The 72,089-nt window shown below is 44.3% G+C and overlaps 1 protein-coding gene across 1 annotated transcript; it reads left to right on the top strand.

Annotated features, from left to right (window-relative positions):
* Positions 1-31,365: 31,365 nt before the first annotated feature.
* On the top strand, positions 31,366-56,894 carry LOC309603781 (clathrin coat assembly protein AP180-like; the record flags this gene model as incomplete). Its single annotated transcript, XM_082338689.1, has 6 exons — positions 31,366-31,523; positions 50,241-50,383; positions 51,445-51,520; positions 53,345-53,447; positions 55,403-55,496; positions 56,783-56,894. Coding segments are annotated over 6 exons (686 nt in total), but the record flags the coding sequence as incomplete, so codon positions are not given.
* Between the last annotated feature and the right edge of the window lie 15,195 nt (positions 56,895-72,089).

A 72,089-nucleotide genomic window follows, 5' to 3' on the forward strand; every position in this document is an offset into this window, starting at 1 on the left:
TTATTTTAATATTTCGGTTAAAGCAGCTGGTGCTTAGGTTCACATCCATAGTACATGAGAACCAAACCAATTCCCAGCACTTTCACATTATGCCGTGAATTTCATTCTTCAGGTTAAGCAAAGCTTTCTGAAGCTCCTGGAACAGGTTGCCCAGAGAGGTGGTAGATTCCTCATCCCTGGAAACATTCACAGTCAGGCTGGACAGGGCACTGAGCAACCTGATCTAGTTGAAGATGTCTCTGCTCATTGCAGGGGGGTTGGACTAGATGACCTTTAAAGGTCCCTTCCACCACAAACTCTCCTATGATTCTATGAATCAGCAAGCTTTTTGTTGTGATTTTTCATTAGCAATGGTATTCCAGAGGAAAAAAACTTCTGGGTGTCATTGTGCAATGTGACAAGAAAGAAACAACCAAAGATGGTTGTAGGTCATGTGGAAATCACTGGAGTGCACTGACTGATCCCGAACCACCCCAGCAGTCGCCTGCTCAGGGTTACTGTGGCCACACTGTGATGTCTCCCCAAAATCCACTCCAGTGATGGATGTAAGCTAGCCCATGGGTGTCAGCCCACACATGATGTCTGCCCAAAATCCATGCCAGTGATGGATGTAAGCTAGCTGTAGGAAGCTTATTTCCATACCAAAGGCAAAGTGATTTAAATAATCTGCTCCCATTTATGTAATTTAAAATTCAATATGCTAAAAATGATAACTAATATTTGGTGCAATCTGAGAGCAAAATGCCCTACCGCAACAGAGAAGCAGAGTTCCCAAACCACAGCCGTCAATAACATCAATATCAAGTAGGCTGTCTAGGGGAAGGCCTGATATAGGTATCATAAGTAATAACTGTGGAGAGAAAACAGGACTGGTAATGCAGTTACTGCCAAGATGCACAGTAACTGCTTTGCAATCTGCTAAATTTTGTAGGTCTTAAATACACCCTGAAGATCAGAATTAAGTGTTGGGGAGAGAAAAGCTGTAGAGTAGGGGGGAAGTAAAGGCACAGCATACCATTAAACAGTGGTTAGAGTACTAAAACCAGAAATGCTGCTTTCTTTGCAGCTCTCCGAATGCTTAGAAAAATCATCTGATGAATCACATTGTATCTGCTCAGGATGCAAATCCAAAAACTGCACATCACATAGCTGAAAGGGAATTCAATTTACGGCTGCTTCTCAAGAGGAAGCTGAAGATGAAATAGCCACGAGCGTGCCGTGGGCGCTGGCGAACGTGGCAGGCACCAAGGGATGGGCGCTACAGTGGGCGGCCCCAGGCACCCACTGCCACAGTGGCCCGGAGGGCTCCCCGAAGCCGCTGCCTAAAAGCTTTTGGGTGAGGTTCTCACATGAGTTTCAGATTTTCTCAGTAGACTTCAGGGGTATGAAAGAACCAGCTCTCTGCTCAGCCTGTGTAGGGAAAAAGAAAAATACAAACCACAGCAATAATTTTTCAGCTGGCACAGAAGTTTTCCTTTTCGTTTTTATAAAATTAACACAGGAGAATGCAAAGCAGTGCCTACTAAATTTAAACAGTTTCAAATGTACGGGTCTAGAGATTTCACACCAAAGACTTTAAAGGAAATACATTAAAAGATCTTGTAACCACTAACACTAATACTTCAATGCATTGAAACATTTCAATGTATTCATCTGCAATATTAAAAAGAGGGGAAAATATACGGAAGGTAACCTAGTAGGCAAAACACTGGAATGGTTTCTGTAAGACTGTAGCAGCAAAGAGGCAGAGGCTAAAAATACAAGTAATCAATGTCACGGTTTCATGGAAGGTAGATCTTCTCAGATGAAATTTCACTGTCTTTGACTCAGCTACAGTTTGGGGAATAGCGACAATGTGTCACTACTACTTGGGTTTCTGCAGAGAATTATATATATATATATATATAAAATATTTATATTTACATATTTACATTTAGAAGCTTTTACCTAGTGAAATTAAGAAGGCAAGGGGTAAATCCAGACATTCACAGACAGGTCTCAAGCTAGATGAGAATGGAGACCTCCGATGAACAGGGCTGGTTTTGCTGGGTCTCCCAGCATTCAGTTTCTCGTCCAAGGCTGTTCAGCACTGATGTTGATGATTCACAGGGTGAGTCACAAAGTCTTTGCTGACAAGATTTTCAATCTCGGTAGATTGCATTGGTAACACATAGTAGGAATCGTCTACTTAGTGCTCTGGATCTGCTATGTACGTGGTCCCAATGCAGTAAGGTTTGTTCTAACATCTACAAAAGAAAGATCTGGTTATTGGGGGGAAAAGCTTATTTTTATGCATTTTCAGTGTGAGAGAATATGCTGGAAATGAAGGAAGCTGGGAGGTGCCTCGATAAATCTGTCTCCTATGGAGAAGCTGGGGTGGTTTCATCCTTGGAAACAGGAGCAAAATGTGGTCCGGGAATTATCAGCTGAGCTTAGATGATATTAAGCTTCCTTTGAACAGAAAGAGGAGTGAATGACTGAACACTTTACCCAGAAAAGCAACAGATGCTGCTCACATGCTTTCAGGTGAATTAGCTCTCTCCCTGCTGCCTGTGGATGTGGTAGGGAAAGCTGTGTGTGTGTCTGCATATGTGTGCATTTGAAATCTGGGGCTACCCCCAGGTACCCACTGGTGGTCTTCTATAGAGAAAAGAAAACTTGCTGCTGTGCTCTTAATGCTCATAAATTTTGCAGCTCTGCAATGGGACAATGATTATAATCAAATCTCATGCTTCAAGGCTTCAGGGTCAGGAAAAAAATAACACCCTCCATGCCAACCACCAGCACATGCTCCACATCCCTCTGGGACCTGCCAGGAGAGTCTTTTCATTTTCCATGAGCTCGGGCATGCTGGGGACCCTGGGGAACTTTCTACCTGCCTGTGCATGTGGAGATGGTTTTACTGCCTGAGATCATACAAACCCACCCTCAGTGCTGCTAGGCTTTGGAAAACGGGTAATGCTCAGCCTATCTAAACAGCATCAGTTTGATATTAGGTGTCCTGGGATCTGCAGGAAGGCAGGTGAATTTATCTGGTACTCTGCTTTGGACTTAATCTGTCTGAAGGAGATGATAGAAAATAAATTCCAAACTGAAGCTGAAAATATTCTCCTTTTTTATACAAATATTAATTCAGAGGCGGTCATTGGTAATACAGAAAAGCAAATCAGAAGAAAAAAAAGACGGAATGGCTAAAAGGAATGGAAGGACAGATGAAGTTCAGGGAAAGCTATAAAATAAAATTGCTATTACATTATTAAACAAACGGAAAGAAGGATAGAAAATGTTTGTTTAATTCCAGCAGGCTCAAATAAGGGTAGTGGCCAGTCTAGTTATCCCACCTCTCCTTTCTGTTTTCCTGCAGTGAGCTGACATTACTCAGCATTTCATTCTGTTGGACAGTAATGGAGAAATGTAATTCAAAGAAAAAAATAGACTATTACAAATTACAGAACACTTGTAAACATGGAAAACAGCTGTTATTTGGATGTATCACAGTAATCACAGTAATCACGTATGACCAGTAGCAAATATGTTAGAAGAGGGATGCTTAGGATATTTTACTTTGTGCTAAGTGAGAGCTTGGATATCAGTTTATCTATTTTACATATATTTTATGCACCTGCTCAAATAAATGTTGGTGTTAGTCAGAAGCCTTGAGACTACATTAGGTTTGCCACCACTACATGGTCAAAAGGAAAGAAACAGATGTCAAGGACATGAAATGTCTAAGCAACAAGAGCTATTAACCCTCTCTTATTTAACAAGATGCAACTTCTCAAAGTGCATTGTACTACAACATTGAGATGAGTTGAGAATAAGCAGAACATGAACCAGAACAAGAGCCAGACTCCTGACAGCTGCAAATGTAAAGCAGTATCCCTTTATGTTCCCCCTGTTCTTTTGCCTTCTCCTAGGATGAAGACCCTATATGAATTTTTGGGCTGAGCCAATTGAGCCTTTTTTATATTCTAGTTCTGCACTTTGTGTTTGGTCTTTACTGAGGCAAAACTCCCAATAGAATTATTATAGCGTGAAGTGACTTGAGAGAGGCCTTGTCCTCACATGTGGACCAAAATGCTTGTTTTCTAGCCTCCCTGGTATGCTCATAACAGGCAATGGCAGAAGCTTGCAGAGCTAGTTGCTCTAGCCCCAGCTGCAGCTGGGCATTTTGTTGGGAGTCAAGGAGCAAAAAGCTCTGGGCATATTTTCAGGGTAGGGAGGTGAAGGCTAAAAGAGCACATGTCTTCCTCCCAAGCCTGGGACCATGTGGCTGGGAGTCACGCAGTCTAATGGGCCTGATGGGAAGCTCTGTTGGGCAGGCAATAGCAGGTAGGGAGAAGAGCTATTTAAGCTAAAACGCAGTGTTGGTACAGGAATGAAAAAGGATAATATGTCCACAAATGAATCTAGGCTGGAAATTAAAACCTTTCTAAGCTTCAGAGAGGCACAGGAGCAAAACACCATCCTGATAACTGTTGTGGGAATAAAAACCAGTAATTAGATTTTAAGATAGAGCTTCACCAGCTTATGAAGAGGATTACTTTACCTAATATTGCTTGCAAAAGCAAAGAGTAGGCTTCATGACATACAGTCCTATGCAACAGCCTATTCAGACTGCTAGGTCTTCAGAGCAGCAATGGTCCCTTCCCATGCTCTTTCAAAGTGCCAATATACTACATCCGTGACCATGGTAGGGCTTTTTTTGTGCTGCTGTATTTAAAAGAAAAAAATTGGGGGGGGGGGGGGGGGGGAGGGGGGCGGGATTAAACAGGAAAAAACAGTTGTGAAGCTCAGAAAGGCTATTTGATTTTTGGGGAATATACAGAATCGTGTCTTGGAAAAAGAAGTTGTGGAATTTATAGCATCTCATGGCAGACAGTCTGTTTGCTGGGGCTGCCCCGGGGTGCAGCCGCAAGCCAGCAGCCTCAGCCAGGCTGCTCCAGCAGCAAGAAGGGATTGCTCCGCTCGTGGTTGTTTGGTGCCATCTACGGCCAGATACTCGTTCACACATCCCAGGATCATTTTAGGAAGGCAAGCACGCAGATGTGTTTTAATGAGATCAGCAACTACGCTGATATACAATGCATCTATAAATATATCTATGGATATTCATGTATCACTTCTCTGCCAGCTGTTGGACACTACCAGTGAGCTCCTAAAGGCTGTTAGTAGCTTCTGGAATTAATAAATACTTTTCAGATTGGCCTTTGTAGCCAAAGCACAGTAAATTAATTTGGGGTATGGAGTTAGGAAACTTTACTGGAGAAAAGAAAACATGGTGCCAGAGAAGATACAGGATCTGTTTTTCTACAGGAATGATGTATTCATTACAGACATCAGTTGCTGTGTCATCCCCTTCTTCCTCCCATGCATCCTCAAGGATGGGCAGCAGTCAGTGCCACGGCAAGACGTCATTGCGTTGTTTCGGGGGATGCTGTCTGGTCATGCCCATGGCTTTGCAAAGACAGCTCTCAGATGTAAAAGCTACTGAGAAGCTAAGTAGAGGCCTTGGCAGCATCATTCATCCCCGGCTGTGCTGCAGCATGTCTGTGTGTCCATCTCTTGGCGAGCAGTGTTGGCAGTGCTGCCTATCGACTCCCTCCCCAGCAGCAGCTCCTCTGCGGGCGGTAACCAGCGGCGCCGGCAAGGGCACGTGCACAGACCCAGCGCTGCCTGGAGAGCTTCCCCGTCCCAAGGCAGAGGTCTGTGTCTCCTCTCTCCTCCCTCTTGGTTCAGTCCCACTGTCTGACTCTGCATTTGTGGACGGCTGAGAGGCCTCCCAAAGTACCTCTGGAGAAATTTAGGGCACACCAAGGCTAGGACCAATCTCTCTCCTAGATGCAAACAGGGAAGGATGCAAACACCTGGACATAGATGTCTGTGGGCCAAGTGTCCAAACTCCCACCACCACTGAGGGAGGGCATGTGTGGGATGCAGCACCCACACACAGGCACGTTGTGCCACTCGAGATGTCCTTGTGTATCTCACTCACCCACACAGAGCTGCCACACATGACAGAAGGACTTGCAAGAGACCCAACCCCCTTCTGCAGCAGGAGCTGGTGGCCCAGCAGGACACCCAAGAGATGTTCAAAAGGCTCTAGATGCCTGTGTGTGGGCAATGGTAGGCACTGAAATTCAGGTGTGTTGACCTAGAGCTGAATCCCACTGACTGTATTGCTATCTTTTCAGAGCTATTGGCAACATGCAACCAGCTGGTGCAGTCTCTATATAAAACAGACCTCAGAATTTCCTCCAATTACTCATAATATTGCGCCAATAATTTCTACTGACATAATGAACGGCTGCAATGCTGGTTAGTCAGTTTAGGTTGTGGGAACTTCTACTGAATTTAAAAGAAGGAGGAGATTTTAACTGTTTATTTAAATAGCCAAATGACTCAAAAATTGTCTACAGATCCACATCTGTAGTCTCAATCATCTGCTGTTTACTCACGCAGCGTATCTCCCGACAACATCAGTGAAGTTTCAGATGTAATACTCGAGTGAAGAAGGTGTTGTGCATCTGCATGTTGTCTCTGTGAGCCAGAGAAAGGGGGTGGGAGATGCATTCCCGTATTTTGACTAAGATCAGCTGTTTCACATTGATAATAACATTGCTGTAGACCACACATGAGCCAGAATTTTACTAGTCAGGGGTTTGAAGGCTTGGAATTTGAAAGCTCCTCACTCTTTTTGACATTTACTTTGCCAATAGGCTATAAATTACTTTGCTGGATTTTAGAAAATGACAATACTTAGAAAGAGGTACTGCTTCCAAGTATTCCAGCATCTGTAGGAACCAAATGTAACGAACCAATGCTAGTTATGTAAACTGTTTAAGAGATGTATACAATAGAAAGCAATAAATGTAGCTGCGGAGTAGGGAAGAAAAAAAAAAACAAAACAGATGTGTATCCTCAACATACAAAACATACAAGAATATTAAAGAGGAAAAAAAGCCAACTGTGAATATACCAAAAGTGAGTGCAGGCTCACTGAAAGAGAGTGTTTGATATGATGAAGCTGTCAAATGACAAAAACATTGTAGTACCAGGACCTTTTCTTCTCAAGGTGAGTAGCTGTAACATTGCAGCAGCACTTACAAAGAATTTTAATGGCTTTTCTAATATCCAAAGTACAAGAAATAGGATTGGATATGGCACTGCCAAGAGTGTCTGAATTTGGTCAATGATAGTAAAACTATCCCCTAATAGTCTAATAATCACAGCAATTTCTTAAGAAGTCTTTTACTCAATTATCCTCTTATTTTCCAATTTAGGCCAGAGGCAGAAGTAAGGCTGGGCCAGGCAGACCTCTCTGACATGCTGTCATTCTCCACCAGCCTGATAGAAGAGGAAAAAACAGAAGCGGGGAAAACAAGGTACAACGAACTTTAGAAATACAGATATTGTCACTGAAGTGACCATGTTGGTATGGTGCCCCAGCAGAGACTCACAGTAGAGCGTACAACGGTATAAGATCCGTCGGCTCTTTATTACTTTTAATGAAGCCTACCCTTCTTTTGACCTTTTTAACACAACAGACCCATAAGAGGATGGAGGAGGGTTTTTCATAGTGCCTCAGTGCTGTGATTTAAGTTGGCTGTCCTGCCTTCCTAGGCTCTGGCTCTGCACAGCTGCACCACACAGGCCCCAGCATCGGTCACCCCCGAGCAGAGGCCAAACTAAGACGCTGTGGACCAGAACCTAAAGGCTTCTGCATCCTGAGAAAGACCAAGAGAACCAAGCTCTGTATTTGGATGGCTAGGGCAGAGGGGTATTCACATAATCTTTGTTCCAGGATGAGGTTATTACAAACTCAGTTTGGAATTTAAGGGTCTTCTGAATGAGAAAGGCATATACCAGGGAGGGCTGATAACCTGGAACCCACTGATTTATGCATTTTTTTCTCTCCATGCTCACAGGAGGAACTGATACTTTCGAAGAGATAAAGCCTAAAATTAATCATTATTGTTTGACTATTCTGATGGCTTCACTGTACATACTCACTATCAAAAATATTTGAAATATTTGATGTTGAAATCCTTCTGGGGGATATTTCACAGACTTTCTGATCAATTGTACGTTTGTATTTTTTCCTGTAGGTGTGCATTCATCTTGGATATATGTCCATATTTTACTGGATCATGTTCGTACCTTAGAGGGACCTCTTGCATTTCATGATTCGGTGCCTCAGAAGGCAAATCTAAATGAAAACAGGAAAATCAAAAGTCTGCTTTCAGTAACTGCAGCCTTATCGGAGTATTTGCTGTACTTGACCTTTAAGCCCAGAATATTTTTTATTATAGCAAATGTTCTAGCCCTTCTTAACATGGAAGGGGTTAAATAACTCATCAGCCTTTTATGTGCAGGGTATGCTGCAGAAATAGAAAAGAAAGAAACATTTGCAGATTTGTAACATTTGAACATGTCTTTATTAAAAGAAACTAGTACATAGCCAGCAGCCTCACTTCTGGCAAGGCATCTAAATGCAGCTATACAAATAAGCCAGTTTCTGAAGTTGAAGCAATAGTCGACCCCGCTGAAGCAGAAGAATCTATCTTTTCTCTTGGCTCATTGACAGGATGCAGTCATCTCTAAAGCCCACAATTATCCACTGCTGTTAATCCTTCTTCCCTTCACTGAGAAGGCAGATGACCTTCAATTTGCCCCATCTTTGACAACTTTGCTCGCCTTCAATTACCAAATTTGCACCTGTTCTTTCAGTGAAATCTGGATCACTGGGGCCTCCCCTCTCAATCTGCTGCTTTCCAAAGCCTGTGATGCAGCCCTGGTTCCCACTGTATGCGGGGTTACATCCCAGAAGGGTTCTAGAATTAGAACTGACCACACAGATGTGCTTCAAGAGACTATGCAGCTGAAACGCAGAAAATACTCATAAAAAAAAAAAAAAAAAGTAGTTGGTTTCAACTTGCATCATTGCTGCTTTCTGTTGGCAGCTTTCCTCCACGGTATTGCACATCACTCTGCCTTCATTCATTTGAGCAGAGGTAATTAATACCTTTTCCATTATTAAAGCCTTGGGAACAGAAGATGAAATCCTGCCTTCGTAAAGTCAATGGCAGAACTCCTGTGAACTTCAGCTCCCTCAGTATCAGGCCAAAAGGGTTCATTAGATCGTCCTGTATATCATTGATATTGGTGGTGTGTTGGACTACCGCCTATCCTCCAGATGGCATCCAAGCTGTGAATCCAAAGGGACAGAAAATCCACCACTATCCTTGGCGGTGACATGTTCCCATGATTAGTTACCATTTCACTGAAAAAATCATATCTTTTTTCCTATTGAGCTTGCCCAGTGTAAAATTCCAGGCACTGATTTTTTAATAGCTTTCCTTCCCACATTGAAGAGACTTATGCTACTGATCATATTTTCTCCAGAAAGATGCTGATTCACTGTAATTAAATGTCTTTTTAAAATTCTAACATCTTCAACTACCTCAAGTAATGACCAAAATTTCTGGCACTTTGCCAGAAATTGTCTTGGGTTTGTGTCTTTTGCCTGCACTTTTTTTCATTCTCCCCTATCTGCTAAAAAATGTGTACAAAGGACTCTGTGGTGTTTCAATACCCATCTCACCAGCTCCACCTACATCGTTATCTTCCCAAACTTCTGCTGGTTGCAACCCCATCCAAGCATACCATGTCTTCTCATGTTGAGTTGCTTGTCTGCTTGTCCTTACATCCTCTCCTGGACACATCTCCCTTAGGTAGACACAGTTTGAGTACATTGTTCTCAGATGAATAAGACTGCTTTGGGCTATATTAAAATATATTTTGGTGTGGTTAATCAAATAGTTCAGATCAGTGTGTCTGATAGCCCAGTCCTCATCATTATTTACCATATTGCCAGTCCTTGTCCTCTGCAGACCAGGAGTGTTATAGATCTGTTATAGGTCACGGAGAGCGTTGCATATGCTGCAGCCATGCATCCTCTGTAGACCCCCATTAGAAATACTCACATTTGATAGTAATCCCTGAGGACAATTCAGAAATGCTCCATTTAGCTTGTTCTCAGTCCTGTTTAAATATTCTTTATTGGTATTTTGCACTACTTAACCGTACTCGGAAAGCCAGGTGAATGTCCTTGCAAAAGTCCCTCAGGTGGCAATCACATTGCTACTTTTATCAACTGAAGTTAGAGTCTCATAGAGAAATGGAGTATGTGGGGCCAGGCTCCTGTAGCCAAGACTCCTATGAAGCTGACGAAGCTAAGGCTATAGCAGTAAATGGAAAAGGTAAAGAATTTGCCAGAAGCAGGGTATTAAATTCTTAAAACTACAGTGAAATGCTCTTTGGACTCCAAGTCATCCCAGTTAAAGGCAAGCTCTATGTATTTCCTTGATGTTCTGTATAAATACAGTTCTGAAGTCAGGCAGCAATGCTGGACATTTTACACAAGCCATTAGAGCCTTGGTACCTAATTATCATGGTCAGGTTAAGGAGAAATAATGATATTAATAAAGATATGTTGTACAGCAGGTAAACTATTTATAAAGGCTTATGTCCTAATACAATTATACCACAATTAGTATTTCATAACACCACGTTGTGTTGGACACTTCTATTGCAGCATGCTGTTGCATAATACTTCACACTTCTATAGCACATTCCACCTGACGATCTGACCCTCTACCGAGAATAATGAGTGGAGCTCCACAAAACTGCCCTGAAGCAGACCTTGTGCTAGTCCCAAACTCGAGATGATGAAAGGGAATGACAGCAAGGATAAGGAGTGCCTAAGGTCACTATGGAAGTCTGTGGCAGAACTGATTCTGGAACTAAATTTCCTATTTCCTTGCCTGAGGCTTTCACCACAAGACTGTTCCTCTCCAGAGCATAACACTGAAAAAATAAAAAAACCAACCCCCCCACCTTTTATTAAGAAATCACTTCAATATTTTGCATGGAGATGCCCCCAGTATATTAGTGCAGTAATATGCTAAAGAAGGCTTAGGTAGCATGCAGAGTTTGTGAAGTCAGGCTCTCAATATTTGGGAAATGCTAGAATGAAGATTTATGTCCAACCAAATTATGATATTTTTCTGAAGATCATTCTGTGCACTGAATAAGTGGAAATAACTGGAAAAAAATCACATGCAATCATGTAATTAAAGAGCGTTTCAGGGCCACGTAGCCAGTCTAGCTGTTGTCAGTGTGACTCCTGCTTCACTAGCTCCAGAAGTTATAAAATGTGCAGCGAATGAGGCAGGGGACTGCAGGCAGTTGAATGCTGCCCTGGAGAGATTGATGCTATCCCTGCCTCTGTCATTTTTCATTTTCTTGTGGCCCAACGGGAGACATCTGGGTCTAAATTAGAAAAGGGCTAAACGTTCACAGCTGCACTTAAAATTGCTAGCTGTGATTTGAACACATGGAAAAAATCAGGCTCTGAGCTTCTAAAATTGGGCACCCAAATTTAGACAATGCTTGATAATTCTGGGTTTAACATCTGTTCTTCAGGTCTCTCTGTCTCAGGTCCCTGGGCATAAAATTGAGGGAAGTGTAACCTCAAAACAGCTGTAGGGATACATCAATTAATGTTGGTAAACAGTGATAATATTGCAAAGAGATCATCGTAGTAAATCTCATGAGGAGATTAATAATTCAATAGAGGATTTGAATAATTGTGCTAATAATGTGTAAGTAAGGCTTGAGTTTACTGAAAGTGGAATATTTGATTGCCTTGCCCCTCAGTGACGTCTGTCCGTCCTCCAGACAAAATGAGGCAGGAGTGCTGTGGGAAAAAGATGTGACTGTGTCATTAGGTATGGTATTATTAATTGTACTCACAAGTGAACCAAGTTCGAGTTACTCCCCTAGGAGGCTGAATAGCTCTTTAAAAATATTAACATTCTTTTCTTACATGCCTCTGCATACTACATTCTATGTATACTAATTTTTTTTAGTATCATTTGGGTGCAATTGCCGTACACCCAATGGCAAATAGCAGCTCCGTTGCAATTTATGTGATGGGTACAGTGAATTATGTATACAGAAGGTAAGCCAGGCTGCTGTTGTGAGCAGACCAAAATATCACATACAGATAATAATCAATAACATGACTTTGTTTTAAATATGTACTTTTTGTGCTGCCTTCCTCTGCTCAGGCTTATTTGCTATGAAACTCACATGTTTCTGCTGCTCTGGAGAAGCTGGTATAATTTGCATTGGGAAAAATCTTCGGTCTCATGGTGGGAGCACAGGCTGTTACACACAACATACAAACTGCTGCCTTCAGTTACAGAAGTGCCACCTTCGCAGCATTACAGAGCAACCTGCAGAAGGTCCGTGACATCCCACCCATGGGTGTTGGCAGACCACACCCCAGGAGTGCTGTCCCAGACAAAGCCAGAACACGCTGATTTTAAAGGTATTTTTGCTAACCGATGCCTGGATATTGTGTTTCAAAATACATCTGGTGAAGGGATGCTAACAACTGCTAGCAACTGCTGTGCTGCCGTTCCTCTGCCCCAGGAAAAGTCCTCGTAAGGCTTTGCCACCACTAGCTCCATTTTGCCCCTCCTACGGGCCCTCCCCATCACCAGAGGGAGTTCCCTGGCAGTTTAGGGATACACAAACCCCATCCCACTGTCAGCAAGCACCAATATAATAAGGCTGGAATTTTTTTCACTGATAGTCATCAGCCTGTTTACCAGACTGCCCTTCAGCTGCTGCTTGAAAACCAGGCTATGCAGACCTGTGACCATGACAGACTGTGGGGTAATATTTCAAAGGGACGATGCAGCTCGATGAAACATCGCGTTTCAGGTTTATCTTCTCTCTAGGTGGTAAAATAATACAAGCTCCAGTCGATTCTTTCGACGCCACCAGCCAGCTCTCTTCAACTGCTTCCAGGTATCGGCAGACCCCGTTTCAGTTTGGGGCCAGACCTTGCAGACCAACTTCCACATCACTAGGAAATCATGCCAGTACTTCTACTGATTTACGTCTACCCAAATAAGAACAGGACTCTTTGCTTTTAAAAATCAGGTTTTTATCCATCTGCAAAATTACACAATGACAAAAACGAGAACCCTATTATCTATGCCAACACCAAAACAGATACATGATATAGCTTAATTCTGCCGCCAACTTGTAAGGAAATGATCTGTTTTATATTATTTCTGGTCTAACTTCATACAACGGATTTTAATAGGGTTTTTTTTTTATAGTATGTGTTTTAATTTGGAGAGGAAGGCCTTTTTCGTCTAGCTTCAGAGAACTTTTAGGGCAGTCAGCCAATATAGAAGGTGTATTTGGAAACTTTCCCTTTGTTCAATTAAGACAGCTGGGAGCAATCCAGATTCAATGCATTGCCTTCTTTAACTGGCTCTCATCAAATTTATTATTCATTTTTTTAGTCTAGCTTTCAAGTAAAACTGATGAGGATATTAAACTATTAAAAAAACATTCAGATGAAGGGCTGATTTCATCTCTCAAAAAGCAAGAGAGCCAAGGTTAAAACTGTCACTACTAGGAGACCTCTATAATATTAAAGAGACACAATGAGAGCAAGCTAAAAATGGTATTTCAGGATTAACTCCATTTTTTTGTACGTGTTTGCAGATTTGTTACAGAACCAACTCCTACTTATGTTAGGTGACTAATCTCATTGCAATATAATAACTCACGTAAGTAAGGCAAATAGGACTTAGCCTTTACTGACTGTTAGCCTGCTGAATTAAATTATAGTTTATTCTAATAACACTTTAAATATATATACCCTTATCTTAGCAACTGCACTGATTTACATTTTCGATATTTGGTCCTACCAATGACAGAATGAGTTGGATTTTAGAGGAAAAAATCAGGAAGAATAACTATGTAAATTATCTTAAACAAGCATTGCTTGGCATGCTCTGAGCAATGCCATCACAACCTTGGGGAGGCTGGAGAGCTGCCTGACAGAAAAGGACCTGGGGGTGTTGGTTGACAGCCGCCTGAACATGAGCCAGCAGTGTGCTCAGGTGGCCAAGAGGGCCAATGGCATCCTGGCTTCTATCAGGAATAGTGTGGCCAGTAGGACCGGGGAGGTGACGGTGCCCCTGTACTCGGCACTGGTGAGGCCGCACCTCGAGTCCTGTGTTCAGTGTTGGGCCCCTCACTACAAGAAGGACATGGAGGTGCTGGAGTGTGTCCAAAGGAGGGCAACGAAGCTGGTGAAGGGTCTGGAGCACAAGTCTGCTGAGGAGCGGCTGAGGGAGCTGGGCTTGTTTAGCCTGGAGAAGAGGAGGCTGAGGGGAGACCTTATTGCTCTCTACAGCTACCGGAAAGGAGGTTGTAGTGAGGTGGGGGTCGGTCTCTTCTCCCTAGTAACGAGTGATAGGACGAGAGGAAACGGCCTCAAGCTGTGCTAGGGGAAGTTTAGGTTGGATATTAGGAAAAATTTCTTCATCGAAAGGGTGGTCAGGCATTGGCACAGGCTGCCCAGGGAAATGGTTGAGTCTCCATCCCTGGAGGTATTTAAAAGAAGGGTAGACGTGGTGCTTGAGGACATGGTTTAGTGATGGACTTGGCAGTGCTAGGTTAACGGTTGGACTTGGTGATCTCAAGGGTCTTTTCCAACCTTAAAGATTCTATGATTCTATCAAGTGAGACAGAATGCAAGCATATAAAATCAATGTCATATTTAACTCTGTTCCTTGGTCTTACAGATTTTTAATAAAAAAAAAAAAGGGAAAAAAAAAGATTAGCATCTCCCACGTGTGCACAGATTGGGCTGAATTCAGGGTTTACAGTGCTGAATTGTTCCATGATTGTTTTTTAATAGTAGAATTGGTATTATGTCTAACTATGACTTCAAAACCTGTGGCAAGGATGCTAGCTAGCTAGTGATAAAACACCAGTTTGTTTTATTACAGAAACATGACATGGTCATCTGGAATAAAATATGTACCTTACGGGTCATCCATCAGTGTGCAAAAAAATTATACATATATTTGTCAGAAGGTAAAATAATATTTTTCAAAGTTTTATATTATAAAGAATAATATTTATGAAAGTTTACTTCCCAGAAGTGAAAGCATTGCTTTTTTACACTAAAGGAACTACATACAAGAAATGCATGTATATTAGTCAGTAATCAAATGCATCATGAAGTCACAGAAGGTACTGAATCATAGAGAGAAACATTAAATGAAATGAAGACTATTTTCAGTTCTGACAGATTATGCATTAGCTGTTTGTTGCCAGAGTGTTGGAGCAGTGTATGTCGTGATGATCTACGCCTGCCACTTCTATGCAAGTTCAAAACCTGGGGAAAGGAAATCTAAACAGGAAATCTAAATATTCAGGATATTCTCTCAGCTGTAAATTCTAAAACTTTTATTCACATCAAAGAATAACTTCTTGCCTTTGTAGTACTATAGTCAGCGGTCACCTTCCACAATGAGGGACTTGCCAGTAGATATACACAGTGACCTGCATCTGTCCTACTAGTTGCTTCCCTGGTGCTTAAAGATAAGCAAATTAAATTCTATTCTCCTTCAAGGAAAGATTTTTTCCCAAGTTTATATGAGCTTAGAAAAAGCACCGAGGGCTACTGTGCAGGCACTACTTCCCATGCGTTGTGGTGCCTTCCTGTTTTGTGTGATCGTGATCTCTAAAATCTCCGTCGCATTATGTGCGCTTGTTGGCACACTTGTGCACATGCACACACACGCAGAGTCTCTCATTAGATTTTCTTCTGACACCCCCGCTAGCTAAAAGCCACTAGAGCTGCCTCTGGGTCTAAGTGTCACTGAACTGGGCACAACAGTACAGAGCGTCTTTTCTAAATTTTGCAGACGGTTTCTTCTCCTAAAATAAAACAACTCTGATTTACACTGGATGAAGATCCTAGTGTTGTATTTCTAGTAAAATCTGTCATATTGAAGTCGACTTGCTGAGGGAATGGGATGGTAATATTAAGGTAAAACCCTTTTATCCGTCCTACACAGCCACATGGACAGGGTGGGATTAGCCTGTGGGGTGCCTGAGCAGTGTGAGAGCGGACTCCCCACAACAGCTATGTAGACAGCTGAATAAATCACAGTAACTTTCTTTGCTCTAGTATTACTGGGTCATGTAAGTAGCAGGAGATAAAAGGACATGGCACAAATAGGTCAGAAACCCTCCTGACGGTCTCGTCCAGGGAAGCAGCCACTACTGCAGCCCGCTGGAGGAGCAGATGTCCTGTTCCTCCTCCATCTGCGTCTGCAAAACAGAGGGAATTTCCCTTCCCTTCTCTTTCCCCACCTCTCCCACTCAGTTTCAAGGAAGAATATTAAAGCCCATTTACTCGGGATTTGTGGAGAGCTCTAATTTCGCCCCCTCTAAAATTTCTTTTCCTTTTAAAAGAGGACTGCAAAGAAGGATGATCTGATATATTTTCAGCAGTTCAGCAGATCTCAGATTTTGTGACCTTTGATACAGCCTGGAGCCTTTATTATTGCTGAAGACCAGGTGTTCATCCTGCACTTCAGCAGCCTCTGAAATTGTCAGCTATAAGGAATTGGTGACACTCTTGAAATCCCTGGCAGAAGCATACAAAGACACCGGAGAGGTTCCAGTATGATATGTGCTTTCCAGAGCTAATACTTTTCAAGTGTCCTATCCCTTTGTCTCTGCTTCGCATCATTCATTCAGGGACAACAGCAGTGTTAACAGCAAAGTAAAGGCCACAGAGTTAAAATTAAATTGGTGAAGCTGGGGCTAAGATTCATCTTAGAACACTTTATGTGCCCACACCATGGATATTTGTATGCGAGCTCATTACCTGGCTTTCCTTTATTGTCAAGGGAGAGAAATACGTGGGATTCATCTGATGTTTATGAAGACACCTATTTTATGATAAGATGGATTGTACCTCAGAATTGCCACTTCTTGGCTAGAAAGCAGATAAATAGCTCAGATGGATGTCCGCATTTCAACCAATGACTCACATTCCTAGAGCTAGATCTCCATCTCTTCAAACTGGTGGTATTGCCAGTGCAATGTACTCTGTTGTAATGATGACAGGAGTGTAAATGAGAACTAAAACCACATGTAACTTTGAAGAAGGGTATAAAATGTAGACACAGCCAAAGACAAGGACATCACTGGAGAGCAATGTTTCTACAATGATATCATGTTTTGCCAGTTACAGGTGTCTAGCTTCTTTTCATTTTTTATCGTTTTTGTTTGTTTTTTGTTTTTTTTCCCCAGTGATTATTTTTCTGCAAAAATTTCACATTGTTTACTCTTTTCAAGACAATACTTACATGTTAGTTACTGTAAAAAGCAATATGAAAGTATTCCTTGTTTAGGTAACCTCCTCTCAAGAAACTATCCCCAAAGTATCCTCAACTGATTTCAAGCTGAGTGTGACTCAACTAATCTGTTATAGATCATTAAATGTTAAGTAGCTGGTTTTATTACTTGTCCCTCGAGTGGGTGCTTGAAGCAGGTTCACTGCAGTTTGTATTATTGTTTTAAGAACACTTGATTTTATTTTCTTTCCTGGCAATTTTTGTAATTTAGTATTGTCCTTTTGGGAGGACAGAAATACAATGATCCAAATGACCCAAATACAATGACCCACAGAAATACAGTGACCCCAAAGCCACTCAGAAATATTATCTAATTCTTTATTTGCTATGTATGTTACATGGAGAAGAAATGCTTATTTATCCTTGCTTTGAAAAAAACACAACCTGAAGATGCACATGCACTTGAACAGATATCTCAGCTATATAATTTCCCCCTAAAATACCAAAAGAAGTTTCTTGCTGCTATGGATTGAACATGAGCCAGAACCAAGTTTATGGACTCACAGTGCTTAGCAGTCGTGAAGAATCCACCTCATCCAATTGTTCAAAATCAGCAAACTTCAGTGCAAAACTTCAAGATGGCTCAGTGAGTTCCAGAGAGAATCTTTACTTGTTTATAGCTTTGTGTGTCAGGGTTGACAGGAAAGGTTATAATTAAACCTGATTTCCAGACCTGTGAATAGAGAAATTTCTGAAGGTTTTGATAAACCTCTACAGCAATGCGAATGACAAAACTGTGATAAAAAACTATTATTGTATCTGGCTTCTTCGGATTCCTGCATTTGTGTGGGATTTGGCATCGTAAAGAGAATGTGCTTGATTTTCCTGAAGACTTCTGCTGACGCGGAAGTCACGGACACAGCACACGGTCAATATGATCAAGCAAAATGTCAGTTTATTACATACACAGCTTAGTTAATATAGTTTCTTGCCTTCCTGATCATGCATAAACTTATTGCCAATTGGTTAACTATGTTTGGCAATATCCTGTTCATGCGCTACTAGCGATATTCTGATTCGTTCATAACAATAGTTCACGCGCACCGCCCGCTTCTCCCATATCTTGTTTTCAACATTGCAAGCCAATAGTTTCTTCCTCTTAATCTGCTTGTTTCATGTCTTCCAAACCGCAGTCGACCTTTGCAGCATCCTTGAATTCCTCTTGCGTTAAATGCAGATTAAGTCCACGTAGTCTGAGTCTGGGTTGCTCACTACATGTCCTTGGCTTTTCAGATATCCCACAGACTTCTGTCTTCCTTAACCCCACTCTGTCTCAGAAGAATCATGTCATTCTTACAGAGCCTTTGTGCAAGGTCTTACACTTATTGTAATTTGGACCAGTGACTGTGAATGAATCCTGTTAGACCCAGGTTCTTCTTTTACATCTGCATCAAACACACACAGAAAATCTGCCAAATTTTAACGTTTTATATTCTGTACTTTTATATAGCCTCCTCTTGCATTCCATGCTCTCGTAAAGCATCTATATGAAAACCTTCTACAGGACTACTGGGCCAGAGCATGGCTGAAATGTGAAACAAGGCAAGCAGACATTAACCCTCCAAGGTAATGAGTGCAGAGAATCGTAAGCGTGCGAGGGATGCATGGGCAAGGCTGCCTGCATCTGTTTTATCTGGGTAAAAAGGTGTTACCTCATGATCTTTTGCTGCCAGTGCACAAGGAAAAACTAAGCTTGAAGAATTCTGGTTCTGGTTTTCCCAGTTTGTGAGCCAGTGATCCAGGAGCAAACATATTTTTCTTCCTTCAGAATTTTTTGAGGCAGTTCAATAACATTTCAAGGATGTCTGAGTGCAGTGAAGAACCAACACACTGAAAATCAGAGCATGCAGGGGCATTCCTGCGTTGTCTCATATCATCCAAACAGTCTAAATGCTATGGTAATCTCTAACAGTTTGAATTAACTCTACAGACTGCTCTGGCATTTTAAATAAAGGCTTACCACATAATTTAGGCCTAGCTTCATCAATATGGCTGAGCTATGGTCTATTTGATGCATTGCAGTGACCACTAAAATTCTCTTTGGTGCCAGATACAGGTTAGAAAAACCATGATGAGGGGCTGCAGTGTCCCCATTACTGTCATTCATGGTTGAGATCTGCCATCTTTCCTACCCTAGGGCTGGAAAGAGATAGCATGCCATCCATATATTGGTTTTATGCCAACAGAAATACTTGTGGGATGATCTTGGTGGGTTTCCCGATCCTTTACAGGGCAGGAGTGGCACGAAAGGGTGGCAGCAGACTGGAAATCCAGCCCCACTATTCCACTCAGTTCTTTGTTTGCCAATGTACATCGTCAACAGCTACTATTAATCTTCAAAAATAGGTGGTTTAAATCAATAATGATGTTGACAAGATGCAGTCTAAATGAGTTATTCCACTTCATTACATCTATTCCAAAGTCATTATCGGAGATCAGAACGACTATCAAGCATTCTGGATATCAAACTTTCATAATGGATTCAGCGAGCCCTCCAACGTCAGTCTTGAGAGAGAAAGAGCAGTTCATCCCTATTGAAAAATCAATTTATTTAACGATGATACTACTATTAATGTACATAAAATGCATACATTCCAGGTTTAAGGGAATGGTATGCACCTTCTGTTTTTTTCATGAGTAGTTATCAAATAGCTTTATAATTCCAGTGAAATTCAGTGTAAGTAAAAAGCAGTGTCTAATCCAGACATACAGAAAAGGCTGTTTATTCTTATGAATGCTTACTAAAGAGACATAAATGCATAGCCTTTATTATTGAAAAGACATATAAATTTGTTAGCATTATGCAGTGGGTTGGCCTCCCTCTACAATAGTCCCACTCAAACTCATCAAGATGAAACACCCACAAATACTGAGTGTTCTGCCCTGATCTGCCAAGTCTGACACTGTAAATGCAAAAAAGATGCAAAAAGATAAACTTCCATATTCTCCATTTTTAAGTACAGCCGTAAGACTCATTAACTGCCATTTACACAGCTGAAAGACACACATATGCATCCATGTGCTTATTCATACTGTTTGTACACCAAAATATAAATGGAGTATAACATGACATATGGATTTTCTATATGACATCCTTGCCATGTCTTTTTAAATTATTTTTTTCACCAAGCTGCGTTTTCCTGCCCATTTTTAAACTTATTGTCTAGAGATTTACTAGCAGAATTGTTTCACGTTGAACAAAGATAGCCCTTCATTGATTCTGCTCCTGAGGTCTCTAGCGCCGCAAGCAGCTTATTATAGAAGGTCTCTAGCAGTGCCAGCAATGTGGTAAGCACTTCCTCGACATAAAGAGAAGGCAGTCCCTGGGGGTAATGATACTTACCTTCCACACAGTGAAGTGGGGAGGTTAAATTAGCATTTGTGAAGTACCTCGAGTTCTTTGAATGGAGGACGCCATAGAAATGAAGGCTAAAGCAAAGTACATTGTGAAACAAAAATGTCAACAATCAATGCTGTTCAGTAGCGGCCATAATTTTTCTATTAGCAACACATGGAAATGAGACCCATGCTAGATCTGGATCAGTTATTAGTTTAGACTGAAGTCTTCCATATAGGCACTTAATTATATACCCAGGGATATGAATAAGTAGCCCCGTAAACGTGGTCAGAAAGGCAATCCCTGTCCACATCTTGGTCCCGATCCATGTTTGCTTCCAGAGGCTGTTCCTCTCCTTCAAGCACAAGAATTTGTAATCATCTTTAGCCTCCTGCTCTTGCAGGCTCTACTATGCTTTCTTTTTCTGGCCTTACTCTGGGAGAATCTGATTATCAAGCCACTTCCCTTATCACAGTTCCTCCTAGAGATCGTTTTCACCATTCTGCCCATCGGAAGCAGCATTTCTTGATGAAATCATGCATGCTACATATGTAAGTGTGCATGCTTAACAGCATCGCCTTTTCTAGTTCTAGCCTTGAATTCCTTCCTTCACCCCAAACTTAGCACAATATTAGCTCCCACATATGTCATTTCTAATCTGAGGCAGGGTCAATAACTTGCTCCTGTCAATCTTTGGATCTTAAAAAAACAACACCACTTTCCAGAGCTGCAAGATACTCATAGTACCACCACTTCCAAGGCGAGCGCTGGCACTCAGCACTTGTAGAAAACAAGCTGTCTCATCAGATAGCTAAACAAAGATCGAAAAATCTCAATAATATTGGGGTCGTTCTTCTCATAGGCTGAACTCAGTGTGGCATCAGGAAATGTTTGGCTCTTTTTCTGAACACAAAGCAATTCAGGGGTAGTTGTTTTCCTCTTAGAGTGAGTATTCTACGGCAGCAGGATAAACAGTTTGGCTTAGGTAAAGATGATGTTTAATTTTTTTCATATTTGGTATATTTTTGTGTATTTTGAGCAGTCAACATTGTTCTTACCCAACTGGACTAAACTCAAGGAGAACTGAACTTTGATGCATATTCTTTAAGTACTATTTCAGTTTACTAACTAAAGTCAGGTCCTGCACCTGCTGTGGAAATTATGCTTTCTTGTGATAGCCTACGAGGAAACATTCCTACCATGGACTTAAGAATAAATGAACTCATCTGTCTACCCAGTGCCAAATCCATGACTGTTTTTATAGTCCCGATTTTCAAGAAGTTGAGGGCTGCTTTTCTGGATTTCTATTCCAGTAGAAGCAGCTTTGATGAAACGAGAAAATCATCCCACAACCAGAAGATACAAGAAAAGAAATGGGGAATGCCCCATAGGCAAGCAAACATGGCCCCATTACCTGCACTAGATAGAACTGCTGAAGGAAGAGCAGCAGTGTGCATCAGGGTTGCACTGGGCAATGCCTATGCCCTATACTCACCTGCATGGTGCGTGTGTGCAAACGTAGGAGTGGCCAGTTTTCCTCCTGTGCTGGAACGTACGTTTTTCCCAAGTAAGTGGTCATTATCAGACTGCACAGTCAGCTAAGGAATGGGAAGGGGAACTTAGATTTGCACTGTTCATTACAGTTCTCTGTGTCAGAACTGGAGACTGCAAACAGCCTGAGTATGGTCCTGCCCCTGTGAGAGCCAGTGGAAAACCTCTCTTTTGGCTTGGAGGCAGCTTGAGGCAACTATCCTGTGCAAAAGGATGCGTCTCTCTCTCTCTCCAGAAATAGTAGCAACGTCTACAGCTGGGCAGAAAAAAAAATGCCAGAAATAAAATCCTACCTCTTACAGATGCTCCTGACAAAGAAAATCAATTTTTGAAACACTGCAACGGGTTGCCCAGAGAGGTGGTAGATGGCCCATCCTTGGAAACATTCAAGGATAGACTAGATGGGGCTCTGAGCAACCTGATCTAGTTGAAGATACCCCTGCCAATTGCAGGGGGGTTGGACTAGATGACCTTTAAAGGTCCCTTCCATCCCAAAGCATTCTATGATTCATTCTATGATCCTATGATTCTATTTGTCCTCTTCTGCTTCCTCTTTTATCAAATAGTTTAGCTAATTTGGAGAAGTAGAAAAATTCTTCCCCCTTATGGAAAGCAGCCTACAGCCATGGTCCCCATATGTCTATTATGAGGGGATACATATCAAGAGGACAGAAAGAGCCTCCTAACACTCCAGTCCATTTTCTCAAAATTCTTTAAAGAGGACATGAAAATCAGAATTTAAGCAGTCTTGTAGTGCCAGTGTCATCCATGCCATAGGTAGAAATGAAAATCACACCCCGGTCCTGTTGGTGGTATCTGATTATAAAGCCATGAGTCTGACCAGGTCTTTCCACACAGCATCACACTTGAAGTTCAAATATGTTGTTTGCCTGCTGTGACCCCTAATCCTTTCTCAGAGTAAAAGCTTTCCAGCAAGTAATCTTATAGGATTTGCTTCTAGATATATGCACTTGACTGTTTTAAAGTGTTGGTAATGATCCCAGTTTGCCAAGCAATCCAAAATCAGAAGCGGTTAGTCCTTTACATGGTTGTGACACAGTCAACATTGTGCAAGACCAGTTAAACGTATAATGCATGAAGTCAAGAAGAAGGAATTGACTGACTACATCTCACCACCGAAATGGCCCTTAGGTTGCCACTGGAGGCCAGTACAATCAAAAATGTCCTCCTGTGGGTGGACAGATTCGGTTAAAGAGCAGCTTCAAGCTTGGAAGAGTAGTAAGTGAGAATGTACCAAGCACTACCGGTCATGCTACCACTTCAAAATCATAGGTGAAGAATTTGGTCTTACATTAGCAGTCTGAGCTTTATGCTCAGAGGCCTTAGCAAAACTATAATGTCCACTGAAAATACCAGAACTATTAAAAGATTAGGGATTAAGTATTGCTAGAAACACAGAAAAAAATTGGTATGATATACATATCTGCATATATAAGTTTTAGCATACATTCATGTATCTAATTGCCTAATCCAGCTTCTTTTCAAGTGAACAGAGGTCGTATTTGGTCATAAGGTATTACAACTCATAATCTCCTTCCCCTATTAAATACGTGCCTATCTTTTTTTGCTTAAAATGTATTCTGCCCTCTGGGTTGAAAATTTTACTTCTATTTGACATGTATCTGACATCTATTGAACCTCTGCTGAACAAATCTGTCACTGAAATTACAACTTCAGAAATTTCTTAGCAGACTTTGACAATACTTTGCTGTCACTTTACTGTGCAGCTGTGTATTTCTGAGCCTAGAGCAGCAGTAGATGGGGCACGTGGTACATGGTCGAAAGCTCAGTCCTGAAGTTTGGATGGTACCACGCTTCCACTGACTGTGAGGAAAATGCATTTTGCTGAACCCCAGCAACCTCTTCCTTGTAGTTCAACTTCTTTCTACACCACACCAAGTTCTTACTTGGTTAAACCTGCTTCCAGGATGCCAAAAAACTCAAATAAACAGTTCACGTCACCTGGCAGAGCCCTTGAACAGGAGGTGGGTCGTCCTTCCTGGCCTGGGCTGAAGGCCCACTGTCTTAATAGCCTTTGCCTAACACTCCCTGCCCATCAGCTCCTGCAGATACTGGACAACATGTAAAATAAAAACATGCTGTAAATGCATATAATTTACTGAAAAGTATTCAGCACATTAAAGTTACTGTTTAACAGCAGCCTGTTTTTGCAGAAATGGACAATTTTCCACATAGATTTGCTGCCAAGAGCCGGACAAGTAGGGGAGAGACCAGGCTTACGCTTCAGGACGGCAGCTACGCTTGACTCATTTAGCACAGCAAAGAAACGAAATTGCCTTCTCTTGACAGCCTTTTCTTTTTGGAAGAATATAGAGAAGCTTTCTCCTTTGCAAATCATTGCTGACTGCTTCTCAGCCATAGTTTGCACCACTTGTTCTGCTTCCTCTCAATGTAAGCTGCAGCAGCGGTAATGCTTGCACTGGCAGAGCAGACAGAAGCCAGACAAGTGACAGTCAGTGAAGCATCCCTGGTCCTCTACACGACGGCATAGCCAGGAGACAACCACTATTGTATTAATATACAATTGTACAATTATTGCAATTATTAATACAACAGCAATTCACCTCTAACAGCAAAATGCTGGCACTTTGTCAGTAAGAATAACAAAATAATGCACCTTTATCAAAAAATGTTGGTTTTGCTTGAACAGAAAAATTTAATGACCACAAAGCCAAGGCAGGTTAAAAGTTCCACGGATCACAATTTCTATGGCACATGGAGAAATGAAATTTGGACTTTATTTCAGGCAGTATCCTTCCCTCTTAGAGGAAATGATGCAGCTGTGATCAATGCCTTCGGAGTTACTTTGTGGTCAAAGACAGGACCATCAATTAGTCAATGAGTAATAAATTTTAAAAGTCAATTAGTAGTAAATTATCTGGTTTTGTACACTCCTGCAAATCTGTTTCATGCTAATGTCTGTGAAGCCTAGCATGACTTCACCTAAATCGTTTGACAGATGTTCCCCTTCCCGCTATCAGCAGCTTCAATGGAACAGTAAATATTTGCATTTAAGCTGACCTGCGGACTTTCTTAAATTAATTCTCACGTCTGTCTAATATCAATATAAAGCTTCTATTTCTACATTGAATATATTAGAATACACTTACATATAGAAGCAGCAAGTTAGATAGCTTTTGGTACACAGACTTGTTTAAATAAATCTGTAGAATAAGATTAGTGCTCAGTATAAAAGAAAAGGTAAAAAAAAAAAACAAACACTTTAAGCCCAGCCTGACTCTGTTGTGCGGAAGTGCAATTTACTTCGTAACTCCAGACTTTTGCATTGGAGGCTCTACCAAGACTATAAAATTAATGACCAAAATGAATACCAAATAGTGAGGAGTTTCACAGGTACTGACTTTCATGATTACAGGACTTTTGTCCCATTTCTGATACAGGTGTCCATCTGTCCCATTTCTGGTCTATTAACCTTGGTGTTATTGCCAGACCCAAGCCAAAAGTTACTCCAGCAGTAAAAATTATCCTTGTGATGTGGATAACGGGGTCCACTAATGCATCAGACAACAGAGGTCTCTAAGACTATATAGATTTTAAGGTTGTCCTTGTGGGAACCAGCATGCTGGCTAAAGGGAAGGAACATAGCTGGTTGCTCTGTACAGAACAGCACAACATGTGCCAGTTAGCACCTTTCTGTAATCATCAATTCTGCACTATGCCAATCGCTCCACATTCTGCAGAACATGACCTCTGTTTGACACGGTTTGTGGACCAGTAAAAGAGCCTCTTAGCTATTCTTCGTATAACTTTCTCCCTCATATTAATTTTCTCCCTTATCTGAATTATTGTTTTAATTTTTGAAGTTCTTCAAACACATAAAAAGGCATTTCCTATGGGATGTAGAGTATGTACTCACACCTCCTAGCCTGTACCCTTACCACTGTGTATTGTTATTCTCTCAGATTCATACACAGGAAAAGTAATTCAAGTGGTCCCCCAAAATTTAATAAATAGTCTACTTGGGGTGTATGAGCACATCCAGGCTACGTCCTTCTGGAGCCATAATTCTGACTGGAAAATTGACAGCCTGCTTTAATTTCTCATTGGTGCTTTTTATCACGGTAACCAAAGGAACTACTGGAACAGCTGCCATTGAAGAGGGTGAGTACAGAGGCTGAATGAATTGCCGTGGACAGAAGCCACACAAGACCAAGCGATGAGGTTATATTTAAGAGCAGAAGCACAGAAACTCACGTGTATTTCATAACTTGAGCATCTACTGGTGTTTTGCAACTTCTGCGCAGGTGTCGTAGAGGGAGAATACTGCTACCTACCTGGCTCCATCAACCTGATACAAAGTCGGGAGGATGCTCCTCCTTTGAAAAGTCCTTTTCTCCCGCTTCCCAGAGCTAAACAGATCTGTTCAGGACTGCTGCTATCACTATGGTTACAGCCAGCCTCTCCAGGAGCTCTGTTTGTACCACTGGCCCTAAGAGCAAGAGGGAGAAGCAAACCAACAGCGCTGGGCCTGATGCTGGCTCAGGTATAAATAGGATGGGGTCTGAACCTCTGCCTGGGCTGTGAAGGCAAGAGGAAAGGGCATCGAAGCTGGCTGAAGAACTGGAATACCTGAGAGGAAAAACTGGGAAGCAGGAGAGGAAACGGGAAAGAAGAACATGAGGAAATATGGTGAGAAAGCCCTAACTTAAAGTGCACAAAACAGAGTCCCACATGCTTTACATCACCTGAGACACAGGCATCTGTGGTGCATAATTCCGGTGTGAGGCGTGATGAATCAGCCTCTAGACACGCCTGCTTCCCTCCACCTGGGGGCCTGAAGGTGAGATTAACACAGACCAACTCTTTTTTTTCTCATTTCAAAATCAGTTAAGCAAAATCAGTTAAGTTTGAGCATTTGTCTCAAAACGGCTGTTCAGCTTGTCATTAATACATCTTCTTTCCTTTAGGGTCTTCATTATGAAGTTGAAAGCACAGTTACAAACAGCCAAGAAAAAAACCACAATTCTGGATTATTCTTCACAGCAAGAACCCTTTCCAGCTGCTTATATGGCCCTCGTCTAGGCTTCCCAGTGCACCCCACCAGCCAAGCTGTGAACCTGGGATTCACAGAGCCAGCACAGACATCTCAGGACTGAGTCTAAAACCACCTTGTCAAATGGTAACCCCAAGCCCCTCTCTATTTAGGCCTGGGCAGCTCCCTCCATGGTCTCTCCTTATTCAAGCTGGTTCCTATTTCCTCTGTGGCTTTGATTACAGATCCGACCTCCTGTTTGGGGGATTTTTTTTTGGGGGGTGGTGGTGGTGGTGGTTGTTTTTAAATCTAAAAGCAATACACCTTCAGTAGATCACATCCCTTTACTCTGACTTTTAAGAGTATTGCTGTCTTCTTGTCTCACCCTCTTAAAGCATCTTAGGTTTTCACAAAGATTGTCATACACCAAAAATTCAGATAACATGCTTGTTGAGAATGAGATTTGTCGGAAATACCTCTCGAACCTCTCAGGGTCAAGTCATCCTGGTTTTGCTCAACAAAATCTCTGTATGCGGTAGTCAATGGAAGTCCATCCACCGACTTTAAGAATAGAGGAGTCTTCTGGAGAGCAGTACTGACCAAACACGATACAGATGCAAATAAGACAGATTTTCATAGTGGTTTGTATTCATGACACGGGTTATTTGTTGCTGAATACGCAAGTAATGGGAGAGAAATTAACATCTTAGAAACGCTTCTGTAATTGTAATCTTGCAATGCGTTCCTTCTGCATACTCCAGCTCAGGACTTAGCAACCTGCTGGCTTGTAACGAAAATACTGGAGGATCTCTTTATTCTGTGTATTTAAATTCAGTTTGCAATACATATATTTTAACGCAATAGTACAAATTGTTTAACTTATCTTTTGCTTAAATATTTTGACAATGTGAAGATATAAAATGAGCTGAGTATTAGCAATCATCGTTTTTTGCAACACAGCTGAGAATTTCAGTGACAGAAACTGCTGATAACTATACGGACTAGTTCAGAAAGCATCCAGATCTTCACATTAAACTTGGTTCAGAAGATGTGCACTAGGCATTAATAAAAAGTTGCATCACTAATTAAATACTTTGCCTAGTGTAAAGCTGAAAACTATCTTGCTTGCGGCAAGCCAAGCTACTCTAAATTTCTGTTGGGTGAAATCAGCAAACGCCGAAAGAGTTTGTGTGGGTGTTTTTTTCTTCTATAACATACCAGTTAAAAAGAAGCCTCTTTGAAGTCTTTTTGAAAGTCAAGCCATTCTAAGCTGCTGTCAGTATTACCACGAAGAGTTCAGAGTCACTCTTAATTCCAGTAATGGAACATGCAGTATCTGCAGATCCCAACTTTTTCTTTCCTCTGAAGTCAATTGGCACTATGACCCCAATAACTGCCCGTGAAGTACAGAGGGAAAACTGTGTGTGTGCCTTCTGCTAAGACGTGCTTCTAGCTGCCCCGAATCACCCCATTAATGATGAGTTTCTAGGAATGGAAGTTAACATTTCTGTGGTAAATGAAACATGATTTCTAAATATTACTAAAATTTGTCTGTACTTGAACAGTAGACTATAGCAATGCTAAAGAACACAGTGTTATATTATCTTGCTGTGCAACTCCAGCATTTATTCATTTGCCACTCATTACTGAGTAGAGCTGACAAGCACGGACCCTGTGGTTATACACGTTCTCATCACTGGATTATGAGAGTCTCACTTATGGGAACATTCAAACTCTGAAAACCCCTAACGCTTATTGCTAACAGTTAGTAACATACACTTTACATCCTTTTTGGAAATTAAATCCCTCTCCATATTGAAACACTGCATTTGAGAAAACATTCGAATCTTGAAATCCACACGTGTCTGCTCTGCAGAAATGAAGGAGATGTAACAAATATCAAAAGCCCCAAAATTTGAACCCGTTTCTGCAATGGACACAGGCACCATTTGAACAGTTATTTTGGAAGGGATTTTCCATAGAAACGGTGACTTGAAATTTGAGGATTGGTTTAACAGGATTCCCAAGCTTTGTGGCTACCTAGGACTTTAAAATCTCTTGGCTGTCAGGTAAAAAAAAAAAAAAAAAAAAAAAAAGTAAAAAAGCTGCTGTTTCATACTGTCACAGACCACAATCCCTTGTCAGTGTTCTGCTCCTGGCATAATAAATGAAAATGGTTCCGTATGTCTTTGTATGCAACACAACCCAATTATCACTTCATACGCACAAATCTTCAATACCGACTGTACGTACTGTTTTCTTCAGCTAATTAATAACACACGCTTACGTCGTCTTCTGAAATTTGTTCTAATGGCAGCTTGAAGGAATTGCTACCAGTACGATTGCGTTTAGACCCCACCCACTTAAATCACTTTACTCCAAAACTAAGTTCAGCCAATTTATGGTAACAGATGTACGCCACATTTCTCCATACTCCACAGATCACTCCGTTACGCTGCAATCACACAATAAAATTGTGGCAATGTATCCTCCCTAGCGTAGCGCTGCGTTGTAACCGAGACCTTTAGGATGTCTTAGGTAACAGAAAGAAAACCTTTCCGGGGACGTATTTTGGGTATCTTTGACGACGACAACAACATCATAAAAAGGTTCTGGAGGGACCTAGTGCACGTGCAGCTTTGGGATCCCTCGATGCGGTATTATAAGCCCCAAGGACAGGACCACACCGCAGACAGGGGAAGCATCGGTAGCTTCGGCTCCCCCCAAGCTCCGGGCCCGCGGAGGACCCCCACCGGGCTCCCCCAGACGGCACCCGCCTAGGAGCGGCTGGGCCCGGCCGCCCCCGCCGGGAAGCGGGAGGCCAGCGGGGCGCAGGGGCGGCGGCCGGGGCCGCGCCTCGCCGTACCCCGGGCGGGCGGGCGGGCGGCGGGGCGCGGCGTCCCCTTTAAGAGGCGCGGCGCGGCGGGGCGGGGGGCTCTGCCCCGCGGTACCGGGCGGCCCGGCCCGGCCCGGCCCGGCCGCACCGGGCGGGGTCACCTGACTGCGCCGGGCCGCCGACCTGCGGCGGCAACGGCCGCCCCGCGCCGCTCCGTCCCGCCCCGCGCCGCTCCGTCCCGCGCCGCCCCGCTCCGCCCCGCGCCGCTCCGTGCCGCCCTCTGCAGCGGGGCAGGGGCGGCGCTGCTGCGGCAGTGGCGCGGGGACGGGGCTGCGGGAGGATTAAGCCGCCGGCTGGAAATAACAGCGGCGGCTCCCGCGCGTGGACGCCCAGCGCATCCCCGGCGGCGGGAGGCGGCAGCGGGCAGCCCGCCCCGCACCTGGGGCTACCGGGGCCGGGGGGGCGGGGGGGGGGAAGGGGAAGCGGGGGGGCTGCTGCTGCTGCTGCTGCAGCCGCTGCTGCTGCGCCGCGGGGCGCCTGGCCGGCGGGCAGCGCGGCGGGCCGGGCCGGGGAGCGGTCGCGGCGGGAGGCGGCGGTGCCCTCCCCGGAGCGGCGGCGGCAGGAGGACGGGAGGGAAGGACGCACTGACAGGTCGGCCGCTGGCGCCCGCTTCATCCTCGTCCCCCCCCGCCCAGCCGAGCCGCGCCGCGCCGCCCCGGGCTGCTGCACGGCGCTGGGCGCCGCCGCATCCAGCGGCGCCCCGGTTCCCGGCGCGGGGGGGGGTTTGCCATCGGGGCCGGGGGGTGGCGGGGGGGGAAGGCACCGGGAGGGCATCACATGGCGCAGCGGTGCCATAATCTCTCCCACCGGGGAGGCGGCGGGGCCGGGGCGCGGCGGCGGCTCCCCCGCGGGCCGGCTCGGGGGGCGGGCGCTGCCGGGGCAGGGGGGTCCTCCCCCCCCCCCCCCGGGGGCTCATACGTTATTTGTGTGCAGCCTGCTTCTGCTACCGTCGGTATTTCCCCTTCATCCTCTCCCTGCAGCGCCTAAAATGCCCTTTATTTTTGCCCCGGGCGGCTTCTGGTGAGGCAAAGGCTCACACAACGGGGCGGGGGGGGCTGCGCCTCGGGAGGGGCCGGGCTGCCTGAGGGACCATTGTCCGTGTGGCGTGGCTGTGTGTCCGTCCCTGTGTCCGTGCCGTGTCGTCCCCGTCCCGTTCCCCCCCCCCCCCCGCCTCCCGTCGCCGTTAAGGCCGGGATCTCCCCTTCCCCTCCCGTGTTCTCCGCCTCTGCAGAGCAGGCAGCAGCAGGCAGCCAGCGAAGGTGTCGGGTCAGACGCTGACAGATCGCATGGCAGCGGCTCAGTACAGCGCTACGGGATCAGCCGTAGCCAGAGCCGTCTGCAAAGCCACCACGCACGAAGCGATGGGGCCCAAGAAAAAGCACCTGGCCTGTGAGCATCCCTTTCTATTTCCCCAGCGAAGACCCGGGGCTGAGGAGGCTGCCCGCCGGGCTCTGTAGCGTGCCTTCGAGCCGTCTGGCTGTCGCGCTTGCTGTAATCCAGCTTGCAGACTGTAAGGGTTATGAGAAATCTCCAGGAGAGGATGAGCTATTATTGCATTTCTTCTCTTATTGCATAATACCGCTCTTTCGGCCGTTTTTTTCCCCCCTCATAACCTCTTGCCTTTTATCCAGTGCGAAACATGCCTTGTGGAGCAGGGTCTTGGAAAGACCTTGTTTACCAGTAGTAACTCTGTCTGGCATTGAACTCGGTAGATCAACAGCAGGTTTTAGTGTCTAAAACTAAGTGATTTTCCCATTTTTTGGGGGGTGTGATAAGAAACACTTTCAAGTAAAGATCAGCAGGTTTTATACCAAGCACTCTCTTGGCTGCTGGCCGTTACCAAGTAATGCTGGTGCAGGTGCCTGTAAGTACAATTCTGATGATGCTGTATTTCTTAAAAGGAGGTAGTATTACTTCTGGAAAATAATTCTGGATTTCAGTGCTAATGACTTCATAGCTAACCCATAAAGTGGCAAACAGCATGTTGGTCTTCCAGTATATCTAAATATTCTTGTTTATGTGTCTAAGAGATGCTGACCTAAGCAGCATTGATTGAAGACTGACTTGAGTCTAAACCGTTGTTTAGATAGATCAGCTGTTTAAATAGATCAGCTGTCTTGATATCATGTATACTCTCTTGTTTTCTTGTATATTTTAAAAAATCATCTTGGTTATTGATGTCCCCTATGTGCTGTTTGGTAGCTGTTAACACTGCTTAATCTGTAGGTTGTGTCTGGACAGGCCTACTGTAACTGTTAGTAGAAGCTTTAGCTTAAAAAACCCCCTAGCTCATGTGTTTAAAAGCATGCTATGTCTCTATGTGTGTATTTTAATATATATATATATATATATACACATGCACATATATAGGTATGTCTCTGTGTGTGTGTGTGTGTGTGTGTGTATATATATATATATAAATAAAAGCACTATCTGGAATAGGCAGGATTAAAGTGAGGTAGAAATAATTTACCAGTGCTATATTAAGGTCTGGAAAGGGATTGGGTTTGGATGTTGGTACTAATATTACTACTACAGAAAATGAGCATGGGAGAGATGGAAGCCGGTAGCATTCCATGCAATTTCGTACCCACCTGCATGGAAGACGCACAAGAGGAAGAGAAACGATCATTTCCTGGGAAGATACCTCCCTGATCATTTTCTTTCTATTTTCCAAGCCGTATATAACAGTTAAGAATTTAATTAACTAGTATCATTGAAGACAGAATCTTGTCAGTGCGAGATATGCACATTCAAATTAGTGGACTATAAATGCAAATCAAGTTCATGTTTTAGAAGAAAAAATATTCTTAGGCTCTTAAACCTGAGGCATCTCCTCAGAACTATGAATTGTTAGGCAATTCCTTGAACTCTGACTTATACCTTGTGAACAAGCGTTAAAATGGGCCTTATCTATTGTAGTGAGAGAGGAAATTAAAAGTTCATCCTCTGAAAAAGCAATTCCCGCATGCATGCAGGAGGTACTGCTAGGTGGAGGTAGGTCTGAGGCACGTGGCTGACTGCATTTCAAGCTGGATAAGTAGCAGTTGAAGACATGGGGAAGGGAATGAAAGGTAAAACTTGCCAATGCCTTAAGGTAAGTTTTGAGTCAAGGTGCGAAGGATTTAGACGATAAAAATTTAAGGTACCAGAGAGCGATGGTTGGAGCGATGCTTTATGAAAAGCTGCAATTCTAGTATTGGTGTGGGCGTTCTGTGTCCTTAGGGAACTCCATAATTTTATTTAGTGTCTTAGTGGCCAGGTGTCATGTCACACAACCTGTCTTCCACTGCCCTGCTTAGCAGATGGGCTTTGTAAATTAAATGGAGAGATCAACTATTTAACTTTAGTCCTGTGAGGATGGGGCACAATGATGCCTGTCCTCATAGGTTTTCTGCAGAAGATATTAGTTCCAGAGAGTTATAGAAAGATGATGGGTGACAAAGTGTGGGGTGTCTTCATTTGTTTGGTTTAGTTGTTTTTTTTTTTTTTTAGTGAGTATTACTTAGAGGGAATTTGCTCTGAGGAATAAAAAGCATGATTTGGGTATGACTGCATGTGTGTGAGGAAGGGAGGAGAGAACAGAATTAATCTCTTCTGTGAACAAAAGCCGAGCTGCAAAGTGTTTACCTTTGTGTGATTTTTCTGTACTTGCATAGCTTACAAGTGCAGGCTTTACTATGGATGCTGCGTAGTGGCTGTCCTTTGGCAATGGGCTCTGGGTGCTGCCCAGGCTTGTCATGTAAAGAAGTACTGAAGTACGATTAGGTTGCTATCATATACTCATCAGTAAGATTTACCATTTTCTTGAATTCCAGGTCTCATACTAGTGAATTTCCAGCAACTATGGGAAGTAGTGCCAGATGGCATTAAATGCATTTCCCAAGTCCCTGTGGGGGGAAAAGGAATGTAAATCTAGGATGCTCTGATGGTTTGGGGCAAGCCTTTGCAGTTGGCACATTAAGAGCTCTGACCCTTTTTGACTTAAAAAACTTGTCGTCTTGAAGCCATATCATTGTGGTGACTTTACCTCCCTCAGCTAACCATGTTATGCTAAATAAATTACAATTCGATACAGAGAGCGAGGAAAGCATTTCCGTGGAGAAGTGGGGACTAGCAACTTGATTTTGCTGCAGTGAGAAGGGCCATTGCAGAGTGGGTGAATGAGATATATGGACTATGTTACAGATGTATGAGCTGTGGTAACTCAACTGGGAGGGCAATCCTAGCGCACAGCATAGAAGTTTCATTATCAGAATTGTTCTGAAAGATACGTTAAGGCTTTATTGAGAGTTTAATTTTGTGGGGCAAGTGAAAGCCAGCGTGCAGCCTCGAATGGGGGTGACTCTGATGGTATCAACAGGGAGAAGCTTTCGGAGAAGGGAAATAATTTTTCGAATGTTAAAACGCACGATCGATGAGGGAAAAAATAGGTAGATCTGAGCTGAGCTTCTTTTATGCAGGATCTCACTCAGAAACAGACTGTCAAGCTTTCATTTAGGGAAGTGAATTGGAAACCAGTGAGACTGTTGTGTCTTCAGTTGGTCGTAACAAGTTCTTGTTTCTGAAAATGATCAAAATGGTTGGGATTTTCCTTGACTTATTTTGTTGAGTGAATTGCTTTGAAGCTGGAGGAAGTTCTGGAGTGTGTATTCTGAAAAGAACATGTGGTGCCTCCTTACTTCTTCAAAATAATTCTCATAAGGTAGAAGGCCCTTCCGGAGGCCTGATCAAGAGCTGGGAGACTTTCATGAAATGTGGAAACACAGCAGATGTAGAGCAGGACTTGATTTTCTGTGGCTGTGGAGATGACCTGTGTATCTGTAGTAACATCTTTCCATCCCATGTCTGATTTTGCATATTTGTATGTGGCTTGCAAACAAAGGCTCTAAAAGGAAATTTATAGTTTAATTCATGCTGATAACTGAACGGCTGGTGTCAGTATTTTGCTTATACAGACACTTTTGTTCCTGCAGTGTTTTGCCCTTCTCCTGCAAACTGTGGGGATGACCTAACAAGTTTGAATTATTGTGGTCTCTAGTGTTGAAACAAGTGGCTGTTGACCAAAAGCAATGGGCTAAACTTTTTTGTTAGGCTCAGTAAAGGTAAAGTTGCTAGCTCCCACAGGTTAGTCTTAGAGACCTCTCTCTCATTCCCGAGGAATGTGTCTGTCTCTGTTTTTTGGGAGAAGTGGGAGTCCGTGTCACTTCACTGTCTTGAGTCCCTAGACTTCAGTGACTGTTAAGGTTAACTTGGATGTGTATTTCAGAAGTTGTTTGCTGTTGAAGTGATTTGGGGAATGTTCCAGGTCTGTTGGCACTTGGGGCCCTTTCCTAGCGGGAGTAGTGCAGACATATGAGTACTGCCTTGCTCTGCAGTCCAGGTGACACTTTGTCTTTACAAGCCGTGGAAGTACCTGCAAGAAAATTGCCAAGAATGGAGTCCCTGTACAAACTGGGCTTAATCCTTCACTAATGAAGTGACTAATGAAACTACTTTTTTATGTCTCGCTGTATCTTGTGTTGCAGTAATTTGTCACAGTTTCCATGCACGAGAGAACTGACTTTGTTTAAAAGTTAGCATTGAAGATTAGCTGTAATACAGTGTCTTGGTTTTTGTTGTCACAGCTGGGGTGTATTCTAAATTGTGAGCTCCTCCTTGTCACCCCAATGAATCTCTTTTACACCTCAAAAGAAGAAAAATCCAAGCAAGCAATTATTTTCTTTAATTTATTAACGGATATTGGATTAGCAATTTTTTTTTTCACGTGTGTGTCAGGACTTGTGATCAGTCTCTATGTAGAATAGCTCTATGTTTCTGCGTGCTTCTCTCATGTCCTTTCCCAAAACAGTATTGGAGACTCACTTCCTTTGGAGGTGTGCAGATCTCTGAACAGGAGTAGAAATGTCTGTCATGGGTAAGGGGAGATAATAAGTAGGCTTTTTAGATTAGTTAATTTTGAGTATTACAACGGCATCAACTTTCAATTCCTCCCCTGGCCCCATACTGTTTTTAAGGCACATGTAGTAGTACCAAGAGAAAGCTGCCCTTTTAATTAAGCGAAGATTTAGCTAACTAACACTTTTTCAAACTATGAAGCTAGGTAGAATTTGAATTCCTGTTAAGATACAAAGGTTGAAACATGAGCAGGAACACTGGATCTTGTGCATCCGAACTGTTCTGTGTTTACGTCGTCTTATGGTACAATGCTAAGGAAAAGAAGGGGAGGATGAGGAAACAGAAGAATGGGTAGACAGTGTAATATTCAACTTTCTTTCATCCAAACAGCGTAGCTTGATAAAGCTAGATTGACTAGTCCTACCCTCCCTCCCCTTGGCTTTTCCTCAGCTGAAGGCATGTATTCTTAGTCTGTTTTCAATAGTCATCAAGCTCCTTCTATTAAACATGCTTTGTCAAGGTCATGGATGACACATTCTGGGACAAGTCAGGTCTTTCTGCTGTGCTGACTTCCATTAGTAGACCTCGATAATGGAGTAGCCATGTCTTTCTTTGAGGCCCCTTGCTCATGAGATGGTCAGTATGACAGTGACCAGTCCATTGTTTTAATCACTTCTATTTAGCAGTTGAATGTGTTTCGTAATAGTCTCATAGTGTTACTCCCTTACATCCTGGGTGGCAGCAATTGAACATCTTTTAAACAACAGCAACAAAAGATCTGCAGTTTGATTTCCAGTGGTTTGATTTGATCTGTGTCTCTGATTTCCCAGCCTGGCTCTTAAACCCTCCATCTTCTGTGTGTGCCTTACCTCGGCCTGTGCCACTAGCGAGGAATTCTGTGAAGTCTACAAGAAAGTGCTCTGTTGGTGTGGTCAGTCCATGCTTCTGTGTCTCTGCCCCATGAAGGGTCCTCTGAAGTGCTTGAAAGTAGACGACAGTCAGGGTAACTCTGAAGGGCATACAGCATTTTGGATGCTATTTGTCCTCTCTGCTTCTTGCTGGATGGAGAGATTGGTAGCCAAAAAGGAGAATTTGCTGCCCTCCTCCTCCCCACTTCTGAAGAAACGGTAATATAGTAGAGGCATACCCGCCTCTAGTATTTTTCTGCCTGTGTTCAAGAATCTCAAGACTACTTCACTCTTCCTACGCTACTTAGCTTCCCCTGGTACTGGGTGTCCATGGCAAGGTGTTGGCTGCAGGGATGACCTCTGTGAGAAGGGACCAGGGCCTGCTCCACGCCAGGCAGACAGCTCCACAATGGACCCACCGCAGGACACAGCTGAGCCTGTCCACCAAGCTTGTGGCACCTCCAGGAAAGTGTATTTAAGAAAGGGCTGAAAAAACTGGACAGGCAGAGGAGGAGGAGGAGGGAAAAAGTGAAAAATGGCAGAGGGAACACCAAGGTCAGAGATGGTGCAGGAGGTGCTCCATGGTGCTGGAGCAGATACCCGCTGCAACCTGTGGAAGAGACCCCTGTTCTCAGAGCTCACAGCTGCAGCATCCCCCCTGCTACCAAAACCTTGCCACGTGCACCCAATATATCCCCTGTCCCTGAAGAAAAGAAAGGGAGAGACCTTCCTCAGTCAGCTGTGGACATATGGTATTGCTGAAGGAGCTGGCTGCAGTGTTTCTGGGGGCGGGGAAAAACTGGGGGTGGGGGGATGACATGATATCCCTTCCCTTAGTCTTACTACAGTCTAAAGATGAGTCAGTGGTACCAAACAGTATCATTAAGTTAACATGCCCTATTCCTTTTTGGAGCTTCTTTTCAAGGCACAGATCAGGATGTGGGTAAGGGTGGAAAAGCACAAGTTCTGGTGTGTGCATAGGGGAAATACAGTAGTCTCCGTACTGAGTGTCTGATGAAACTTGAATCTCCAAACTTCAACACATGGCGTGCAGATTAGTAACAATATTCTGCCTGGCTTGGAGAGAGGGGTTTCAAATACCATGGAAACTAAAAAGCAAGGAATAAAGCAAGCCAGGAAATCGGGGTCTGAACGTCAGTGCAGGATGCCTAGCATGCTGAAAGAACAGGTCATCTAGCACAGGGCTGAACCCTGAACTCAAACTAAATGATATGATAGAAGAAGCCTTCCTAGTAGATTTGCAGGCCGTGATCTGTAGCACAGGGTTCGCAGCAGTACTTTTGTTCCCCTGAGTCAGCAGTGCCAGCAAAAATTGCAGTGTGAAGCTTCATTGGTAAGTTGATACGAGAGTATCCCACCCCATCAGACTCGGCATGGTTGCTTGATTTTCCTACTGGCCAAAATTTTGCTTGGATGAGAGCTTGGTGGCTTAAATAAAACCTGAATAAACCAGATGTTGGCAATTGCTAGAAGGCAACTGGAATACTTGGCAGAGGCTAGCTTGTCACTTTGTGGAGTATGATTAAGTCTGCTGTCTCTGGAGTCTTGCAAACCACATGCTAGACCCTTAAAACTGTTTTTAATACTTTTAATCTTGCAATTTTCATCATGTTTACTTCTGCAGAGCTGCTTGAAAGCTCTGAAAATCAATACAAAACAAGTTTTGCAAGGGTGGTCTCAGAGGTGTGTTTGACAGTCACAGCTGGTTGCCAGTAAGGTGCTTGTGCTCATAAAAAATTCTTCTCTTTCGGTTGTGAAACACACATTTGCTGAAGCAGTTGAGAGTTGTAGTCCACTAGGAGAGGGGAATACACCAGCAATCTGGACTAGTGCTACAAATGGTATTGGACATCAGCCTTGAAATGTCACTGTGAACGTAGGTGGAATACTAGAACAGTATTTTCTAGGCTGCTGGCAAATGGTGCATCCACTGGGTGTCAGAGGCTTGCAGCTTAGTCGTAGGCACAGTATAGGAAATGGCAGTGCACTGTATTGCCACCGACTTCTGGACGAACCAAGTCTAAATACCCTTCTGTTCCTCCTCCCTGCTCAAGATAATGCAATCTCATGCTTTGCTTTAGATTATCTCTGTATCTTAACTTAGTTTGATGAAAGGGATTGGATGCTGAAAAGTCCTGGTGTCATGCTAATGTTGTGTATTTACGTAATCTGTACTCTGGCCGTTTGAGCTGAGGCAGTGTGCCAATCTGTTGCCTTTCCTAGACTCTTTTTTCTAGCTATTGATAAAACTCAAATGTATTATGATATTTCTTGTAGAGGAGATTTTGTGACTACATAGGCCCGATCATGCTTGAAGGCCACCAAGAAAGCACACCTTGCCTCTCATATGTACTGAGAACTGCAAGTTGCTGACATGTCTGCAGCTTGGATTTGACTCATGGCAGTCAACTCTTTTCTTGGTCAGAAGCCAATATGCAAAATTACTACAGGTAGAAAGCAAGTTGGCAGGAACTCCTGTGTTGTATTTGGGCCACAGAGCTCCAACAAAACAGTTGAGCTGTCTGCTTTGCCAAGGTGGCTTTAATTTCTCGAAGAAGGAACGAAAAAGAAAGCAATATGTTCGTTCTTTGCTAATTGTTCCTAGGTATTTAGGAGACTAGGTTATGGCTGAGAAGTGAAACACTGGTAAGGGTAGATTGGAGAGTTTGGTGTCCGCTTGAGCTAAGATTGTTCTACCATATGTTTAAAGGACCAAAGACCATGTCTTTTCAAGAAAGTGTCTTAAACTTTGCTGTCCTAAAGAGGTGAGACAAGGCTGTGGCTTGACTACTGACAGTATAGCCCATCATGTCAAACTGACTCTTGGCTTGGCACACGTGCGGATGACACAATGGCAGCGGGTGCTTCCATAGCAGATGGTCAGCAGTTAGCCCGCAGAGCCTGGCAGGCTCCTAGTGCCTCTGGCATAGTTTTGTTACATCTCTTAAGTGTCCCTGATAGTTTACAGCATGTTCTAAAATGGTCCTCCATAGAAGTGAGAGAAAGACATGACTGCTCAAAGCATGAATAAAACATGCTGACTTGTCGCCCACATTCTTAAAATGTATGCAAGTTTACCAGTTTAGGGGAAGGTCCTCAAAATAAGGCAATGATCAGTTATCTTGCCACAGTGCGGGACTGCACTAGCTAGAGCATATATCTTTACACATAACTGAAGAGCCTGCATACGTGCACTTAAGTGGGAGTTCAAACTGGTTTTAAAAGGACTGTTCCTTTCACTTCTCATTTCAGAGTGTAGGACTTGTGTGAAAGGGGGAAGCCAGCTGGCCTGTTTCCTCGCTCTGAAGGCTGCTGTTTCTCATTATGTAGAGGTCGAATATAGACACAAGCTTTAACATGTCGTTGCATCAGTTCTTCAGCAACCCTGGAGTTTTAAAACCTAACCTTTTGAAATGGAGACTTGGGTTTGCATCTTGCTGTGTGACTCTGGAATCCAATGTATGGGTATTGTGCCCATAGCTCTTAATCTAAGTTTATAGCTTCATCTCAACCTATTTACAGGAGAACGTACATTCTGCTAAGGGGCAGCAAGCCAGAGGAAGTCAGCATATCTAGTATGCCCGTGTTTTGAAAGCATGTAAATTTTATTATGAGTGATGTTTTGTTACTGGCATCGGAAACAGAATGCTATTTTCATATGTAAGCCTTGCCTGTGACTTTCTGATCTTTCATTCTAAGCCATTTGGAGTCTTTCTAGTTTTACTAATCTTGATTTAAACTTCAAATTGATCTGTTATTTGTGAATGATGAGAGTATTAACAGGCAAAGTTTGCTATGTTTGGAACAGGTGAGTTTAAAGAACTTCCTCTTGCTTATCAGGAAGGTGGAAATTGCTTAGGCAGTATTATGAGAAGCTGCCTTTCAAAACTCACCTCCATAACGTGCTTAGGAGTTCAGTTGACACTTCTGGATGTTCCAGTTTAGAGATCTGACTCTGCGCAAAGCTTTGCTGCCTGGATGTGAGCCTGCGTGATGGATTCCAACTTCCCCACTCATCAATAGCTTGCTAGGAGACTTCCACTGCCAGTGCCAAACGCACCTTCCAGAGGCACTGGTGACGTTGAACGGTTAGATAGCAACTTACTACTGTCAGTTTTTGTAAATGTTAGTAGTCGTAACTGCATCTTCCGTCTCTCGGGTGGATGTTCAATTGAGTTTAACAGAATTTTTGCAACATAGAGAAATCTGCAGTATATGAAAGGCTGGAGGCTCATGTTGAAGAATAAAGTCTGCTGGTAGTTGATGTTTTTTTCAAGATTTCTGAGACTTACACTCACCTGTCTGTGTGGCAGAAGCAAAGGATTCTTGTTTAACTGGTGTAGTATGGGGGAATGAACATAAAGGAATTGCACGTTTGGTTTCATATTTTTTTTTAGCAAGGAGAGTGTAAAGCTCCATCTAATCATGAAGGACATCAGTCAGTTTGTAAAAGAAAAACAAAAAAAAACAAAACAAAACAAAACAAAAACCCAAAACCCACCTGTTTTAAGGCACAGCATTCACATATGAGGCAGCTGTCTGTTTTTAGGAACTCTTACGGTCTTTCTGTTGTGTTATAGATACATAAATAGAAGACAAAATGGATTGAAATGACTGTACCCATGTTGCAAAGTACTTGCTGTTTAGTTGCAACTGCTTCAGTATGCCTCCAGGAGGTCATACTATTGCACCGACTGTACGGACAGGCTTGCATTACACTTGGTTTCTTTTTCCTATGGATATGTTCGTGTTTTCAACAGTACTGTCTGCATGGTTGTGGGCATTTCATTCCCAGTTAAAAATTTCAACCCATGCTAAGGTTCTCGTGGCTTGTCAGCTCGACAGAGTGCATGGGCTCTGGCCTTGTTTGGTTATTTTTCAGACTGACCCTACTGAAGGTTACGTTCGCTGACAAAATAGCTGGACTTTTAGAAGAATCTGGCTGAGAGAGTAGGAAAACCAGAGGCCGTGGTCTGGATATTGAAAGTTAGATGTGTCAGCTGCTGAGCCTGCCTACTCCGATGACCTGTTTCTAGCATACAGGCTGTAGCTAATATGTCACTGAAGTTGCTTGCGTGTTGTCTCATCCCCACCCTGGTTTTTTATGTATTCCCAATGTGTGACAGCTAAGCAGTGCAGCTGAAACATGAGGCTGCTTCTGATATATTTTCAGTCTCATTCAGATTTGTAGTGGATTACAAATTGCTGTTCTGGGCACAGTTGATAGGCTAGTGACAGTTTCACTTCTACAAGTTTATTAAAAACAAATGGTTTTCTGAGGAATGTAGATCATTTGGGGGTGGAAAGCAGTAACCAGGGTTTATTTTTCTCAGAATAAAAACGGCAGCAGCACGGCAACTGAAATAGCTCATGTACCATGCCCCAGTTGATTACCGCTTTCTGCCAGATGTGGTTGGAGGGTAAGATCAGCCCAACATGTAAAGGCTGATCAGAAAACGCTCTAGTGCAGAAATTACAGTAAATGACCCCACGTTGCTGTGGAAAACATGAAATCCTTACTTTTCTAGCGTAGCCGTGCAGTTCCGAATAAAAGCTGCAGTTGATCCTGTTACTGATATTCTAGTAAATAACGAGGTGATAAGAGTTATGAATTGATATAACCAACAGGTAATGTTAGGGGTTGTTCACCCTCATGGAAGGATAATCGCAGGCCACAGCTGGAATCCTGGTATCCAGTTACAGTAGTCAATTAACGAGATCTTATTCACTTTTCTCCTTCTAAGCAATAATCTTGCAACAATATATCCCCTTTAAACTTATTCTGTTGTATGCAGCAAGACCTAGGAGGCAACGGGACTGTGGCTTTAATGCTTGCATGGATGGAGAGAACAACTCTACCCCTTAGAGGAAATGGAATAAATGCTTTGAAGGCTTGGCACAAGATTGGCTGGTGGCCGCAGTTTCATATTTCTTCTCTAAATTAACGTGTATTTTGGTTAAGGCTTCCAGGTTTGAACTGCTGAAGGAAATGGCTTGTAGAATGAGGTCTGAGATTTGCCATGCAGGATAAAAGTTCCTTTTTGTGCAAAAAGTTATTGGTCAGATGCTTAACACAAATGCTACTTGTAATGTTAGTAGGGTTTTTTCCATGCCCCTGCCTCCCCTAGAGTTTGGCATCTAAGATGCTGTATTACAGTAGGATGCGGAATAGCATTTCTCCAAGAAAATTGCTTTTATATTTTAACCTTATAACCATCAGCTGGCGTCCACCATATGCAAATGGCATTTTGTGTATCTTAAACTATTGAGAGCTGTGCAAAAAAGGTAGTGCAATGGTGATTTGCGGCTCAGCTGCTATCTGCAGTAAGTCAATAAAATAGAGAAGTGGCACATCTAGCTCCAGAATTACTTGATGTTTCATATCGACATAAGCAGCACTACTCAATTCTTGTCTTTGAGCAGAAGAATACACTTATCTGTTGAGCTATTTGTGGAGCAGGATTTGGGTGGAGTGACGGTCTAGAATGGTGTCTCTGGGTGAGAGGAAAGGAACATTACAGCAGTGATTTTTCTTCTTTCCCCTGCTTTGCTGAACTTGTGTTCTTGCCTGAGACAAATTTTTGGGTGTTCAAAGTGAGTGAATTCTGTATAAATGAGGTTCAAGACGGAGCTTCTTACTACTTAGGACAGGGGAAAGATTCCATGATTAATTAAACTAAGGCTTTTGCTACAGGGAAGCTGCTTGAAAAAGCTGCAGTGGCTATGGTTTGGAGGAAGCCAGGCAGGATTCTTTGACCGTGGGGACCTTTTCCCCTTTGCTCAGTGTTCTGGCTTCATGCGTGTGAGGCTAAAAAGCTGCTTTCCTTAGTATGTTTGTACTAACGAGTTTGTGTAGCCCATCTTCTGTGTGACAGCTCTATTGTTCCAAATATTTAATTCCTGAGTAAAACTGAAGCTTTTATTCTTCTGAATAGTGGGATCACAGGTGTCAGTAAGGTCTTGGACTTTGTCCATAAAATACAGTAATCAGTAATTAATTAGCAGTCTTGAAGACCATACTTAAAACCCCAATGACTGCCGCTTAAACTGGAGCTTCTGCAGCTGGCCTGAATGTCATCTTTTAGTTGTATTACCCTCAAGGAGAAAACACAAATGTAAACGCTAAAGGTAACGCACACTATTCTTCCCCAGAGTCAGTGGAGCTATAAGTTTGTGGGAACCTTTGTGTTAAGTAAAAAGTATTCATAGTTCATGGAACATGAAGGAGGTGCTTATGGCAAGAATTTTTTTGACACGTTATAATCACACTTTTTCCTCATTATTAGTACTTAGGGAAACAGTTGCCTTAGTTGCACCCTTTCAGATCCAGTAGAAGACTACCTGACAATTGGCTTTTGTTTTCCCCTTTCCAAGAGAGCTGCATCTGAACCTCTTGGGAGGAAAAGCCATATGTATAAATCATTAAGGACCGAAAGGGACGCAAATCCAACGTATCTGGTTTAATACTGCTAATGAGCTGGGGTGGGTTTTGCAGATGACTTAAAAGTTGAATATCTTGCCTTGATGTGGTGAGGAAGGAGGAGTGCAGACCGTATGAAAGTGCATCGGAATAAAATCCAGCAATGTATACAGGCAGTAGATTTTTCAGCTTTGTTTTCAAAACAGGTATTTGGTGATATAGGAGGTGGTATTTAAAAAGGAGTAGTGTGATAAGATGATTCTAAGGCTAATTAAAATCTCAGTTTGAGAAGTTGGAGGAAGCTTCAAAAGAAATTTGCTGGTACTCAGTCATCTGCCCTGTCTCTCTGCAAACTCTTCATGTGATTGATAGGGAAGAAGAAACCCTTTTTCTCTTCTGCAAAACACGTAATACTGTGGGTAGTATGAGTATGCCTATGAGTAGGCAGAGAGGAAGAAATTGTATATAAAAGGTTGTCTTGGTGTGGGATGCAGTTGTGTGGTTCAAAGACTGACTGCCATGAGCTCTCAAACTCCAGGATGTGCAGCGAATATTTGCCCTCACAAGAGTCTGACGTATGTTTGGGAAGAAGGAGGTCTGTGAAGTAAGGCTGGAGAGAGGAGGTAGCAGTCCTTCTAGTTATTTGTAGTCACGAGGACTATAGCTGCATTACTGCGGAAGTTTATAGTACCTGGAGAGCATGCGGTCTGTGGAAGATTGTGTTTAGGTTTGTTGAGTTGGCATAGGCATGACAGTGCATAGGCAATATCTGAAGATGCTGAACTTTGATAAAGGGTAGGCTTGCTGGGGTTAAGGTGAAATGTAGTAACTCTTGAGGTAGACTTTTTGGGGAGGAAGGAGGAGACAGCATGAATTGCTGTTCTGCTTGGGGAGATTATTACGAGCCAGATCATGTTGCATGTTTGTGGAGATGGGGCAAGCTGGGGGTGAAAAGAGTAAATGGTAAACTTTAACCCCACAGATAAATTCCCTACTTGCATTTGTGGAATTGCTTGATAGTCAAAGCCAACAACATTAAAATCATCTAATGTTCTCATGAGCAATTATCATATAAGCAGAAACCTATAGCTTTGTTCTGCTTTCCAGTACTGTTTTGCGGTCGGTCTTCTGTAGACCTGGAAGTTCAGCTCCTGCATTGGTTAGCACAACGGTGTAGTAGCTTCCTGATGCAGTTCTGTGTCTTGCAAGGGAGGACTTCTACTGTTACTTGCCTTTTTAACTTTTTTGGTTGAGGCTTTTAAACTCTTGAAGCCACTTCTTTCTGTTCCTGACTAGCCTGGATTTGGAACAATCCTGCATTTCCTTTTCTGTAGGTTCAAGGCGTTATTTAATTACTTCTAAGCCAGAAAAATAACTTGTGAAGACTATTGTAGCATTCAGCATAATAGTAAGGAAAGTCTGTAAGGGGCTTACTCTCGGAGACATTTGGCAAAGTACAGGAACTGAATGTATGACACAGCTCAGATGCTGAGACAGCTCGCCTGTTAATTCAACCCGGAATGACAGCTGCTCTTAAGTTGGCACCGATATCCCTCTGAACAGAGAGGTCTTGTGCTCTGCTGCTGTATCTCTGCCTACTGAAATGTAAATTGTGAATAATTAACTTTGAACTGAAGAATCCCAGGTCTGTTTATTAAACAACTGAGTAAAAAAAAAAAAAAAAACCAAACAAAAAAAACCAACCAAAAACCAAACAACCAAAAAAAACCAACCCAAACCAAAAAAACCCCAACAAAACCAAACTAGGAAAACCCTGCCCTGATCCAGAATACAATCCGAAAAGGTAAAGGAATAAGATAGATTCTTTAAAGTGTTGTAGAATCTCTCTCATTTAAAAAAAAAAAAAAAAAAAATTAAAATTAAAAAATATCAAAGTTAGGAAGTAGTTTTTAATGAGCCTGAAGAACTCTGAAATTCTGAAGACAATGAAACTTTCTCACTGTTCTCTTTTTTTTACCTTATGAGCTTAACAATCAAACACCAGCATTACTTACATCTTTTGATGGTCTCTTTAAAAGGTCATGAAGGCCTAAGGTGTCTTAACTTATTTTGGTCTTCCTCATTGAACCCTCTACTGATCTTCCTCAGTGTGGCAGGTTTGTCTTTTTATTAATGAAGGTGTTAATCATACTCTAGCCTTGCTTCTCTTCCCTGAATAAGTTGCAAATGTCTTAAGGCTAAGTCAAAAAATTGGCTAGTCAAAGAGTTTAAAGACTGGTGTTTAGATTTAAGTTATGGTGTCAAAGAATTGACAGCCACTTATTCCTTCTATGTGCCTAGGTTTTGCATCTGAAAACTTAACTAGAAAAAGTATATTCAAGTCCAAATTAAATGTGTAATTTAAACGAGGATCTCTAGACTGAAGGAGTGTTCAAAATAGCAGCTAGCAATATGTGAAGAGAGAAAACAGGAGAAATCATGTACTGTCATTTGGCAATTATAATTTAGTTCCACAGTAAAACAGATTCAAATGAAGGATATAGGTCTTCATTCTCCAACTTCTCCGCTTGTGTGAAAGTCGTGGTGAAAGCACTGGCTGCTGTTGCTGTACCGTTTCTGGTTTCTTACTCTGCTTGGAATTTGTACTTGAGCTCAGTTTTTGGGTTTGGGGATTAGCCATCAGTGTACTTGACGTGGATGCCTGCAACAGCAGAAACTTCATCAAGAAGGTACCTTTAATCCTTGTTTGTACTACTTCTCTGTACCTTGGACAGAATCACCTTTGTAAGATTGCTTCAGATGGCTTCTGATGGGCTGTGCTTCAGCTGGTATTTCTTAATAACATCTATTTTGTATTACCAAGCCCACCTGTGACTTGCTTGGAAGACTCTGAACTTCATTGTCTCTTTTTGAAAACTGAGTTTTTGTCCCACCAGTAAATGTCTGAATCTTTTGAAAATGTAGTTTCTAGACTTTCTTGTATGCATTGTCTTTTTCCTTGTACGTCTTCTTCCCTACCACACTGAAGGCAAATGAATTTTGCCAAGTCTTATTTTCAAATTCAGCTTGGCCACCAAACTCTGCTGTTCAGAGTTTGTTAAAGCTAGCTATGCTTCTGAGTTGCTCCAGGTGCTGACGATTGCTGGATAAGCTGAGACTCTGTGGTATTGGGGAAGGAAACCCAGGAAGCTTGAATTCCGTAACTTTGTGGTGTGACGTAATGGGAAACAGCTCTGCAAGAACTAACCCCTATCTCCTTCTTCCCCCCCCCCCCCCCCGATGATGAGTGAAATAATGCGTGGTTTAGTTCTTTTCTGTGCACTGAAAGTAGTAGGATTCAATTTAATCATACCTCTCTACTCAGCGCACTATAATTACTCGTGTCCTAAAGCATTCAGAGCTGCAGACTGAGATGCTGTACCCTCCAGCAGTTTGGAGAGGAGGTGGAAATGACTGAGTGACTTTAGAAGGAGTGCTGCAGTAGTGTATAGTAGCGCCTTGTAGCCTCCGTTGCCAGCGTTGCTGTGGGTGGAGTCCTCTGAGGTTTCATTATCTAACGTCTGCTGATGGCATACGCAATTTAGAGCACCCCTCTTCCATAGCAAGTGATGTGCTGAAACTTAGGACTGAGCGGTTGCAAATTTGATGCATATTTCCTTATGCTACAGACAAATGCTGTCATCTGCAGTAAAACCTCTGAACGGGGTGAATGGTGAGCAAGCCACTTGTGAGTTGCTTCTAGGCATTTACAAACCACTGTCTTCTATAATGCATTAATCAGCAGTACAGAATAAAAGATTATTGGCCTGTTTGTACAACAAGACCAAGGAGAATTGTTGGAGCTCTGAGCTTGAACTTCGGTCATTCAGTAGCATGGCTTTACTACTGTAATACTTCGTCTGCAGAACTGCCTCCTTCAAGGGTAGTATTACTGAGGCTATAGAAGTTAACTTTACATTTCAGATGGTGTTCTGCAAAGAAAACCCCAACACCCACAACCAAAACAAAAAACACCATGACAACAAACACTTTAAAATCAAACTTGGTGAACAGATCACGTAATTTTTGTCTTCCGTCTCATTGCAGAAAGTCATTCCACTGACCTGAAACTGAAGGCAACTTGCAGTTTTTATGCCCAAGCAAAAGACAATTTTAAACACAAGCACTGCAGTTTTCACAGGCTTCTGACTCTGAGCTATAGATTTCTTGTATCTTACATGAGTCTGTTTAGTAGAAGTAAAAAACCCATAAAAATCACTTGCCATAAATTAAAAAAAACCCCAAATTAGTAAACTTCTGAATGCTTCCAGTACAGCAGTGTGGGTTTCTGAACACACCAGGTGGTCCTCAATAGCTGATGTGACTCATTGGTCTGTTTAGATAGACCTTTCCTCTGGACTTTTGCTGCCCTGCAGAGGCAGAATCAGTAGTTTCACAGCAGTCTGGACCTTGGCTTTCTGCTCTTAGCGGCATTAATGCCCTCCATTATATGGGGTTGTGTTGGGGAGGGAAAGCAAGTCTGTAAGTTACCCTGCTGCCCAGGTGAACTGAACTCCTGTAGAGTGTTTACAGCAGACTCACATAGTTTAGATGTGCAAGGATCAAAGAGTAGCCTGTCTGCTTCTAGGGTAGAATATCTGTCATCACTGGATGGCCTGAATAGTTGGATGAACATTTCTGCTCTGGGGGGGTGGTTTAGAAATAAGTGGAAAATCATTAACAGTGGTAACTGTCCTCTCAGGGAAAGTAAAAGATGAGTATTTTCATTAGTAACACAGGTAATGCTTAGTCTAGTAGTTAAACTTTTTAATGTTTAACTCTTTCTACTTAGGTCTTCAAACTTAAGCCTTCAGCCCTACAATTAGTTCTGTACTCTGCACTCTGTGTTGCATGAAGTCTTGCCAGGGCTGTGTCTGGCATCACGTGGGTTTTGGTCATGCAGTTGCAGTATGTGGTTTCCAACTGTGTCTCAAAAACTAGATAATAGCTTGTAGAAGGTCATTGCTGGCTGCCTAGCAAATGTAAGTAATAGGTTCTTTGATTTACTACATCACCTATCGGTCGATGTGGGATAGAGATGCTAGTGGAAAGCTTGCTGCCCTACTGTTCATGGTTTAAGTACTTATCTTAATTTCATGTACTCTCCTGTGCAAGTCTACACCTTCCTAATGTACAGGACACCAAAGCTGTATTTTATTCTTGTTCCCTAAGACAGTCTGTTGTCTAATTTCTTCTATGTAAGGTGCAGTTGTTTGCAGAAGACTGTTATTCTTCAGTATAAGCTAACGTCTATCCTTGTCTTCTTTCTTACTGTTGAAGAGGTCTTAATGCATGCCTGAATGCACTCTTCTGCTATCTAGGTCTGTAGAGACTCTAGGAGGTGTGCTGTAGCATGCCGATGAAACTCTAACCTCTGAGATGACTAGCGTATCTGTTTCTGGTGATAGCTCTTTTTGCTGATGTGACTGGGTTCAGCGTGCTTGTTACCTGTAAGTGAAGAATTCGGTAGAACTTACTTGTCTAACCCAGAGGTAGTGAAGCGGCACAATTAACTTGAAAACCTGCAAGCGGTAAAGTCATGTGATGTTGTGCACCCGAACTTCATCTGGGATGAAGATGGAGAAAGGTTGGAACGTAGCTCAGGACAGAATCGTTGGAAAGCTAGTACTGTTGGATGAAAGAGTCAGACCAGTGTTGCTGTCAGCGTGTACTAATATAATGTAATTTTTTTGGGCTGGTGCTGGGGGTTTTTTTTGGTTTTTTTAATGTAGAACATAAACAGTGAACTTGCTGTTTGTCACAACCATGGCCTGCAGCCTGGTGGGCTGAGAGCTTGGCCATGCTGCAAAATTTTAGTCTTATTTGTAGCACCTAACACCTTCCTCTTCTCTCTTACAGACTTGATCCAAGCAACTAATGAAACGAACGTGAACATTCCTCAGATGGCTGATACACTTTTTGAGCGAGCAACAAATAGTAGCTGGGTGGTCGTATTCAAAGCCTTAGTTACCACACATCATCTAATGGTTCATGGCAATGAGGTAAGTGTAAGCAGCTTTCTCTTGAGACCGCATTGGCACTGAGGAGACTCCAGGTCAAAAACATCAGTAGCAGAAAGGCATCTTTTCTGAACCAGTAAGGACCTGAGAACAAAGAGCAAGAATGATTCTTGATGAGGAGCAAACTTACTTACCTTTAACAACATGGTCGGAGGCATGCCGATTATCTGTCTCTTCATTTACAAAACCGTAGCATAAGAGCAAGCAGCAGCCTGTTCCAGGATGTTGACAATTTATGCGCTATCTGAAAACAGAGCTGTGCAGGATTAAAGATTACCTGGGACTTTTTGACTGGAGTGAAAGTTGATGTTCTGACACATGTGTACTGCCATCCAAATGCTCTCTGCATAAGCATTAAAATCTTCCTGGAGCTGTAAATTCAACTTGATAGCCTTTTGGATTGCATTTTCCTTGTCCTTGCTTTTTATTGACCTGTGTAGACTGGTATGTCTGTGTAAAACCAAAAAGCTTACTTAAAGAGCTTTAGACTGTGAAACTATTCCTCCCTGGCTGTATATGAAGTGTTTTCATGCAATGAACTCCTCCAGTGTCGCAGTGTAAATTTTTACTCCTGTCCTATTTTTCTGTTCCAAGTTTTGGCCGATATTCTGATTTGCTTTCTGTAACTGTTTTAGTCTGTTAGTCCCTGTACTTGGTGTGGGGCCTGCTTGTTATTAAAACAGGCCCTCGGCTTGGCTGAGACTGAGGGCTGCTGGATTGAAAAGTCTGGGACTTTGCAAGCAAATAAATCTTGTGCTTCCTCAAATCTCTTTGAGAATTAACCATTTTTACTGCTCTTTCCACAATCTGGTTTGTATTTGCACAGAATCTATTTTTATGTATACAGTAGGATATTTAGTAGAGATTCAGGGTAAACATAATTAATCTGAATGGATGAAAAAGGTTTTGAGGAAGCATTGCAGGCTGAGGCAAAAGTCTGGGTTTTCATGTGCGTATGCTGGAGCTAGACTGGTAATCTTCCTGCTAGGGGGTACAAAGCCTTCAGACACAACTTGTGATAAGGAAGTAACTTTGTGTTACAGAGATTTATTCAGTACCTGGCATCTAGAAACACACTGTTCAATCTCAGCAATTTTCTGGACAAAAGTGGATCTCATGGTAAGCCTACTCATGTCTATAATCTTAACAAGACTCCAAGTAAGATACTATTGTGAGTTTGCTCCTTCATTCATAGGATGCAAATAATATAAAAAATGTGCCTTTTTATAAGTACTTAATGAATACTGGAGCTCAAGTTAACAGCTGGACAACTTCCGAACAATGTTTCTCAGTTCCTTCAAAGTTTTTACTCAAGAGGTGAGACTGTCCAACTCCCTTAGAAAGCGCTGGTTGAAATCAGGTCAGCTATCGCCTTAACTGTTATGGGAGTTAAGGATGAAATGGATAACTTCCCATTTAGTTTTTGGTTTTTACTCAGTCTTAAATCCTAATTTGGTTGCTTGGGGACACTGCACTTTTGGGAATTGTCTATACAAATGTTTAGTTTGGGGAGGCAATGGGAAGGCACCAAAAGAACTAGCTGGTTTTGATTTGAGTAGGGAATTTAGAAGGTCTAGGCAAAAATTAAGGAGTTGCTCTCTCTAAAGCTTACAATGTCTGCTTTTCTACTTTGACTCTGAAATTATTAGTGAATTTTCCTGTTGCTTCACTTAGAGAAAAAGCTTGTTTCATGGTAGCTCTAGTAGAGAAGAGAGGAAACTTGTAATTCGGCAGCTGTCAGAGAATATTTGTAGACTGTATGCAGAATGCAGGAATGCTGCAGTAATGGGCAATAATGGGCATAATGGGCAATTGGCCTTAATGGGCAAGATCGAAGCAATGCCACGTTACTCCATCTCTCAATGGAGATGTGACACCAAAAATACTTGAGTATCTTTTAGAAATGGTAATGCAGGGCAGGAACAAAGCCAAACAAATATTAAAACTGTGTTTGTCTAAGCAAAACATGCTATGCATGTTCAAAGATACTGGCATTTGGCGGCAATGAATTCTATCAAATGTGTTCTTTGCCACTTTCTTTAAGCTTAAATTGCTGTTTCATAGATAATACAACAGTGTGTCATAGATAATGAGGCATCAGAGTTGGTAGTGTTAAGCCTGAGTTGGCAGAGATGCTTAAAGTTCAGAGATACTAAGGGAGAATACAGTCAATGACTAAGTCAAGAGGTGTGGATTTTAACAAAGGTAGCAAAATGGGGCTTGTACTGAAGAGGAGGATGTGCCTTCTGCACACATTTCTGTAGCTTCGATGAAGAAACATTGAAAGAAATACCTGAAGGACAGACTGTAATACTAACTGTTCAGAAGTCGTACAGGCTTGAAGGTCACTGAAGTTTGAGGCTGCTTGTACAGTATGATGTGCCTTGAAGATCTCTGGTGTAATAGTTCAAAGAAGGCACTGATTTCTGTGAATGCCATCATAATTTCTTTGTTCTGGTAAACCTAGTCAAGGGAATTTTGAAGGCTGATGTAAGAGCTGGAGGGACCGACATATGTAAAAGAGTGGGAGAGTTTAGGTTGAAATCTATCTTTATCCTGGAAGTCATGTACCAGTTAAGTATAAACTTCTCGTTAAGTTGGCATTTTTTCCCTGTTAATAGAGGGGTAACTAATTTCACCTTCAAATAATGTTACCACATAACTGCGTAGGAGCCACTAGTAGGTTTCCCCAGGAACCATGCCACTGGTGCATGGGATGAGTCCGTTGAAAGCTGAGGACAGTGGTAGATTGTTTTGGTGCAGCACTACTGCTTTTTCTTCAGAAGCCGGAAGATGTCTTGTGATGCCTGTTCTGTATATGTGGTTGTCTAGTGCAACAGAGATCACATAACCTTAGGGCCTATTGACTGTATATTATCATTTATTAAAGAACTTCCAAACAAGCATGAAAATTAAAGGTAAAACATGTAACTTTTTTTGCAGGTTATGACATGTCCACCTTTATAAGGCGTTACAGTAGATACTTGAATGAAAAAGCATTTTCCTACAGACAAATGGCATTTGACTTTGCAAGAGTGAAGAAAGGGTAAGCAAAGTTTAGATATGTAAACTGATAGGGTTGCCTGACCCATGGAAGTCTTGTTTGTGGCATTATGCTTAATTTTAGTGTCTCAATGATTTAGTTCTTACATTCTTTGTTTAGCCACAATGAAACACAAAAATGGTTGGATTTCTTAAGTATTTGTAATGGGTTAAAAATTGCACAAGGAGGAGTGGAAAGACTGTGGGTAGTAAGGCAAATACTAAAGACTAAAGTAAAGTGCCTTGCAGAACTGGAAGCTTTTAGTGCTAGGTGTTAAATCTGACTCTTATTAAATTGTGCTGCAGCGAGACTGTGTTTAGGATTTGAAGAAGGAAGCACTCTGAAACTATATTTAGGATGTTTCGTTACCCTCCAGACCCTTTCCATAAGACAGATGACTGATTACAAAAGGAAGCCTAAGTGAACACCTGAAGTTCTTAGGCAACACAGCAAACAGTTATAAACTGGACAGAATAAGGTTGTAAACTACTGGTTTTATTTCCCGCAAGTACTGTGTTTAAAAAAAAAAAGAGGGGGGGGGGAAAAAAGTTAACCCAGCCCAGAGTATTTATCAAAACATTTTTTTGGTCTCTGACTCTTCTAACTGGGACTTTAATGGCTCTAGATTCTCTCTTGAAGCACAGACAACACAGCAAGTGGCTTAACACCCACTGAAGGTGCAGCTTAATTGACTGCATGCTAAAGATGCTCCTGCTAATCATGAGTTGTGTACAGGATCGTTTTGGCAGTTCGGTGTACTCTGCAGCTTGGGATTCTGAGCTGTTAATGCAGGCATCGCTGCCAAGCTTTCCTCTCCTGCTTCTCAAACTGCCAGGTAGCTGGATGCCGTTCCCACAGTGGGGACCAAAGTAGTTATCTCTTGAACCTATCTGGAATGCAAATCATTAAGAAGTTTTTGACATGAAGACTAGTGGCTAGTTGGATTGATGTTTCAGGCAGGCTTTGATCCAGCAGGCTGCTGTAGTGTTAGCATCTTAAGTTCCCTTTGTCACCTAGTGCTTTCAAACACTTCATGTCAAATAAACATAAGTTTTAGTTGCTAGGAATCCTTCTATTCCTGCCTTGCTATATGTTCCTGGAAAGGCTTTCTGTGTGTGTTATTTCTGGTGCTGAAAACAAGGTGCTGCCTCAGAGTATAGCACAAAATAAGTAAAAGTGGTGGAGAGGAGATGCTATACCTGTCAGTGGCCAGACTGGGGCAATACATAATGGTGGTTGTACAGCTTTGTGCTATTCAGAGATTAAAATGGGCACGCGTGAAGACTGCTGTAAGACTGAGTGGCGATTAAGGAATGCTAGACATCCGTGACTGCTGCATGATCCCGTTGGAGTAATGGTTCAGGACTGATAAGGCAGGTCAAAGTCAGTGGAAGTGCTATGAAGGAGTAATGGAATTAATTAGTATCCAGGAATACTGAGGACAGAAGCTCTAAGCAAAGATTGCCCTGATTTAAATTGTCAGTGAATTGGCATGCATATATTGTGGCACTTGATGGGGGGAAAAAACCCAAGCTATAGAGGTTTTTTTTTTTTGTCTTCAGTGATCACAGACACGTCATTGAAAAGTACTCTTAGCAATGAGTTGTCATTAGTTATTCATAACAAACTGAATGCACAAAGACTATCAGTTCTCTAAATACTTCTGCGACAGTATTTCTTGTCAAGTTATTTTAACTCTGTGTCTTCTTTCCATAAAGAGATCGATCTCTTGCATTCATCACTCTAACACAAAATCCTTCTTTGCCCGCTGTCGGGGAGGGTGGCTGGGTGAAGGATTTTCCATGCCAGCTCTTGTGATGTTGTGGGAAGCTGGAGAATCAGAGAGTGCTTCAAATGTTTGGAATGGGTTACAGCAGCTTTAAGCTTAAATTTAGACAACAAATCAGTTTGGGGAGAGGGGCAACACCATGGCTTCTGATCTGTATTCCCTCTTGCAGAGCTGACGGTGTAATGAGAACAACGGCTCCTGAAAAGCTACTGAAGAGTATGCCAATATTGCAGGAACAAATTGATGCACTACTTGAATTTGATGTACGTATTGAAGCTGACTCAGTATTAACACTGGGCAGTGACTTATAAATGCTGCCTTGTAGTTAAAACATTTCACCTTGTAGGTAATGCTTTACTGATCATCCCATTATGTGGGCAAAAAATTCCCCCTTTCAGTATCCCACTGAGGCAGAGTGAGGTAAAGCATGGCCCTTTCCTATCTGTACAAAATGTGCGGATTCTGCTCTTTTTTTTTCTTTTTTTTTTTTTTTTTTTTTTTTTTTTTTTTTTTTTTTTTAAAAGGGTAGGGGAACAGTGTGGGAAATGAGGGCTTTTGAATGCTGACTCAGAGCTGGAGTTTCATCTTCTGCATCAGTGAGGGGAAAAAATGGACAAAGCAAGGAGACTGAAGAATCTTTTTTCTGTCTCTTGGCAACCAACTTCTTTTGGAGGGGAGAGAAAAAGCTGTTAAAATATCACATGTACATTGTTTGGCTTCCTCAAAACCTTCATCTGGTTTTAAGCTGCAGGCTGGATTGGATAAACTTGAATCTAGACGATTCCTAGAAATAAGTGTCTACAATATATTTATAAAGTAATAAGTTATGAATGTTGGTGGGATTATCTGCCTTAAGGATAAAAACAGGAGTCAGTTGTTGTAGGAGGTACAGCGTAATGTTGCAAAGAGGTCTTTGAAGGAATCCATCTTGAAGTTCTTTTGTTCTTGGTAGGCAGAAGGACACAATCCCAGGTGGAAGACAGTGCCCACTACAGCTTTCAGAGGAAAGCCTTAGAAATACATGGCTCGCTAATGTGTTTTCATTACTTAAATGGCATAGGAATTGTGATAATGGTCTTGGAAGAGGAGGTTCTTTTTTTAAGAAAACAAAGATCTTTTAATAAATAAGCGTTTATTTTCTACCCAACTTAATGTGAGAACTGGAAGGGTCTTGACATCATTAACCCAACTGTATTACGTAGTAGACTGCTGAGGTTTTGTTCAGCTCTGTTGTGAACTGACATCTTTTGTCCAGTTTCCTTAAAGCTTTTTATTAATAGCATCTCTGCTTTCCACCTCTGTGATAGGTGAAGGATTCCAGACTAAGATGTTTACTGTTGATGGGGATGCTCCTCTGCTGTGGTGGATTGTTTTGAAGTGGTGAAGAAAGCAATCCTTGATCTGCAAACTGAAACCTTTGTTTGGTTTCTTTGTGTGAAAGCTTGTATTCAGTGCTTGATTCTATAACAGCATCAGATACCTGGTGCAAGCTAAAATTTCTGATTGCATTCAGTAAATCTGCTGTAAATAACTGGTATTTTATTTGTAGGTTCATCCAAATGAACTGACAAATGGTGTCATAAATGCTGCATTCATGCTTCTGTTTAAAGATCTTATCAAACTTTTTGCTTGCTACAACGATGGGGTTATTAACTTACTAGGTAAGTAACCTGGGGTGTATATATCTCATACCATGAGCAAGTGAAAAACTAGTTTCAGATCTGCTTCGGTGTTTTTTTTACTTAATTTTCATTAACACTTAATACATTTTTCTTGACTATTCTATTCTGAAGTGAGAGAAAACGTTAAGTCATAACCTCTTACATTAGTGTTCATCTGAGGCTGGATTGTCATCTGCCCTTAAAATTGTACAGAAGTCTACTTAAAGATATTATATGCTGTCCTGGTACATAGCGGTGACAGCTGTCATGCAGGACACTATTTCTGCTACACCAAGGTCAAGAGCACCTTCCTTCCTAGCAGGGGAAAAATGTGTGCTGGGGAAGGCAAACTTCCACAGCAGGGTTACTGGCAGCCAAGGTTCTGGGGGAGAAGGTCTCCCTGCCGGCTGCGTTGGATTTCTTTTGGCGTCCTCTTGGTTCTGTAGTTTTCTGCCTGGGTTATCCCTGAGAAACCAGGCAGTTCATCTCCAGCTATCGATGCCTTTCTTTGCAGGCCAGCGATGGACTGTGGTACAAGATGAACGATGCGTCTGTGGATGGCTCTGACATCAACACAGTTCTCAGGCAGCAAGCCTATCTACTGTTCTATGTCAGGTAATAACCAGTATTCACATGGCTTCCGAATACGTTTCCTTCTCCTGGCTTTGCTCTTTTTCTTCTCATCCTCCTGAGTGTTTCTCTTTCGGTCCTAGGAGACAGTTCCTACCTGCATCATTCAGTGCTGTCAAGTCTGAACTACCCCACCTCCGTCCTTACCTTTCCTTGCCGGGCTTTCGGCTCCTGCCCTGCTGTAAACTGCTCCTTGTCTGCTCTCTGAAGCTGGCTAATGTAGAGAAGAGTACTTCAAGGGGGCCTGCAGGAAAGATGGGGAGGGACTCTTTATCAGGGAGTGCAGTGATAGGAGGAGGGGGAATGGTTTTAAACTGAACGAGGGAAGATGTAACTTCGGTATTAGGGAGAAATGTTTCACGGTGAGGGTGGTGAGACACTGGAAGAGGTTGCCCAGAGAAGCTGTGGATGCCCCCTCCCTGGAAGCGTTCAAGGCCAGCTTGGATGGGACATTGAGCAACCTGATCGAGTGGAAGGTATCCCTGCCCATGGCAGGGGACTTGGAACTAGATGATCTTTAAGGTCCCTGCCAACCCCAACCGTTCTGTGATTCTGTGACTCTATGAAATGGAGGCTGCAGGGGGTATCAAGACAAGGACTTGCTCTGACAGGTGTAGACCTGGTGGGAAGACCCCAATCGAATTTCTCATTTGTAGTCTCGGTTACATCTTCTCTCTGTCGTGGTAACCGCTCCAAGAAAATGACTGAACCCCAGGGGAGGCTGCAAGAACAGACCTAAATGGAGATCACTCTTTGTTTCTCCAGGTGCTCTGATTTGAAAACTGGAGAAAGGGCTTCTTCCTCACCAGCACCATCATATGCCCATCCCTTCCTCAGCCAGCGGGGGGCCGACAGCAAACAGGTGTGCTCTGTGGGACCACAGGGTCTGCCTCGTCGGACTAAGGTAACTGTGGGGAGGTGGGTCAGGGCAGCAGGGGGACAGTGGATTTCTTTCTGGGCTCTTGGCATTGCTCTCTTTTCCCTCCCGCACTGCAGCTTTCTTCACAGCCCCAACGCTGCTCCCTCTCAAAGCATCCCAGTTGTCTGCCTTTGGCCCTTCTGCCTTTGCAGCCCTCCAGGAGAGCCTTTGGGAGGCCCTTAGCTGTCCCCTCCCACAGCTTCTGGGCTTTCCTCACTCTTCTGGTCCTTTCAGGAGGAAAGGGCAGGACCTTTTCACAGCTCTCTTTGCAGGACGTGGCGCTGGGCATGGAGGAGTCTGCAGAGGACAGCAGCTCCTCTGCAACAGCCAGCAAGAGCCAGCTCACGGGGGCAGGTGCACGGGAGGCATCTGCAGGCTGGCCGGGCTTCATCTGGCCAGGCAGGCTCAGCATCACCTCCTCCGTTGGCTCCTGCCTGCATTGCTGCTTCTGTGGCTGTGTAAGGCTGGGGTCCAGAAGAAAAGCTGCGTGCCCGCTCTGCTCTCAACCATGCGAGCGTGTGCTGCACACCACGCGAGAAGACATCAGCAAAGAGGAGCATGGATTCAGCCCTTGTTCCCACTGCCAGAAGAGTGGTGCCAAGGAGAGAGCCTGGAGCAGATCCCCGCAGTGGGGAAAAGATCTCCGCAGCGGGTGCGTGGACACCACGGACTATGACCACTCAGCAGGGAGGAGGAGGAGGAGAACTGGTCCTCCAAGGCGTGATGACGCTCCCAGAGATGATGCAGCTGCAGGGTCCTCCAAAAGCAGCTCCCAGTCAGCTCCTGCAGCCAGTGCTGCTCGGGAGCAAACCCTGCCACTGCAGAGAGAGCAGAGCAGATCCCCACAGCGGGGCTATGATCTCCGCAGCCGGTTTGTGGAGATCACGGACTACCCCTGCTCAGGAAGGGGGAGGAAGAGGGTGGAGAACAAGTCCTCCACGATGTGACCGAGCCCCAAGGGATGACATAGCTCCAGGGCCCTGCAACGCCAGCTCCAAGCAGGCTCCCGCACCCAGGGCTGCTCAGGAGCAGCTGAGGCAGAGAGAGCGGAGCAGATCCCCACAGCGGGGCTATGATCTCCGCAGCCGGTTTGTGGAGATCACGGACTACCACCGCCCAGCATGGGGAGGATGAGGTGGAGAACAAGTCCTCCACGATGTGACCGAGCCCCAAGGGATGACACAGCTCCGGGGCCCTCCAATGTCAGCTCCAAGTGGGCTCCTGCACCCAGGGCTGCTCGGGAGCAAACCCTGCTGAGGCAGAGAGAGCGGAGCAGATCCCCGCAGCGGGGCTATGATGTCTGCAGCCAGTTTGTGGACACCACAGACCATGACCCCTCAGCAGGGAGGAGGAGGAGGAGGCGGGTTTCAGCGCCCCAGAGACGCACGCCAGACAAAGGCTCGGGGCGCTGCGGTGGTGACGGGGACAGATTGTGACCATGGCTGAAGAAGGAGCACAGCATCTTTCTGCTGCTGTGCCAGAGAGGAGGAGCAGGAGAAGAAAAAGGAGGAAGAGAAAACGAGGAAGCACCCAAACTGCCCCCAGCAGGGACCAAGCTGCACAAAGGGCACCAGCAGCCCACCCTGTCCCCCCTCCCAGTGCTGCCTCTGGCCAGGAAGAGCTCAGAGAGACCTTCCACAGACTCGGACAGCTCTGCCGGCGAGCCCGCCTGCCCACAGGTCCCGCGAGGAAGAGCTTTAAGCCCTGGTCAGCTCTTGGGATCGCCTTGCAAAAACAACACTCACTTGGTACCAACAGTCAGAAAAGCCAAAGCCAGAATTAAAACCGCTCGTTGGCCTTGCATATGTAATTCCTGGGGTGTTTTCTTCTCTGTAGGTTTTGGGGCAATTGGAGGAAATGCCCAGTGTGGGAGGTTTACGTCTTGGGATTTTGAAAGCTGTGTGCTTGCATGTGCCCATCTTGCAATCTCTTCTTGTCAAATATGGAGATCAAGTCACTCAAACAGAAATGGGCTGGCTGAGACGAGAGCGAGTGGGACTGAGACGGGCTGAACGGCCGGGCCCTGAGGGTGCTGCTCAGTGGCACCAAGCCTAGTGCGAGGCCAGTAAGCAGGGGTGTCCCCCAGGGGTCAAGACTGGGTCTGATCCTGTTTATCGTCATCCTTAATTAATGTTCTGGAGGATGGGGCAGAGTGCACCCCCAGCAAGCTGGCCGATGACACCAGACTGGCAGCAGTGGCGCTTAGGCCAGGGGGTCGTGCTGCCGTGCACGACCCTGATCCGCGGTTTCGTTGTCCCGCGAGGGAAACGGCCGGAGACGGACGAAGCAAAAAAAAAAAGGTTGTAAGGATGTAAAACAGTAATTCTGTAACCTTCTGAGTGGTAAAGTGTGGACCGTGGAACTAACTGTTAAGATACTGTGGGAATACAGGAGAGAACTGGGATGAATAAAATGGGAGGGTCCCAGCAAAGTAAAAAGATACCAAAGAAATCTCCATTAGGTCGTAGTTTATATCGCTGGAAGGACATAGGGGGTCCTCCTGAAGGAAATGTGAATAAGAAAACTCTAAGTATTGTAATCCGTGATGGCCATTGTATAAATTAGATGATGAAGTATAATGTCTTGCTGCAACTCCTGTTATTTTAAGGAGGGAGAGAAAATGGGACGAAGCTATGTATGCAGATATGTTTTTCACCCTCCAAAATCACCCTGAGTGGCAGAAAGATTGTGGTTTTAATTTTGCTCCCCAAGATCCCATGGTGTTGGCTTTGGAAAAGGAAAACCAGGAAGAGTTAGGGAAGTTGAAGCAATGTTGTTCAGCATGTAGTATTGGACAGAGGTGTTTGAAGGTGAAAGAGAAACCCAGAACCCAAGTGGGATTGCGAAAAGGTTTGAGTGGATTACTAAGAATTTGGACCCAGATTGGAAAGATGTGGATCTTATGCTAGATGATGACCGAAACTGAGAAGTAGCTTGTATTAAAGGTAGCCCGAGCTCATGTAGCCCAAAGGCAGTTAACTGGTCTGCTCTGTATGCTATCAAGCAGGGGCAGACTGGAACGCCCACAGAGCTTTAAATCGCTTACGGGCTGCTGTGAGAAGATTTATTACTATGGAACCGGAGTCAGCAGCTGTTGGTGTATCTGTTTTTGGAACAATCCACTAAGGATATCAGAAAGAAACTTCAGAAACTTAAGGAACCAGATATAAGGAATTTAGAAAGTTGCTGGAGGAAGCGTGGAGAGTATATCGGAATGGGGAGGGGGAGGACAGAAGGAAATGGGAAAGGAGATGGTGGCTGCGTTAGCTCGGCAAAGTTTGGAAAGAATGCAAACAGGAGGAACTGGGCAAATAGGGAGAGGACTGAACAGTAGAGGAAGGGGTAGTTTGAGATATAATCAGCGTGCTTATTGTAAAGGGTTCAGACACTGGAAAAAGAATGCCGCCAGCAGACACGTAATTTGAAGCCTGTGGCAGAAGTACAAGAGAATGATTGCCGGGGACCAGGGGAATCCTCCCTAGCGGAACCCTTGGTAACAAAGTTCAGACAGGCTGAAAGGGCTTTTTCTTGAGACCATTAAAATTTAGCATTGGGAAGAGTGTGGGGATTCACAAATTTCTCTCCCTGCCTGAGGCTCCTAGACCATTACTGGGGAGGGACCTATTAGAACAACTAAATGCCAAAATAAAATTTAGAAATGAGGAAATTGAATTTAAAATACCAGATGAAAATCACATTGAAATTTTAAGTTTGGTTAAAGCAATACCCCTTGGAATTGGAAGATAGGCGAGGGGTCAAAAGTATTATAGAAGAGTTTATAAAATTTGGACTAGTAACTGAATGCTCTTCAGAATATAACACTCCCGTTCTGCCTGTCAAAAAGCCTGATGGCAAAACTTATTGACTGGCGCAAGATTTGCAGGCAATAAATCAAATAGGTGAAGATTTGTATCCAGTAGTGGCAAACCCATATACTCTGCTGACTAGTTTAAAAGAAACCTATGACTGGTTTACTGTATTAGATTTAAAGGATGCATTCTTTTGCCTTACCTTGGCTCCAGAAAGCCACAATTTATTTGCCTTTGAATGGGAAAACCCTGATACAGGACGAAAAACCCAACTGACCTGGACAGTGCTACCCCAAGGATTTAAAAATAGCCCTACCATTATTAGAAATCAATTAGCTAAGGGATTGGAGACCTGGGAGAGGCCCCCAGGAAATGGGATTCTTTTGCAATATGTGGATGATATCTTAATAACCGCAGAAAAGGATGAAAAGTGTAAGGAACGGACTGTGAGCTTGTTGAATTTTCTAGGACTAAGTGGTTATCGAGTCTCATTACAGAAAGCCCAAATCCTGAAGAAGGAAGTGATATGCCTGGGATTCGTGATTTCTAAGGGACAAAGACAGCTCGGGAATGACCGAAAGGAAGCTATATCTGCAGGACTCCAGGACCGACCATGGTAAAAGAGCCTCGGACCTTTTTGGGAATGACAGGTTGGTGCTGATTATGGTTGCAAGGAACCGAAATTGGAGCTAATGAAGGCTCCAGCTTTGGACCTACCAGATGTAAAGGCAAGGGGTGGCTCTGGGAATTCTGGCCCAGAAGCTGGGTCCTTATAAACGAGCTGTAGCAATAAACAGGAAATGGAGACTGTCGTGCATGATTGTATAGAAACTATTGAGACTGTATATGCAAGCAGACCAAACTTAAAGGAGGAACCACTGGAGGAAGCCGACCAAACGTGGTATACTGATGGGAGCAGTTTCGTAAAGAATGGAGTTCGAATGGCAGGATATGCTGTAACCACCACAGACCAACTGGTGAAAGCAAAGTCACTCCCTAAGGGCACATCTGCACAACGAGCTGAAATAACTGCCCTAGCGAGAGCGTATGAGCTGGCTGACGGGCTGCGAGTAAATGGACGGATTCAAAATATGCCTTTGGTGTAGTCCACGCCCATGGAGCAATTTGGAAGGAATGAGGACTCTTGGCTGCTCAAAGGAAAAGTATAAAACATGCTGATATAATTTATGCTGTACAACTTCCATCAGCAGTGGCAATTATGCACTGCAAAGGACATCAGAAAGGTAACACTGACAGGGAAGTGGGAAATAAATTGGCTGATTATGAGGCAAGGCGAGCTGCGGAACAAGGGGAGGTATTAAGGATAAATCCTGAAAAATCTTTGCCACTACCTGAAACAATTGAATATGATGAAAAGGATCAAAAGCTGGTCACTAACTTAGGAGCTGAAATCAGCCCATCAGGATGGGCACTGTTGAAAGATAACAGAATAATAGTTCTCTTTAGCATATTATGGTAACTTATAAAAACAGAGCACAACAAAACTCACTGCAGAACTGAAGCCTTATACAACTCTCAAATTGTAGCTAGAAATTTATATCGGACTCTAAAGATTGTAGTTAATAGATGTGAAGTATGCTTAAAGAACAACCCAAAAGTAGAAAACCATGTGAAATTTGGAAATATCAGCAAAGGAAATGTTCCCGGTTAAAATTGGCAGATAGATTTCTTGAAACTCCCCAGATAAGGGGGATATAGGTAGTTGCTAATATTAACCGGCACTTTTTCAGGTTGGCCAGAAGCATTCCCTACCAGGACAGCCAAAGCTCGGGAGGTCACTAAAATATTACTGCAAGAGATAATACCATGTTTTAGAGTTCCAGCAACCATATCCTCTGACAGAGGACCACATTTTACCTCAAAGATAATAGTGGGTGCACCCCTTGCTTGTCCTCACTCGCATAAGACCTTCACCAGTCCCATGACCTTTCAAAAGGGACACTCAAAGAAATGCCAGCCTTCCCCTGTACACTTCGTTACCACTATTCTGCCTGTTATACAGTGTACCTAGTTTCACTAGTCTTTCATATACTTTCACCTAGCCTGATAGAGTGGCCATTTCTAAAATCATCTTTGTGGATGCAGACTGCCTAGGCAAAGGCCCTTGCCATTTTTCTCCAGTTTTCTCCTCCCCTTAATCTTTGTTCCTTCAGATACCTCTCACCTATGCAGCTGCTTTAAGCCCCGGGGAGTTCAAAGCTTGCCTGTCTTTCAGTAGTCTAATTGTCTCTTTAACCAACACTTTAGTTGTTTTCCTCTCTATCTGTTTGCACCTACCTACCTAAAACATTTCTCATAAGGTTATCCCTTGTGGAAAGGCAACCTCCTTAGAGGCAGCTTGTACTGAGCATATGGTTACAGAGTGTGTTCAGGTCCAATACGAGTTAACCAGTCCCTGCTGAACACACACACAGGCTGCTGTTGTGCAAAGCAACTCTAATTCTGTGGCGTCGTCATCCATCTGCTTCTTTCTTGATCTTGACGTCCCTGGAGTGGCTCTGGCTGCAGATCCTGGTCTCTGATGGCAGATAAGGGGAGGGTTTCACAGAGGTGTCGGAGGGGCTGGGATGCTGGATGAGCTGGGTCGTCCAGGGCCATCCTTTCTTCTTCAGGGTGGGGGCTGTCCTTCTCCTCCTTGCAGTGAGCTGGGGCCCTTTGGTCATGCTGACTGAACCATGACTGTGCAGTATACAATGTCAACTAGATGTGTATCTGTCTGTCTTCAGGAACTTGATCCAATTTCATACTCTCAAGACTAATTGCTGCAATAGTTAGGGCGTGAGATTTTGCTAAGAGAGCCCCTGGGGTGTCCCTCTGTGGGGGTCCCCGGGAGGTACTTGTGGGGGTTGCTCGTAGATGGGTGGGAGATGCAGGTACTGGGGGCAATGGTAGCAGCGTGGGGTGGGGATGCCGTTCCTGGGGATGTTGGTTCCAGCGTGCAGTGGGGATGCCAGCAGTGGGGCTGTCAGCAGAAGGACGGGACAGAGATACCAGGGGTGTTGGTCCCAGGCAGGGGCGGGGATGCCGGTTCCGGGGAAGTGGTTCCCATTGGGAACCGCAAACTGGTGCCAGGGCTGCAGCCTCTGCCAGGCAGGGGGCGTGGCCTCCTCTCCGGGGGCGGGGCCAGAAGGGGCGCTCGGGGGGCTGCCAGCTCCCGCGGCCTGACCCCGTAATGAGCTCAGCAGTGAGGTACCCTTGCACCTCTGAATGTCAGGGGCCAGCTGGAGGAGCGGTGCTAGTGGAGGCTTGGAAGCAAAGCTGACGTTGTCCTGAAGGCAAGGTTGTGCCATGACAATTAAATACAGCACTCGGCCGGTGGCTGCTCCCAGGGAAATGGCGCTGGAGCCCCGGTGGTCCTGCTGCGGCCCGTGCAGTCCTGCGGGCTGTGCAGCTGCCCCTCCTGAGCGCACCGTGGCTGCCCACACCACTCAGAGCAGCAAGGAGCTGCTGGGACTGGTAAGAGCAAAAGTCTTGCACGGCCAGGGAGCCCCTGGCACTTGGGCTGGCACCTCTTGGGCCATGAAGCCCTTCGAGGGCTCAGGCAGCAGTGCCTGAGGAAAACACAGAGAGCTGCCTGCAGTTGTCTGCCTGCGGAGTGGCCGCCTTTCACCAGGGAACGAAACGGAGGGACGAGGAGCACTAGTTCAGAGCCAGCCCGTGGCTGTATCTTGGGGGCAGATAAAATTCATTGGAAATGAACCTGTAAGAGACCAGGTGCTTTGCTCCACAAATCTCACGGGGACAGTCCTGTACCTGGGAAGAGTGGAAAAGAAACCCTCAGCAACCCAAATGTGCCAGCCAAAGCTGGGAACAGGCACGCTTACAGCCCTGGGCAGGTTTTTCTTCACCCGGCTGGTGCCGCTCAGGGAGGAGGTGGGAGCTCTGCCGGCAGATGAGCAGCCCTTCGCCAGCAGGGCATGGGGAAGCCCAGCGGCTGATGGCTGCAGGAGGTGCCGGGGCCGTGGCAGCCCTGTGGCCTCCAGGGGACATGTCCCCATGTGGGCCCATGTCACAAAGGGGCGGTGATGCGGCACCCACCCAGCGCTTGTGACCTCACCTGGCCAGGGCTTGGAATCCTGAAGAGCAGGCCAGCGAAAGCCAGTTGGGCTGAGCTGCCCTTCGGGATAACTCGGCTCCTTCCATTGCTACATGCGTGCCCACTTTTTTCCAGCCCTTTATCGTTTCCTGCCCACTTCTCCTCAACTTCCATCCTCGGTCAAAGGTAATTATGATTTGACTTTCAGGACACATCATAGGGTAGGTAGCTATAGGAGAAAAGTATAGGCTGCTCTGTACCTTCCGAGTTCTAGGCTGCGCTATTACACCTTTCTAGGCTGGCCAGATATGGGCTCTGGGTAGAGTTCCTCTTTGCTAATTCTTGTATTTCTCTACCATATCCTAGGACAGGTAAGTAGGGGGGTGGCCGTGTAGTCTGAGGCGTTGGGCTCAGCCTGGAATGACAAGAAGCCCACCCTGACTGATGGGGTAGGAAGGGAGACAGAAAAGGAGGATGGCAAAGGCAGCCGTTAAAGTAGCGGCCAAAAGCGGGTCACTCCTGCGTACAAGGTGGGAAAGTGTGGGCTGGAGAGCCAGAGGGCTCTGCTGCTAACGCTGGCCACAGGTAAGCAGCAGGTCCTCTGCAGAGAAGGTGACACGCAATGCAGTCTGTCAAAAGGGCCTTGGTAATTGCTGTCAATTGGAGTCCTGTGACAGGGACAGCAGGGCCATCAGCCTGCAGCTCTGCAGCACTTACACGTACCACTGAAACACTTCTGATGGCAAACGTTGATCTGTGGGTTTCATTTGGAATTGTTTTCAACCATTTTGTTGAACTGCAATTATTTCTTTGCAATCAGGTGACGGGACTGGCGCTGATCTTCTCTTTCTGGACCACGTCCTGACATCCTTTGTCATCCAAAGCTTTCTGCTCTGTTCCTGAGAGGAGCGATGGCCGCAATGGGGAACGACTCCTGTGAGTAACGGCATCACCAGCAGGCATGGACTTTGGGAATCCCCAAAGGCAACGGACGTGGCTGGTGCTCCATCCCTGACTGTGGATGTGCTGACAGCCCAGAGTGAATTCTGGGGCGTTCCCAGGTAGCAGCCAGGCTCACCCAGATGTTTTTGATCAGACACAGGAAAACACGTTTTGTCCCTCCTCTGCCACTATGGACAAGACTTTGAAAGAGGACACTGCTCGTAGAAAGATCTGACATCAGTCGGGTTACCTTCTGGGCTAGGGACTTGCTTGGTTTCATCAAGTTACAATCAGGAAAAGGGAAGACTTGACCCGATAATCCAGTTCAGGAGTCTAGAGGGAAAGGAAGGTAGCCCGAGGCACAGAAATCAGAGTGTGGGTTTCATGGTGTTTTGGCAAAGTAAGCAGGGCAACGGACTCTCTTCCAAAACTGTTTCTTGACCAGTCGTTGTCAATGGCAGTGTTAGGCTTCCCCCAGTGGTTCTGTGTCGTAGGTTAGAGCTGCTTGTCCTGGGGGCTCCTGTACAGAACTTGACTTTTCAACGATGCTTTCATGCAACCACATCGTCTCGTCTCTTTTCCAATGTCATTTCCCTGCAGCCGTTGCCGAGGGAATGGCTCTGCCACAGAGGATCCTCTTTCCCCCGGAGAAGCTTTGCATGGCCTGGCAGCAAAGACAGGGAGCTGGAGCAGGCCTCCACAACCTGGGCAATACGTGCTACCTCAACTCCGTCCTGCAGTGCCTGACGTACACACCCCCTCTCGCCAACTACCTGCTCTCGCGTGAGCACAGCCGCTCGTGTCAGTACTTTTATGAACAGCTCCTTGCAAATCTGGTGGGCTCTTCCCAAGGATTCCCAGCACCTGGAATTTGATTGAGGACAAAAGCAGCCCTCCTCTGTCAATCCCCCGAGTTGGTGTGCTTTGAGCACTCAAGCCTAGAAGCCCCTTGTCCTACCTCGATGTGTTCGTCCTCAGAAAGGCACCTCTTTCTAGGCCCCGCTCTCGGTCCCTATGCCTGCAAGTTAAACTCTCTTTGCTTCTTGCACAGAAACCTTTTGTCAGTTCAGCATCCCTCTGAAGAAAGTGTTCTGTGCACTACAATGTCCCAGGCTCGGTGGGCCATTGGCACCTTGGGAGAAGAGGAGTGGGGGCTGTCCTTGTAACTTCAAGGTCTCCATTAGGTTTCCCACCGCTCTGGATATCTTGCTAACCTGAGAAGCTTGCTTTCCTCCCTTCCTCTTCAGGTCGCCAGCAAGGCTTCTGCATGATGTGCAGAATGGAAGCGCACGTTAACAAGGTCCTGCATTCCTCAGCCAGTGCCATCCAGCCTTGGACTGTAGTCAATGTCCTCACACGTGAGACATTTCAGGTGCTTTTACAGGTTCCCTTCCCTTCCTGTGGGGGACAACTACTAACTTCTTCTTTCTTAGGAATAGGAGAACATTTCCAGCACGGCAGGCAGGAAGACGCCCACGAGTTCTTATGCTGCACTGTCGATGCCATGCAGAGAGCTTGTCTGAGTGGAAGCAGCGAGTGAGCCCAAGCAAATTCCCTTTTCAATGCTCCTGAGCCCTCTGGACTCCTTGGTGTACTCCCATCAAGGAAACCCTACAGATGGGGTTTTCAGACAAAGCAAAACTCTTGGAGGAGAAAATTCTCTGCCCTACTTCTGAGCTCCCTGCCTTACCCTTTCTTTCCAGCTTGGATGTCTCTTCTCAAGCAACTACCATCGTCCACCAAATATTTGGGGGCATGCTGAGATCCAGAGGTACTTTTCCATGACTATTGCTCTCCTTGGAATTGTCTGTGCCCTTCTCTCTGCCTGTGATAACGAGCTGATCGCATGACTGGCGTAGCAGGTATGGAGGCCGTAAACCGGCACAGTCAGTCGACTTCCCCTATCGCTCAGCATTTTGATTTGCCTTCCAGTCACGTGCTTGAGCTGCAAAGCGGTTTCCGATTCCTACGAGGCCTTCCTGGATGTTCCTTTGGATATAAATGTAAGAGGGTTTGTAACTGGGATTCAAGACATCCCAAGGCCCCTGTAGCTTTCCAGAATAAACGCAGGTGGCGTAAAAACAAATACTGCAAACGCAAGAGAAGAGAGCTTGGTGGTGGGTGGGAAGTGGAATGGACTGTGTCCTTCTGGGGAGGCCATGGCAGTGGTCTCCCTCCAGGTGCTGGCTTTAAGCTGGACAAGCAGGCATTATCCTCCCTGCACCCTTGAGGGACTCCCATCCTTCTTCCCTTTGCCCTCCCTCAACACCCGTCTGGCTCCCAGGCGGATGGGTTGTGTTGTCTTCATTACGATGAGCCTGCACCCCATCGGTAGCTGAACTGAGTGGTGCCACAGAGAGGGCACTCTTGATAGCCCTGGGCATTCCTGGGAAATGAGGAAATGTTTAGCTTAATACCCTCTTTCTGCCTCCTTCTGGACACTGCTTGTGGGTTCACAGTGGGTCTCCTCGGCCTCAGCTACCTGGGCCTTCTTGGCAGCTCTTAGCTAAGTGTTTGGGCAAGGGCGTTTCCCCAAGCTCAGTGCTCCCCTTTCTCCCTCCTCCAGGCAGCCTCATCTGTCACCGCAGCTCTGGAGGACTTTGTCAAACCCGAGCAGCTGGATGGTGAAAACTGCTTTAAATGCAGCAAGTAAGATGATTACTAACGACATATTAATGCTAGATCCTTCATGAAGGTGCTGCATGTCATCGTGCAGAAGTCATCTTTTCAAGGAGGTTTAATGCACAATAATGGGTGGCAGCTGTTGTTTAATCTGGTACTTATGGTTCTGAAGAGCCTTAAAACAGCGTCAGGATGTGTGAGACAGGAAAGCTTGTCTTGCCTTCTGGCGGGGAAAAAGGCTGCCCTTCAGCATCTGGCCCTGTGCTTGGTTTCAAGGTGTGACAAGAGGGTTGCCGCCTCCAAGACGTTTACAATCCATCGCGTGCCCAACGTTCTCACCGTGTGTCTGAAAAGGTTTGAACATTTCACCGGCAGGAAGATCAGCAAGGTGCGTACGCAATTGGAGTGCAACTTTCTCTTCCTGGAGCGGGAGATTTCCCAAAGCAGTATGCTCTTTCACAAGCCGTTCGTGTTGGGTTTTCCGTGTTCCCTTCTGGGGAGACGAGAGTGCCTGTGGGAAGACAAGCATGGACTCTGCTCCGACAGAGCTGCTTTGGCCAAGAACAGTTTCCTGCCACCCAAACCATTACATGTTGAAGGCTATTCCATGTACTATCTCAGGATCATTTCTGAGCCCTCTTGGTCTCTCCGTAGGTGGTGGAGTATCCCGAGTACTTGGATCTTCGGCCATCCACATCCCAGACAGCAGGAGAACCGCTCCTCTACGCCTTATATGCTGTCCTGGTACATAGCGGTGACAGCTGTCATGCAGGACACTATTTCTGCTACACCAAGGTCAAGAGCACCTTCCTTCCTAGCAGGGGAAAAATGTGTGCTGGGGAAGGCAAACTTCCACAGCAGGGTTACTGGCAGCCAAGGTTCTGGGGGAGAAGGTCTCCCTGCCGGCTGCGTTGGATTTCTTTTGGCGTCCTCTTGGTTCTGTAGTTTTCTGCCTGGGTTATCCCTGAGAAACCAGGCAGTTCATCTCCAGCTATCGATGCCTTTCTTTGCAGGCCAGCGATGGACTGTGGTACAAGATGAACGATGCGTCTGTGGATGGCTCTGACATCAACACAGTTCTCAGGCAGCAAGCCTATCTACTGTTCTATGTCAGGTAATAACCAGTATTCACATGGCTTCCGAATACGTTTCCTTCTCCTGGCTTTGCTCTTTTTCTTCTCATCCTCCTGAGTGTTTCTCTTTCGGTCCTAGGAGACAGTTCCTACCTGCATCATTCAGTGCTGTCAAGTCTGAACTACCCCACCTCCGTCCTTACCTTTCCTTGCCGGGCTTTCGGCTCCTGCCCTGCTGTAAACTGCTCCTTGTCTGCTCTCTGAAGCTGGCTAATGTAGAGAAGAGTACTTCAAGGGGGCCTGCAGGAAAGATGGGGAGGGACTCTTTATCAGGGAGTGCAGTGATAGGAGGAGGGGGAATGGTTTTAAACTGAACGAGGGAAGATGTAACTTCGGTATTAGGGAGAAATGTTTCACGGTGAGGGTGGTGAGACACTGGAAGAGGTTGCCCAGAGAAGCTGTGGATGCCCCCTCCCTGGAAGCGTTCAAGGCCAGCTTGGATGGGACATTGAGCAACCTGATCGAGTGGAAGGTATCCCTGCCCATGGCAGGGGACTTGGAACTAGATGATCTTTAAGGTCCCTTCCAACCCCAACTGTTCTGTGATTCTGTGACTCTATGAAATGGAGGCTGCAGGGGGTATCAAGACAAGGACTTGCTCTGACAGGTGTAGACCTGGTGGGAAGACCCCAATCGAATTTCTCATTTGTAGTCTCGGTTACATCTTCTCTCTGTCGTGGTAACCACTCCAAGAAAATGACTGAACCCCAGGGGAGGCTGCAAGAACAGACCTAAATGGAGATCACTCTTTGTTTCTCCAGGTGCTCTGATTTGAAAACTGGAGAAAGGGCTTCTTCCTCACCAGCACCATCATATGCCCATCCCTTCCTCAGTCAGCGGGGGGCCGACAGCAAACAGGCGTGCTCTGTGGGACCACAGGGTCTGCCTCGTCGGACTAAGGTAACTGTGGGGAGGTGGGTCAGGGCAGCAGGGGGACAGTGGATTTCTTTCTGGGCTCTTGGCATTGCTCTCTTTTCCCTCCCGCACTGCAGCTTTCTTCACAGCCCCAACGCTGCTCCCTCTCAAAGCATCCCAGTTGTCTGCCTTTGGCCCTTCTGCCTTTGCAGCCCTCCAGGAGAGCCT

This window comes from Platalea leucorodia, assembly GCF_965183815.1.
Source record: "Platalea leucorodia genome assembly, contig: HAP1_HAP1_SCAFFOLD_198, whole genome shotgun sequence".
NCBI classification, from domain to species: domain Eukaryota; kingdom Metazoa; phylum Chordata; class Aves; order Pelecaniformes; family Threskiornithidae; genus Platalea; species Platalea leucorodia.